This window comes from Oncorhynchus masou, chromosome 11 (genome assembly GCF_036934945.1).
Source record: "Oncorhynchus masou masou isolate Uvic2021 chromosome 11, UVic_Omas_1.1, whole genome shotgun sequence".
Lineage (NCBI taxonomy): Eukaryota > Metazoa > Chordata > Actinopteri > Salmoniformes > Salmonidae > Oncorhynchus > Oncorhynchus masou.
The window spans coordinates 47,831,561-47,903,497 of record NC_088222.1 but is presented as its reverse complement, the minus strand read 5'-3'; the positions used below and the strand labels follow the sequence as shown (position 1 = coordinate 47,903,497).

Here is a 71,937-nt window from a genome sequence, read left to right as displayed (position 1 = left end):
TTCCGACGCTCATCGGATGTGGCAGGGCTTGCAAACTATTACAGACTACAAAGGGAAGCACAGCTGAGAGCTGCCCAGTGACACAAGCCTACCAGATTAGCTAAATTACTTATGTGCTCGCTTCGAGGATAATAACACTGAAGCATGCATGAGAGCATCAGCTGTTCTGGACGACTGTGTGATCACGCTCTCCACAGCCGATGTGAGCAAGACCTGTTGTAACTACCCATCCCGTGTCCGGGATCGTTGTCATCATCTAACACTAATTAGCATAACGCAACGGACATAAATATTCCTAGAAAATATTCCTATTCATGAAATCACAAGTGAAATATATTGAAACACAGCTTAGCCTTTTGTTAATCACGCTGTCATCTCAGTTTTTGAAAATATGCTTTACAGCCAAAGCAAGACAAGCATTTGTGTAAGTTTAATGATAGCCTAGCATAGCATTATGTCCAGCTAGCAGTAGGCAACTTGGTCACGAAAATAAGAAAAGCAATCAAATTAAATTGTTTACCTTTGATGAGCTTCGGATGTTTTCACTCACAAGACTCCCAGTTAGATAGCAAATGTTCCTTTTTTCCAAAAATGTTATTTATGGAGGCGAAATAGCTCCGTTTGTTCTTCACATTTGGCTGAGAAATTGACGGAAAATTGTGGTCACGAAAATGCCAAAAAATATTCCAAATTACCTCCATAATATCGACAGAAACATGGCAAACGTTGTTTATAATCAATCCTCAAGGTGTTTTTCAAATATCTATTCGATAATATATCAACTGGGACAGTTGGCTTTTCAGTAGGACCGAGAGAAAAAATGGCTACCTCTGTATTTTACGCAAGAATCACTCTGAGTCCACTTATGCAATATAGTCACTTACGCTCATTAGTCAACATAAATGTGTGAAACTACTTCAAAATGCTGTAGACACCTTGGGGAATACGTAGAAAAAGGAATCTGGAACATGCATGAGAGCATCAGCTGTTCTGGACGACTGTGTGATCATGCTCTCCACAGCCGATGTGAGCAAGACCTGTTGTAACTACCCATCCCGTGTCCGGGATCGTTGTCATCATCTAACACTAATTAGCATAACGCAACGGACATAAATATTCCTAGAAAATATTCCTATTCATGAAATCACAAGTGAAATATATTGAAACACAGCTTAGCCTTTTGTTAATCACGCTGTCATCTCAGTTTTTGAAAATATGCTTTACAGCCAAAGCAAGACAAGCATTTGTGTAAGTTTAATGATAGCCTAGCATAGCATTATGCCCAGCAAGCAGTAGACAACTTGGTCACGAAATTCAGAAAAGCAATCAAATTAAATCGTTTACCTTTGATGAGCTTCGGATGTTTACACTCACAAGACTCCCAGTAAGATAGCAAATGTTCCTTTTTTCCAAAAAGATTATTTACGTACGTAGGTAGCCATACGTAGAAAATGGAATCTGGTTGATAGCCCATTCGCTGCTCATTAAAACGCATCGGAACGCAGAGCTTTCAAAACATGAGTAACTTCCGGATTGGATTTTTCTCAGGCTTTTGCCTGCAATATCAGTTCTGTTATACTTACAGACAATATTTTTACAGTTTTGGAAACTTTAGAGTGTTTTCTATCCTAAGCTGTCAATTATATGCATATTCTAGCATCTTGTCCTGACAAAATAGCCCGTTTACTCTGGGAACGTTATTTTTCCAAAAATGAAAATACTGCCCCCTAGTTACAAGATTACCAGGATGTGTACTCCGAGCATGTACTAACCACCTGGCAAGTGTCTTCTCTGACAATTTCAACCACTCCCAGTCTGAGTCTGTAATACCAACATGTTTCAAGCAGACCACCATAGTCCCTGTGGCCAAGAACACTAAGGCAAAATGTCTACCAACCCATAGCACTCACATCTGTAGCCATGAAGTGCTTTGAAAGGCTGGTCATCGCTCACATCAACACCATTATCCCAGAAAACCTAGACCCACTCCAATTTGCATACTGCCCCAACAGATCCACAGATGATGCAATATCTAGGTTGCAAGTTCAAATCCCCGAGTTGACAAGGTACACATCTGTCGTTCTGCCCCTGAACAGGCAGTTAACCCACTGTTCCTAGGCCGTCATTGAAAATAAGAATTTGTTCTTAACTGATTTGCCTAGTAAAATTAAGGTAAAATAAAATAAAATAAAATATTGCACTCCACCCTGCCCCTTCACACCTGGACAAAAGGAACACCTTTGTGAGAATGCTGTTCATTGAGTACAGCTCAGCGTTCAACACCATAGTTTCCTCAAAGCTCATCACTAAGCTAAGGACCCTGGGACTACACACCTCCCTCTGCAACTGGATCCTGGATGCAACTTGATCCTGGACTTCCTGACGGGCCGCCCCCAGGTGGTAAGTGTAGGTAACAACACATCCGCCAAGCTGATCCTCAACACTGGGGCCCCTCAGGGGTGCGTGCTCAGTCACCTCCTGTACTCCCTGTTCATTCATGACTGCACGGCAAGGCACGACTCCAAAACCATCATTAAGTTTGCCGATGACACAACAGTGGTAGGCCTGATTACCAACAGTGACGAGACAGCATATAGGGAGGAGATCAGAGACCTGGCCGTGTGGTGCCAGGACAACAACCTCTCCCTCAATGACATCAAGACTAAGGAGATGATTGTGGACTACAGGAAAATGAAGACCGAGCCCACCCCCATTCTCATCGACAGATCTATAGTGGAGCAGGCTGAGAGCTTCAAGTTTCTTGGTGTCCACATAACCAACAAACTAACATGGTCCAAGCACACCAAGACAGTTGATAAGAGGGCACGACAAATCCTATTCCCCTCAGGAAACAGAAAAGATTTGGCATGGGTCTTCAAATCCTCAAAAGGTTCTACAGCTGCACCATCGAGAGCATGGTTGCATCACTGCCTGGTATGGCAACTGCTTGGCCTCCGCCTGCAAGGCACCACAGAGGGTAGTGCGTATGGCCCAGTACATCACTGGGGCCAAGCTTTCTGCCATCCAGGACCTCTATACCAGGCAGTGTCAGAGGAAGGCCCTAAAAATTGTCAACGACTCCAGCCACCCTAGTCAAAGACTGTTCTCTCTGCTACCACACGTAAAGCGGTATCGGAGCACCAAGTCTAGGTCCAAGTGTCACGTTCTGACCTTAGTTCTTTTGTTATGTCTTTGTTTTAGGTTGGTCAGGGCGTGAGTTGGGTGGGCAGTCTATGTTCTTTTTTCTATGATTTGGTATTTCTGTGTTTGGCCTGGTATGGTTCTCAATCAGAGGCAGCTGTCAATCGTTGTCCCTGATTGAGAACCATACTTAGGCAGCCTGTTTTCACACTTGAGTTGTGGGTGATTATTTTCCGTGTTTGTGTTTGAGCCACATGGGACTGTTTTGTTTGTTTCACGTTGTTGTTTTGTATTTTGTCATGTTCAGTTTTTCTTATTAAATTATGGACACTTACCACGCTGCAAATTGGTCCGATCTATCTTACTCCTCATCAGAGGAAAATGACAAACATTACACCAAGAGGTTTCTAAACAGCTTTTACCCCCAAGCCATCAGACTACTGAACATCTAATCAAATGGCGACCTAGACTCCTTACATTGCCCCACTGCACCACCTATTCCCTCTTTTACGCCGCTCCTGCTCTCTCTAATTATCTATGTATAAGTCACTTATATACAGTGCCTTCCGAAAGTATTCGCCCCCCTTGAACTTTGCGACCTTTTGCCACATTTCAGGCTTCAAACATAAAGATATAAAACTGTATTTTTTTGTGAAGAATCAACAACAAGTGGGACACAATCATGAAGTGGAACGACATTTATTGGATATTTCAAACTTTTTTAACAAATCAAAAACTGAAAAATTGGGCGTGCAAAATTATTCAGCCCCTTTACTTTCAGTGCAGCAAACTCTCTCCAGAAGTTCAGTGAGGATCTCTGAATGATCCAATGTTGACCTAAATGACTAATGATGATAAATACAATCCACCTGTGTGTAATCAAGTCTCCATATAAATGCACCTGCACTGTGATAGTCTCAGAGGTCCGTTAAAAGCGCAGAGAGCATCATGAAGAACAAGGAACACACCAAGCAGGTCCGAGATACTGTTGTGAAGAAGTTTAAAGCCGGATTTGGATACAAAAAGATTTCCCAAGCTTTAAACATCCCAAGGAGCACTGTGCAAGCGATAATATTGAAATGGAAGGAGTATCAGACCACTGCAAATCTACCAAGACCTGGCCGTCCCTCTAAACTTTCAGCTCATACAAGGAGAAGACTGATCAGAGATGCAGCCAAGAGGCCCATGATCACTCTGGATGAACTGCAGAGATCTACAGCTGAGGTGGGAGACTGTCCATAGGACAACAATCAGTCGTATATTGCACAAATGTGGCCTTTATGGAAGAGTGGCAAGAAGAAAGCCATTTCTTAAAGATATCCATAAAAAGTGTTGTTTAAAGTTTGCCACAAGCCACCTGGGAGACACACCAAACATGTGGAAGAAGGTGCTCTAGTCAGATGAAACAAAAATTAAACTTTTTGGCAACAATGCAAAATGTTATGTTTGGCGTAAAAGCAGCTCATCACCCTGAACACACCATACCCACTGTCAAACATGGTGGTGGCAGCATCATGGTTTGGGCCTGCTTTTCTTTAGCAGGGACAGGGAAGATGGTTAAAATTGATGGGAAGATGGATGGAGCCAAATACAGGACCATTCTCGAAGAAAACCTGATGGAGTCTGCAAAAGACCTGAGACTGGGACGGAGATTTGTCTTCCAACAAGACAATGATCCAAAACATAAAGCAAAATCTACAATGGAATGGTTCAAAAATAAACATATCCAGGTGTTAGAATGGCCAAATCAAAGTCCAGACCTGAATCCAATCGAGAATCTGTGGAAAGAACTGAAAACTGCTGTTCACAAATGCTCTCCATCCAACCTCACTGAGCTCGAGCTGTTTTGCAAGGAGGAATGGGAAAAAATTTCAGTCTCTCGATGTGCAAAACTGATAGAGACATACCCCAAGCAACTTACAGCTGTAATCGCAGCAAAAGGTGGCGCTACAAAGTATTAACTTAAGGGGGCTGAATAATTTTGCACGCCCAATTTTTCAGTTTTTGATTTGTTAAAAAAGTTGGAAATATCCAATAAATGTCGTTCCACTTCATGATTGTGTCCCACTTGTTGTTGATTCTTCACAAAAAAATACAGTTTTATATATTTATGTTTGAAGCCTGAAATGTGGCAAAAGGTCGCAAAGTTCAAGGGGGCCGAATACTTTCACAAGGCACTGTATTTCTACCTACATATTACCTCAATTACCTTGAGTAACCAGTGACTCTGTACCGGTACCCCTGTACATTTTTTATTTAACCTTTACTTAACTAGGCAAGTCAGCTAAGAACAACTTCTTATTTACAATGACAACCTAGGAACAGTGGGTTAACTGCCTTGTTAATGGGCAGAACAACAAATGTTTACCTTGTCAGCTCTGGGATTCAATCTAGCAATATTTCGGTTACTGGCCCTAAGCTACCTGCCACTATGGCTGTTTATTGTTTATTGCTTCTCTAAATTATTGTTATTATTATTTATTATTATTTTTATTTATTTTTTCTTAAAACTGCATTGTTGGTTAAGGGCTTCTATGTAAGCATTTCACTGTAAGGTCTACACCTGTTGTATTCGGCGCATGTGACAAATACTATTTGATTGGATTTGATTTGATTCCTTGACCTCCTTCCTATCATAATCAGGTATGTGTTGGCAAACATGCCCAAACCAGAAAATGGATAAATCCTTCCTATAAAAATTAACTGCTCCTTTTGGCTGAATCTGTAGTCAAATGTCTATGTCCTAAAATGGAAATACCAGTTATGTAGCTAAAATGCGTAGTACAAATAGTAATTTGACAGCATCAGTGATAAAAGTAAAAATATTCCCAGTCTGTCTGGACCTCTGAGAAATTAATGTGCCGACATGACTGTTGTTTTCTCATTCCATGTTACTCAAATCAATGCCCGGGCATACAGTTCCTCTAAGGACCTCCACATTTGTAGAAGAGGGCATGGACTGAGAGATTCCATTTGAGATTATTTCTATGTATGGTGATTGATTGTGAAACCATGATAGATTGAAGAGTTTGCTGCATTATCCTGAGTTCTCCTCCCCCTCCCTCTAGCATGCTGTTTTTTAGCAGCACTCAGGACATAGCCAGGAGATGTATTGAAAGCCAGCAGCCTCACAGGGCTCTGCATACTGGAAGCCTACTGTACATTTGACTGTCCTCCCATTCATAGTCAAATGTATTGCATCAGTCTTTGCTTTGTTGTTTACTACCTCTTCTCTATAGAGCAACATTGACTACCTTTCTGTGTTTGGCTTATTAGTTTGTCAAAATTCAGCAGCCGTCAAGCCGGACACGGGAGTATCATACACTATTGTAGATAAGACGGGCAGTCAATGTTGTCCGGATGTGTGAAAGACTTGGCGAGTAGATGAAATGGTCAATTGGTATGTGTAAATAAAGCCCTAGGAGATGGACTGTGCAAGTGGAATTGAGAGAGAAGTTGGACAGAGTGCACTGTGATTTGTTAGCCTGGATTCCACAGTTGCACGGCGCGAAGAAGCATCCTAAATCTTTGCATGTAAGCACTATCAGAGTAAAGTGGGTTCCTGGCTTCTGGTGACTACGGAGGTTGGGGGATGAGGACGTTATAGTTAGTGGAATAGCGTTGTGGAAGCTCCAGCTATGAAGGCACTTTGCCCTGGACAATAAAGCCAGCCAGTAGCACATGATTAAAGTGTAAACACAGTCTCTCCTAGGGACAGGCTGGGAAATGACAAATGTGTCCTTGAATTAGATGGTTCTATGAGCCATGGCTCTATTCTGAGGAAACACTGTAATAACTCTGGTTAATCCTCTCTCCATCCCAAAGCCGAAAGAGAGAAATAGGATAGAATGCAACATCTTTCTCTTCAGGTTTTCATCCAATAACGTGACAGCCAAGGCTTCTGTGGCAGGACATACCAAAGTGGATGATTACACAATGCTGAGTCCAAAAGGGCCAAAAAAGGGGATGTGATGTGCATCGGGGGATGAGTGCGAGGGTTTGTATGCCTGTAAAATGGGGAAGAATTTGGAATGATGGCGGATGTCTGTGACCTTTGTTTATGAGCTGGAGACTGCAAAGATGAAACTTGAAAAAGTGCACAGTAGTGTCGGCACAGTATTGTTATAGCTTACTGTAATGAATTCTATACTTAATTAGGCTGCTTGTAAATCCTGCCTATAACTTTTTTTACTACTTTTCTTCAATAGTATTGGAAGCTTAGTAGCTTATTCAGAATCAGTGGAAGCACATGCAAGGTTGGTAGGGTTGACCTTAGTGATTAAAGGCCCAGTGCATTCAAAGTGCAGTTTTTCCTGTGTTTTGTATCATATTGTACAACAGCTGATGAAACTAACACTGAAAAAGTGTGAAAACAAATGATCAGTGTTATTTCCTGATAATTGCTGGTTGAAAACACAATCTACACAGGACCTTCTAATCAGCAGGTTTGCATGGGTGGGAATTTTTGTCTTTCATGCGGTAATTGGTTAATAGACCAATAACAAAGAGTTTTCAGTCCCCCCCCAGTTCAAGTCGGAATAGGGTACTTAATTGTGACCCATAAATGATTTTATATTGATATAAAACCAGCTGAATTGGGCCTTTAAGGAGAGTATAGTACTGTACACTAATGACGTGTGCTGTCAGTGAGTCATGCTATCTTTCTCTAAAAAATTCCAAAACAGGAAACAGTCAAGACAGTAGAATCAGCACCAAAATGGTAATACTTGGAATCACTGTGCAAACATTGTAATAATTGGAGAACCACCAATCTCTATATCTCTATAGTGTATGATACTCCCGTGTCACTATACACCTGAGGCATGGGAGTTCATACACTATAGATTATGCCCTCTATAGTTGAATGAATGTATGAATAAAAATAAATACTTTTGCCAGTTGTACAATTGATAATAGTGTTTGATGCTTCAACAAAACCAGTTGAGTGAAGCCCCGCTTGTACTCTTTAAAAGTTCTCATCGGTCACTGATCGTTGATCTGAAAAGTCTGGGAAGGGGAAAGTTGAGCGATTGAAACCCCACCAAGCCTATATTTCACCTTTCCCGTCTTTCCAGATCCTTGGTCTCGAGAGAGAGAGAGGAGGATGCCCGTGATAAAGTAGCTGCTGGTACATTGACTGTCTGTGAGGTTCTTTTGATGAATGCTGCCATCTATTGATAACCAAACATAATGCATTGAAGAGATGGTTCAGCGTTTACATAGTTTTCTCAGATACAGTATATCTACCACCACAGTGCATACCACATCTTATATTTGAAATGTCAAGTTAAGTTAAAATATATAACAGATATAAGATATAATATATAATGACATTGTTTTTGGACATCTCTGTCCATTTATGACACGTTTTCTCCATGTAATGTCCCAGGGTCATTCAACGCCAACCTGCGTCCCCCGGAGACGTTCTTTAAGGTGATCTTCTGGCTGGGCTACTTCAACAGCTGCCTGAATCCCATCATCTACCCCTGCTACAGCCGAGAGTTCAAACAGGCCTTCATCCGGATCCTCAAGTGCCGCTGCCATCAGAAGAAAAAGCAGAAGGGCTGGAGGGCCTACTACAACTACCGTTCCTCTCACCTGGGCTCCGCCAACAACTCCTACCTGAATGGGAGTCAGCAGACCCTGTCCTCTGTCAACCCCAGCCCTCGCTGTGTGAGCAAAGGATCCGGCTCTCGCCTGGAGTCTGGGTGGGGCCATGGCTCCCTGTCCCCCTGCCTGTCTCTGCCTGGGAGCCCCTTCACCAGCCAGATGAGGGCCCTTCCTGGGGCTGTCTGCCAGAGCACCAGCAGAACTATCAGAGTCAACCTGGCCTCCCCCCTGGCCAGGGGGCCAGTGCATGCCAATGGACAGAGTGGGAATGGAAAGGTGGAGCATGGGGCAGTCCGGGCAACACCTGAGACAATAATGTAATGGCGGGTTGGAGCATCAGTCATAAGCCTGGACAATGCCGTTTGATAGTCTGTACTTATGCAACGGTAGCCTTTACATCCAGGTGCATGTGGGTATGTTATACTGGCTGATGAAATATGGACAAAGGCCTAACTACTGTAGCAGTCTGGATTTAAGATTTACACATCACACCAGAGGGTCAATGGTCAATGTGTCCGTAAGTATTTATTACTAAAAGTCTGAGTGTTTGTAGTTCCATGTCCTCCAAATGTCCTTTTAAATAATCATTTGTATTATTAAATGATACTTTTAGACAGAACACTGAAGGCCTCTGCTACTGCACAAAACCTTTTCAGAATAACATGTGCAGCTCTGGCACATACAACTTTTTATTTTTATCATTTTGGTACTATTTTCACAATTATGGTGTGAATTTTCAAAACTCTTAGTACAAAACTGAAAATGGGTAGCACTTGTAATGCAGCCTGTCTTTCATTGTCCATTTATTTCATTTGTAGACATCTTTTACCACACAACCATTGATCCACAATATAGGTTAGCTCTGACATATAGTGAGTACATTGATTTTATCATCAAAACACAACATAATAATATCTTCTCAATTTAGTTATTTTAAATACCAGTTCATCCACTAGCAAAACATCTTAGACATGTGTTTCTATCATGTTTCAGGTAAGACCCAAATGCAGACTGTGTTGTTGTAACAATGTTTAGCACAGCAACAGGGGCAGGCAAACGACAGGTCAGGTCAGACAGGGGTCCATAATCCAGAGTAGTGGGACAACGGTACGGGATGGCAGGCAGGCTCAGGGTCAGGTCAGGCAGTAGGCAGGCGGGCTCAGAGTCAGTACAGGCAAGGGTCAAAACCAGGAGGGTGAGAAAAAGAGAGACTGGGAAAAAGCAGGAGCTGAGACAAAACGCTGGTTGACTTGACAAGCAAAACGAACTGGCACAGACAAACAGAGAACACAGGAATAAGTACCAGGGGGACAATGGGAAAGATGGGCAACGCCTGGAGGGGGGTGGAGACAAGCACAAGGACTGGTGAAACAGATCAGGGCGTGACAGTTTAAAATGGCATTTTTTATGTAATATGCTACAGTACTGTAAATTACAGTACATTACACCTTTTTCACATTAGGCAATACACCTACACTACCCATTAAAATTGACTGAACATTACATTTCCATAATGTCCATTATCCCATGTGTGATGAAAGGTGTGACCATTGAAGACATCTGTTTAACAGGCACTAGTTCGCAGTAAATATCTTCATTGTTCATGCACCTGGGGGAAAAGCTTTTGGCATGGCGAATCTAAGCCTGACATTGGTCTGAATTGATGTAATCATATGCCTCGTCCATGGCCTGAAGGAGGGTGTTACACTCATGGAGGTGACATTCATACATCTTCCAAATGTATTGTAATCGTGTATTGTATTGGTTCTGTACATGGCTCAGTGCATAAGAGCATGGCACTAGGAAAAGGGGATACCTAGTCAGTTGTTCAACTGAATGCATTCAACTGAAATATGTCTTACACATTTAATCCAACCCCTCTGAATTAGAGAGGTGTAGGGGGCTGCCTTAATCAACATAGGCAAGTAGTTGTTGTTTAACTGCCTAAAGAGTACTGTGGAGTAAAATCATGAACGTTCGAGAGTATATATATACAGTTCAAGTTGGAAGTTTACATACACCTTAGCCAAATAGATTTAAACTCAGTTTTTCTCAATTCCTGGCATGTAAATCCCAGTAAAAAATCCCTGTCTTAGGTCAGTTAGGATCACCACTTTATTTTAAGAATGTGAAATGTCAGAATAATAGTAGAGAGAATTATTTACTTGAGATTGTATTTCTTTCATCACATTCCCAGTGGGTCAGAAGTCTACATACGCTCAATTAGTATTAGGTAGCATTGCCTTTAAATTGTTGCACTTGGGTCAAATGTTTCGGTTAGCCTTCTACAAGCTTCCCCCAATAAGTTGGGTGAATTTTGGCCCATTCCTCCTGACACAGCTGGTGCAACTGAGTCAGGTTTGTAGGCCTCCTTGCTCACACAAGCTTTTTCAGTTCTAACCACAAATTTTGTATAGGATTGAGTGAGGTTAGGACTTTGTGATGGCCACTCCAATACCTTGACTTTGTTGTCCTTAAGCTATTTTGCCACAACTTTGCCAGTAGGCTTGGGGTCATTGCCCATTTGGATTCCCATTTGCAACCAAGCTTTAACTTCCTGACTGATGTCTTGAGATGTTGCTTCAATATATCCACATAACTTTCCTTCCTCACGATGCCATCTATTTTGTGAAGTGCACCAGTCCCTACTGCAGCAAAGCACCCCCACAACATGATGCTGCCACCCCCGTGCTTCACGGTTGGGATGGTGTTCGTTGGCTTGCAAGCCTCCCCCTTTTTCCTCCAAACATATCAATGGATAGTATGGCCAAACAGTTCTATTTTTGTTTCATCAGACCAGAGGACATTTCTCCAAAAAGTATGATCTTTGTCCCCATGGGCAAACCATAGTCTGGCTTTTTTAATGGCGGTTTAGGAGCAGTGGCTTCTTCATTGCTGAGCGGCCTTTCAGGTTATGTCGATACAGGACTCGTTTTACTGTGGATATAGATACTTTTGTACCTGTTTCCTCCAGCATCTTCACAAGGTCCTTTGCTGTTGTTCTGGGATTGATTTGCACTTTTCGCACCAAAGTACGTTCATCTCTAGGACACAGAACACGTCTCCTTCATGAGCGGTATGACAGCTGTGTGGTCCCATGGTGTTTATACTTGCGTACTATCGTTTGTACAGATGAACGTGGTACCTTCAGGCGTTTGGAAATTGCTCCCAAGGATGAACCAGACTTGTGGAGGTCTACAACTTTTTTTTCTTAGGTCTTGGCTGATTTATTTTGATTTTCTCATGATGTCAAGCCAAGAGGCACTGAGTTTGAAGGTAGGCCTTGAAAAACATCCACAGGTACACCTCCAATTTACTCAAATCATGTCAATTAGCCTATCAGAAGCTTCTAAATCCATGACATAATTTTCTGGAATTTTCCAAGCTGTTTAAAGGCACAGTCAACTTAGTGTATGTAAACTTATGACCCATTGGAATTGTGACACAGTGAATTATAAGTGAAATAATGTGTCTGTAAACAGTTGTTGGAAAAATTACTTGTGTCATGCACAAAGTAGATGTCCTAACCGACTTGCCAAGACTATAGTTTGTTAACAAGAAAATGACTCCAACCTAAGTGTATGAAAACTTCCGACTTCAATTGTATATATATCTATATATATATATATACAGTGGGGAGAACAAGTATTTGATACACTGCCGATTTTGCCGATTTTCCTACTTACAAAACATGTAGACGTCTGTAATTTTTATCATAGGTACACTTCAATTGTGAGAGACGGATTCTAAAACAAAATTCCAGAAAATCACATTGTATGATTTTTAAGTAATTAATTTGCATTTTATTGCATGACGTAAGTATTTGATACATCAGAAGAGCAGAACTTAATATTTGGTACAGAAACCTTTGTTTGCAATTACAGAGATCATATGTTTCCTGTAGTTCTTGACCAGGTTTGCACACACTGCAGCAGGGATTTTGGCCCACTCCTCCATACAGACCTTCTCCAGATCCTTCAGGTTTCGGGGCTCTCACTGGGCAATACGGACTTTCAGCTCCCTCCAAAAAAATTTCACTCCAAAGATTTTCTATTGGATTCAGGTCTGGAGACTGGCTAGGCCACTCCAGGACCTTGAGATGCTTCTTACGGAGCCACTCCTTAGTTGCCCTGGCTGTTGGAAGACCCAGCCACGACCCATCTTCAATGCTCTTACTGAGGGAAGGAGGTTGTTGGCCAAGATCTCATGATACATGGCCCCATCCATCCTCCCCTCAATACGGTGCAGTCGTCCTGTCCCCTTTGCAGAAATGCATCCCCAAAGAATGATATTTCCACCTCCATGCTTCACGGTTGGGATGGTGTTCTTGGGGTTTGTACTCATCCTTCTTCTTCCTCCAAACACGGCGAGTGGAGTTTAGACCAAAAAGCTATATTATTGTCTCATCAGACAACATGACCTTATCCCATTCCTCCTCTGGATCATCCAGATGGTCATTGGCAAATTTCAGACGGGCCTGGACATGCGTTGGCTTGAGCAGGGGGACCTTGCATGCGCTGCAGGATTTTAATCCATGATGGCGTAGTGTGTTACTAATGGTTTTCTTTGAGACTGTGGTCCCAGCTCTCTTCAGGTCAATGACCAGGTCCTGCCGTGTAGTTCTGGGCTGATCCCTCACCTTCCTCATGATCATTGATGCCCACGAGGAGAGATCTTGCATGGAGCCCCAGACCGAGGGTGATTGACTGTCATCTTGAACTTCTTCCATTTTCTAATATTTGGGCCAACAGTTGTTGCCTTCTCACCAAGCTGCTTGCCTATTATCCTGTAGCCCATCCCAGCCTTGAGCAGGTCTACAATTTTATCCCTGATGTCCTTACACCCTCTCTAGTCTTGGCCATTGTGGATAGGTTGGAGTCTGTTTGATTGAGTGTGTGGACAGGTGTCTTTTATACAGGTAATGAGTTCAAACAGGTGCAGTTAATACAGGTAATGAGTGGAGAACATAAGGGCTTCTTAAAGAAAAACTAACAGGTCTGTGAGAGCAGGTCTAACAGGTCTGTGAGAGAATTCTTACTGGTTGGTAGGTGATCAAATACTTATGTCATGCAATAAAATGCAAATTAATGACTTACAAATCAGACAATGTGATTTTCTGGATTTTTGTTTAAGATTCCGTCTCTAACAGTTGAAGTATACCTATGATAAAAAATTACAGACCTCTGCATGCTTTGTAAGTAGGAAAACCTGCAAAATCGGCAGTGTGTCAAATACTTGTTCTCCCCACTGTATATATACTGTATATATATAGAATATATATATATATATATATATCAGTCAAAAGTTTTAGAACACCTACTGATTCAAGGGTTTTTGTTTATTTTGACTATTTTGACTACAATAACATTGAATACATTAAAACTATGAAATAACACATATGGAATCACGTTGTAACCAAAAAAGTGTTTCTATTCTTTGGTCTGAGATTTTTGGTTCTTTGTGAAATGCGATGTGGGTGAGCAGATGATCTCCGCATGTGTATTTCCCACTGTAAAACATGGAGGATGAGGTGTTATAGTGTGGGGGTACTTTCCTGGTGACACTGTCTCTGATTTATTTCGAATTCAAGGCACACTTAACCTGCATGGCTACCACAGCATTCTGCCACGATATGCCATCCCATCTGGTTTGCGCTTAGTGGGACTATCATTTGTTTTTCAACAGGACAATGACCAAATGCACATCCATGCTGTGTAAGGGCTGTTTTCCCAATAAGGAGAGTGATGGAGTGCTGCATCAGATGACCTGGCATCCACAATCCCCCGACCTCAAACCAATTGATATGGTTTGGGATGTGTCGGACCGCAGTGTGAAGGAAAAGCAGCCAGAAAATGCTCAGCATATGTGGGAACTCTTTTAAGACTGTTGGAAAAGCATTCCAGGTGAAGCTGGTTGAGAGAATGTCAAGAGTGTTTAAAGCTGTCATGAAGACAAAACATGGCTATTTGAAGACTCAAATACAAAATATACTTTGATTTGTTTAATACTTTTTTGGTTTACTACATGATTTCATATGTGTTATTTCATCGTTTTGATGTCTTCACTTCTATTCTACAATGTAGAAAATAGTAAAAAAGAAAGAAAGAAAACCCCTTGAATGAGTAGGTGTTCTAAAACTTTAGACCGGTAGTGTGTGTATAGTGTATAGTGTATATATATAATATATATATATATATACATATATATCTTACATTTTATGTTTCTACTTTACAAACATACATTTTCATTATGTAGTTCTCAAAATCTGTAGTTAACAAACCAATTAACATGTTAAATCTATAGGTCTACCATACATTTAAGTGATTATCAATTAAAAGCAGTCGAATTAAGTAACAGTAAATGTCTCTTAAAGAAAGAGATGAGAATTATATCAAAATTATGAGAGCATTGCATTGTGAATAGCAATTACTTTATCTGAACATGTATAGCAATGTGAAAAATGTATTTCCAGATTAAACACAGTCAATTGAAAATTTGCTTAGACTTTTGAAATAACTGCCTTTTTTATTATCTGTTTTGAGTTTTGTACTAAGAGTTGTGAAAATGTACCACATACTTGTGAAAATTGCACCGAGGTGACAAAAAAAACTGTAACTAGGCCCTTGAAGGGGATCAACTTTGCCCAAGTCTTGACTTTGGTTGCACTGCTCTGCATTGTAACATACACTGAGTGTACAAAGAATTAGGACACCTTTCCATGACATAGACTGACCAGGTGAATCCAAGTGAAAGCTATGATCCCATATTGATGTCACTTGTTAAATCTACTTCAATTAGTGTAGATGAAGTGGAGGAGACAGGTTAAATAAGTATTTTTAAGCCTTGAAACAATTGAGACATGGATTGTGTGTCTGTCATTCAGAGGGTAAATGGGCAAGACAAAATATTTAAGTACCTTTGAACAGGGTATGGTAGTAGTTTCCAGGCGCACCATTTTTTGTCAAGAACTGCAACACTGCTGGGTTTTCACACTCAACAGTTTTCCATGTGTATCAAGAATGGTCCACCACCCCAAAGGGGGTGCAAATCGATAACAAACTCAGCAAAAAAAGAAATGTCCTCTCAATGTCAACTGTGTTTATTTTCAACAAACTTAGCATGTGTAAATATTTGTATGAACATAACAAGATTCAACAACTGAGACATAAACTGAACAAGTTCCACAGACATGTGACTAACAGAAATGGAATAATGTGTCCCTGAACATAGGGGGTGGGTCAAAATCAAAAGTAACAGTCCGTATCTGGTGTGGCCACCAGCTGCATTAAGTACTCCACCTCATGGACTGCACCAGTTTTGCCCGTTCTTACTGTCAGATGTTACCCCACTCTTCCACCAAGACACCTGCATGTTCCCAAACACTTCTGGGGGTATGGCCCAAGCCCTCACCCTCTGATCTAACAGGTCCCTGACGTGCTCAATGGGATTGAGATCCGGGCTCTTCGCTGGCCATGGCGAAACATTCCTGTCTTGCAGGAAATCACACACAGAACGAGCAGTACGGTTGCCTGCAATGACGACAAGCTCAGTCCGATAATGCTGTGACACACCACCCCAGACAATGACGGACCCTCCACCTCCAAATCGATCCCGCTACAGAGTACAGGCCTCGATGTAACACTAATTCCTTTGACAATAAACGCGAATCCGACCATCACCCCTGTGGAGACAAAACCGTGACTCGTCAGTGAAGAGCACTTTTGCCAGTCCTGTCTGGTCCAGTGACTATGGGTTTGTGCCGGTGATGTCTGTTGAGGACCTGCCTTTACAACAGGCCTACAAACCCTCAGTCCAGCCTCTCTCAACCTATTGCGGAGAGTCTGAGCACTGATGAAGGGATTGTGCATTCCTGGTGTAACTCGGGCAGTTGTTGTTGCCATCCTGTACCTGTGCCGCATGTGTGATGTTCGGATGTACCGATCCTGTGCAGGTGTTGTTTACACGTGGTCTGCCACTGAGAGGATGATCAGCTGTCCGTCCTGTCTCCCTGTAGCGCTGGCTTAGGGGTCTCACAGTACGTACATTGCAATTTATTACCCTGGCCAAATCTGCTGCCTCCTTGCAGCATGCATAAGGCACATTCACGCAGATGAGCAGGTACCCTGGGCATCTTTCTTTTGGTGTTTTTCAGAGTCAGTAGAAAAACCTATTCGGTGTCCTAAGTTTTCATTACTGTGACCTTAATTGCCTACGGTCTGTAAGCTGTTAGTGTCTTAACTGTTCCACAGGTGCACGTTCCTTAATTGTTTATGGTTCATTGAACAAGCATGGGGAACCATGTTTAAACCCTTTACAATGAAGATATGTGAAGTTATTTGGATTTTTACGAATTATCTTTGGGGTCAGGGTCCTGAAAAAGGGACATTTCTTTTTTTTTGCTGAGTTTAGGAAGGTGTTCTTAATCTTTCATACACTCAGTGTGTATAAAAAGATAATTGTCTCGACTATTTTGGAGGGTGAAACATATTCTTCTTGTCATATTGTATTTGTTCTATTTGTATGTTGAGTGAAACATTTATATTTGATAGCTAGCTGCCCAGTAAAGGCTATTGAAAGCATTGTGTTGAGATCATTTAGGTTCATGGTTGACATCAATCCCCATGTGTATTTGGGTTTGTTCTCTCAATTTAAGAATGTATATGTAGTGTTCCACAACAGCCACTGTGTAATGTAATATTGCATTTTTATTGTTTGAAGGCATGTATATATATATATGTGTGATGTATCTTGATTTACAGTATCGTATTGCAGCGTTTGTACACATCTGCAGCATTTGTAGTTCACATCTGCTAAATATTGTATTTATTTATTTAGATGGCAGGATATATGTGATAGAAAATGTTTTATTTAAAGGGGGAATGTGCTTTTTATCTCAAACAATTTAGAGGGACAGTGCAGTAACAATCTAACTATGCCGAATAAGATTTCAAAAATCAAGACCCTCTATGGCTGTTCAGATTTCATGTTTTAATGTCATGTGCACAAGTACAGTGAAATGCCTTTCTTGCAAGCTCTGAATTGAAAGATATTGTAAAATCAAATGCCTTAATTCAGAAATACTACTAATAACGATAATGGATGTTAGCCCTCTTGAAAATATGTAGTCATATTAAAATGTATCAATCTTAATTCAGACAAAAGTTATTACTTTACAGCTGGACTATGTGAGGGAGAACGGACTGTTGGAAACGTACAGTATACTACTCCATTTCTCCTACCAATCACTGTACATTCTGTTCAGCAGACACAGATAAGACAGCACAGAGGTGATTTCTGTGTAAATACATTGATTTGTAGTGCATTGTTATTTAGTTTTGATTGCAGAGGTTAAATAAACGTGATTTCTGAACGTTCCTGGCTGTTCCTCATCATTTCTCAGTTTCATCATTATAATGAAGGTTTTAACATACATATCACCCTCCTTTTAAGGGAATGGGACAAATATTTATGGATAACTTAATAGATCACACATTCCAGTATCAACAGTATTTATTGTGGGTGAACAACAGCATTCACCAGGTGATAAAGGACCAGAAAATAAGCTCCTTATTAAGTGTGGCATCACTTGTCTGGGTCTTGTGGAATTTGGTAGCCTGAAGTGTTTATAGAACGATGCAAGTAATGATCTTAAGCACTGTCTGTTTGATGGCAGCATGAAAGCATAGCAACAGAGGTCAAGGCATGATGTTTATCATCAGGTTCAAGAACACACTCCTTTGCAAATATGTCCCTAATCCATTCAGTGATACAGAATACGTCACGGTTCATGAATCCACTGCCTCCCTCTCTCTCTCTCTCTCTCTCTCTCTCTCTCTCTCTCTCTCTCTCTCTCTCTCCCCCGTGTTTGTGTGGGCGTGGTTCCCAATCTCGGCCTGATTGTCTGCGCCAGCTGGAACCACTTATCTTCCCTTTATATGTTCTGTAACCAGTGTTTCTTGTTGTCAGATCGTTGTTTCTTCCCTGAGGTTGTGTCGTGTGTCCGTGCTCTTCTCTTGTGTGGATTATCTGCTGTGCTCCTTCCTACTCATCCGGACACACTCCCCTGGTTTTCTCAGCACGCTATCATCGGAAGATGCGCCCGAGTCCCTGGGTCGGATTCCGTCTGAGTACAGTCTGTCTGTCCTGTTGCTGCTGTGAACTATATTCATTAAACCATCGTTGCTTGCATCTTGCATCCGCCTCTGTATTGTTACAGAACGATCTGACCAGACCATGGATGCAGCGAGTTCAACGAGTCTGACCGAATTCATTTCCCGCAGTATCACGAGAATGGATCAACAAGAGGAGAACATCTCCAGCACAGGTCGGGCAGTACAAGCCCTTGCAACGCAGGTATCCCAGCTGACCCATCAATTGCAACATCTGAGGGGTTCCGCTGCGCCACCTACACCGGCAGTTCAACCCGCCCCGCCAGAGCCGGATTCCCAGCTAGAGCCACGGCTACCGACACCAGAGGGTTATTCAGGTGATCCTGACTATTGCAGAGCTTTTCTTACGAGATGTTCCATGCATTTCTCGTTGCAGCCACGGACCTTCAACCGTGAACAGTCTAAGGTAGCATTCGTACTCACACTGCTATCAGGCAAAGCGGCTCTTTGGGGAACGGCGGTGTGGGCGAACCAGGACCCATGCTGCACCTCTTTCCAGACACTCTCCGAGGAGATGAGAAGGGTCTTCGATCGGGCCGTGGCGGGTAGGAGACGGCCAGACTACTCGCTGACCTTCGCCAAGGAGACCGTTCAGTATCGGAATACTCCATCCAATTCCGCACTCTGGCCGCAGAGTGTCAGTGGAACGAGGAGGCGCAGTGGGACATGTTCCTGCATGGGCTGGAGGACCGGATCCAGAAGGAGATTTATGTTCTGGACCTTCCCAGGAGTTTAAATGGACTAGTGGAACTAGCCTTGAGGGTCGACGCTCGTCTGAGTCGTATTGGCCGCCGAGCATGCCCTAACAGACCGCATAACGACACGGAGGGCTGGCATGCCAGCGGCGGGAACACGACCAGTTCAGCCTCCGCTCACGAACCCATGCAGCTGGGGAGAGCTCGCCTCTCCCGGGAAGAGAGGGAGAGGCGGAGATCCCAAGGACTCTGTCTCTACTGTGGTAGAGCGGGCCACTTTATCCACTCCTGCCCGGTAAAAGATCAGGCCCGGTAGTAAACATGAGGCTACTATCGGGTGGTGTCACCACAGAGAAGACCTCATCATCTACTCTCCTCCCGGTAAGACTAAGATGGGCCACCCACACGCACGACACCCAAGCCTTACTGGACTCAGGAGCAGAGGGTAATTTCATGGACTTCAAGCTCGCTCACAAACTCCAGATCCCTATCACCTCACTCACGCACAAGATATCCGTCAACGCTCTCAATGGTCAAGAACTCCCCAACATTTCTCACACCACTGAACCTATCACACTCATCACTTCTGGCAATCACACTGAGACACTATCATTCCTACTCATGGACTCACCCCTTGCACCATTAGTTCTCGGCCACCCTTGGCTCACCCAACACAACCCCAGAGTTGACTGGGGTCATAACTCTATATCCATGTGGAGTAACAAGTGTCTTGAGTCCTGTTTAGTGTCTGCTTGTTCGTCTGTGTCTGATTCTGTGTTTCTAGAGGAGGCAGTGGATTTGTCTAACGTGCCCGTTGAATACCTCGACCTGAAGGAGGTGTTCAGTAAGTCCCTTGCTGCTTCTCTTCCTCCGCATCGTCCCTATGACTGTGCAATAGAATTATTGCCAGGTGAGTCTCCGCCTAAAGGCAAGTTATATTCACTCTCCGTTCCTGAGAGGGAGGCTATGGAGAGATACATCTCTGGTTCTCTGGCATCTGGATTCATTCGTCCTTCCTTTTCTCCAGCGGGGGCGGGGTTCTTCTTTGTGGGGAAGAAGGACGGATCTCTGCGTCCTTGCATTGATTACCGTGGGTTGAATAACATCACAGTGAAGAATACCTATCCCTTACCGTTGATGTCCTCAGCCTTTGAAAGGTTACAGGGAGCATCCGTGTTCACTAAGTTGGATTTACGTAATGCATATCATTTGGTTCGCATAAGGGAGGGGGACGAATGGAAGACTGCGTTTAACACCCCCAGAGGGCACTTCGAATATTTGGTCATGCCTTTTGGGCTATCCAACTCCCCAGCGGTTTTCCAGGCACTCGTCAATGACGTGCTGAGAGATATGATTGATCAGTTCATATATGTTTACCTGGATGACATACTGATTTTTTCTTCTTCTCTCCAGGAACACGTTCAGCACGTCAGACGAGTGCTTCAGAGGTTGTTGGAGAATGGACTTTTTGTCAAGGCGGAGAAATGCATTTTTCATGCACAATCCGTTCCATTCCTAGGTTACATCGTCTCGACAGAAGGTATTCGCATGGATCCTGACAAGGTTAAGGCTGTGGTGGATTGGCCAAGCCCAGATTCCCGTAAGGCCCTACAGAGGTTTCTGGGATTCGCCAATTTCTACCGGCGTTTCGTTCGCAACTTTAGCCAGATAGTCGCTCCTCTTACCGCCTTAACATCCCCCAGAGTGACGTTCAGGTGGTCCGATACAGCCGAGGCTGCATTCGCCAAACTCAAGAGCCACTTTGTTTCGGCTCCCATCCTCATAGCTCCCGATCCCTCGCGTCAGTTCGTGGTGGAGGTGGACGCTTCAGAGGTGGGGGTAGGTGCGGTACTTTCCCAATGTTCCTCTTCTGACGACAAGATGCACCCTTGCGCGTTCCTTTCCCATCGGTTATCACCTGCAGAACGCAACTACGACATTGGCAACAGAGAGTTGTTGGCAGTGAAGTTAGCACTGGAGGAGTGGCGCCATTGGTTAGAGGGTTCGGGGGTACCTTTTATAGTTTGGACCGATCACAAGAATTTGGAATATATCAGAACCGCTAAGCGACTCAACTCCAGGCAGGCGCGGTGGGCACTCTTTTTCGGACGTTTTGACTTCTCTCTCTCGTATCGCCCGGGTTCCAAGAATGTCAAACCCGATTCCCTTTCTCGCATTTTTGACCATTTCGAACGCCCATCCACTCCCGAGTGCATCCTACCCGGGACCCTAGTGGTCTCCACACTCACATGGGAGGTTGAATCGAGGGTCAAAACGGCCTTAGAAGGGGTAACGCCTCCGCCCGGTTGCCCGCCTAATCGGTTGTTTGTGCCGGAGGGGTGTCGATCCGATGTTATTCGGTGGGGGCACTGCTCCAACGTAGCGTGTCATCCAGGAGTCAGCCGCACTAGCTTTTTGGTTAAGCAACGCTTTTGGTGGCCACTGATGGCTCGTGACATTCACAGTTTTGTCTTGGCTTGCTCGGTTTGTGCCACTGGGAAGACTTCTAATCGACCCCCAGATGGGTTACTCCAACCGCTGTCGGTCCCTTCGAGACCCTGGTCCCACATCGCGCTAGATTTTGTTACCGGCCTCCCGCCCTCCCAGGGCAAGACGGTTGTTTTGACCGTGGTGGACCGGTTCTCGAAGGCGGCTCATTTTATAACCTTGCCTAAATTACCATCTGCCAAGGAGACAGCGGTAACTGTCGTGGATCACGTCTTTCGCTTACATGGCCTGCCGATGGACGTAGTTTCTGACCGGGGGCCCCAATTTGTGTCCAAGTTTTGGCAAGAGTTTTGTAGGTTACTGGGAGCGAGTGTCAGCCTGTCTTCAGGGTTTCATCCCCAGAGCAACGGTCAAACGGAGAGGGCCAACCAAGATTTGGAGAGAGTGTTGCGATGTTTGGTTTCTAAGAATCCCTCTTCCTGGAGTCAACAACTCTCTATGGTTGAGTACGCTCACAATTCGTTGCCAGTGGCAGCCACGGGTCTCTCTCCGTTTGAGTGTAGTTTAGGTTACCAGCCACCTATCTTTCCCAGTACGGAGTCCGAGGTCACTGTTCCCTCCGCTCACGCTTTCATCCAGAGGTGCCGTCACGCATGGAGCAGAGCCCGTGAGACTCTTCTCCGGGTGGGGGCGCGCACCAAGGCTAAGGCTGATCGCCACCGGTCGAAGCCTCCGGTATACGTCATTGGCCAAAGAGTGTGGCTTTCTACTAAGAACATTCCACTCCGATCCGTTTCGAACAAGCTTGCCCCCAAATTTATCGGCCCGTTCAAAGTCACCAGGATCATTAGTCCGGTGGCGGATCGGCTCAAGCTTCCTCCGGCATATAGGAGAATTCATCCTACCTTTCATGTGTCTAAAATAAAACCTGTGTTTCAGGCACGCATTAACCCGCCGGTCCCGGTTCCCCCGCCGCCACGACTTGTTGATGGGGAAACCACCTTTTCTGTCAATCGTATTTTGGACTCTAGAAGGAGGGGACGTGGATTCCAGTACCTGGTGGACTGGGAGGGTTACGGCCCGGAGGAGAGAAGTTGGGTACCTGCTAGGGACATTCTGGATCACTCCCTTATCGATGATTTCAATCGACAGGTAAATTCGCCTGGGAACGCCAAGAGGCGTTCCTGGGGGGGGGGTATTGTCACGGTTCATGAATCCACTGCCTCTCTCTCTCTCTCTCTCCCGTGTTTGTGTGGGCGTGGTTCCCAATCTCGGCCTGATTGTCTGCGCCACCTGGAACCACTTATCTTCCCTTTATATGTTCTGTAACCAGTGTTTCTTGTTGTCAGATCGTTATTTCTTCCCTGAGGTTGTGTCGTGTGTCCGTGCTCTTCTCTTGTGTGGATTATCTGCTGTGCTCCTTCCTACTCATCCGGACACACTCCCCTGGTTTTCTCAGCACGCTATCATCGGAAGATGCGCCCGAGTCCCTGGGTCGGATTCCGTCTGAGTACAGTCTGTCTGTCCTGTTGCTGCTGTGAACTATATTCATTAAACCATCGTTGCTTGCATCTTGCATCCGCCTCTGTATTGTTACAGAATACTGTGTACATCATAAAAATAGATGTTCAGCAGAGAATGTGAGAGAGACATTTTCTATGTCAGCATTCAGCTATAAAGCACTTTTTGAGGATGTATCTGTCCATGTCATTTGATCTCAATAATACTCTTTTCTCCCTCCCAAAATGACCACAACTTGTATTTGTACCCAAGATAACAGCATTCGGATTTGTAGAGCAAGTACCATCTCTTATGCATATTTCAGGCTTTTTCTAGCAAATACTAAAAAGTGATCTCAAAGGGATGTTGATGATGAATGTTTTAGCGCTAACTGGGCTACACAAATGAGAAATTACTGAGACAGGGTTTTATCCAGTCAAATAACCTTCTATCCACTCCATCCAGTTCAAGCAAGCCCATTCATTGATTCCAGAGCCCTTAAATAAGAAGAATGAGGGCTAATCTTTACACAGATCGCAGCTAACAACAAACATTCCCACAGCTTTAGAGAATGTTCCCTTAGTCTCATTAACATTTAAGTCGTTTAGCAGAAACTCTTATCCAGAGCACACATTTCAATGCTGGTCCCCGTGGGAATCAAACCCACAACCCTGGTGTTGCAAGTGCCATGTTCTACCAACTGAGCAGCACGAGATACATCGAATGTTTTCATTGGAATGTTCCTGTGATGTGCAAGGAATGTTTCCAAGAGTCCATTCCCTTAATGTAAAATAGAACTTACCCAGAGCATGGTTACCATGTTCTCAGAACATAAAATAATGTTCTAGACATGTTTCATGGGAACGTTGCAAAAGCAATTATCGACTTTTCTGTGGGGTAGAAAACCTAACTCCTCTGAACAATGCACTTTTGTAGGTCTGAAACAACTTGATATGTCTAAGCAATAGGGTGAATGCACTTTGAAGTAAATCTGAGTTCTGTTCAAAGTACACTCAAGAAAAACTTGCATTGATCATAGTGGTTCAGGAGTATCATTATAACAGGTTATTATGTGTCAAAACCATTAAACAACTATACAGAAATCTCTTAAATGGTTGAAATAAGGAAATGAGAGAATGGCGAGAAAAAAGTCAAATTAACTGATAACTGACACATACATGGTGGCGTAGCAAGAAGATCAGAGTACTGTAAACCAATAGGTTTGTGAGTTCAAAGCCCAGGTGAGGACATGCTAAATAAGAATTACTGTATAAATTAACATGCAAAGTTTGTCAAACATGTAAGTTGAAAATACTGCGGTATGTGAAACACCACGGTGTGAGTATCCCTAAACTTGTCAACAGATAAAAAGACCTGGTAATGAATCAGCGGTTCACCAATCATGGCCTTGATGTGCTTGACAAAAGTAACAAGGTGTGAAGTTTAATGAAATATACCTTTTTTGGACAATGTTTCTTTGAGACCATCAGATTGACATCCTGACAACTGATACACAGAAATGTTCTTGCAACATTTCAATGAAACTTGTCTAGAACATTAATATATTGTATTGTGAGAACAATGGCATCCATGTCCTGTGTATGTTTGGTGGGACGTTGAGGGAATATTCTCCTAACTGGACACATGAATGTTCTTGCAATGTCCCATATAACACATCTAGAACATTGATGTAGTATATTCTGTGAACTTTGCAAACACGTTCTAAATCAGTTCTGCTTGACATTGAGGGAATGTTCACCTAACTTTAACACCAAAATATTATAATATTCTTGCTAACATAGAACACTCAAACATTAGAGTAACATTACAAAAACGCTTTCTCTCCCTAGAAGTGTTTCTGAAAGGCACGTTTGAGAGAGGTTCATTCATGAATTAGTCGGTTTTTAATGGTTTTCTTCAGGGTGAATCCAAAGAATAATTCTGTGACGAAACAGACAGCATTTATGTGAAACATTCATTAAGCCAAGTGTTTCCTTAATGACTACATGTCCCAGAGCTCCTCGGGGTCGTAACCCTTATGTGATTGGATAAGCAAGCGGAAGCATTGTTTACAGAGGAAACGTCATCGTGAGTAGAGGTAGGACTGTACTAAATCCTAAATATGCAATATTATACTCCTTAACGAACCTTTGTAAAATATATATATATGTTTATGATGGTGAATAAGTAATTTAGATTCAAGTATTGAAATGTATATAAAGAAAACATAATTCAAATGTCAAAATGTGTATAATTTGGGTCTGCAACTGTTAGGTAGCATTATGCTAGCTAGCGAACGCATGAATTTAGCTGACTAGCTGGCAAGCAAGCGTTAGCTTTATCGCTGAAGTAAAGAATATTTTTTGCTAATATTGCTAATATTAAGTAAACAGGTTTGTAGCGAACGTAGTAGCTAGAAGTAAAAAGAAAAAAAAGTGTCCATGCCTCTACATTCGTGTTAGAGAGGGAGCTGACATCGAGAGGCTTAAACGGCGGTGATACATTGCCTTCCGAGTATTCCCACCCCTTGATTTATTCCGCAATTGTTGATACAGCCTGGATTCAAATTGGTTTAAATACATTTCTCACCCATCTACACACAATACCCCATAATGACAAAGTGAATACATGTTTTTAGAAATGTTAGCAAATTTACTGAAAATGAAATACAGAAAGATTACATTAACATAAGTACTCGCACCCCTGAGTCAATACTTTGTAGAATCACCTTTGGCAGTGATTACAGCAGTTTGTCTTTCTGTGTAAGAGCTTTACACACCTGGATTGTGCAACATTTGCCCATTTATTCTTTTCAAAATTATTTAAGCTCTGTCAAATTGGTTGTTGACCATTGCTAGACAACCATCTTCAGGTCTTGCCATAGATTTTCAAGTAAATTTAAGTCAAAACTGTAACTCGGCCACTCAGGAACATTCACTGTCTTCTTGGTAGGCAACTCCAGTGTAGATTTGACCTTGTTTTTAGATTATTGTACAGCTGAAAGGGGAATTCATCTCCCAGTGTCTGGTGGAAAGCAGACTGAACCCGGTTTTCCTCTAGGATTTTGCCTGTGCTTAGCTCCATTGTTTTGTTTTTTTATCCTGAAAAACTCCTCAGTCCTTAATGATTACAAGCGTACCCGTTACATGATGCAGCCACCACTATGCTTGAAAATATGGAGTGGGATACTCAGTAATGTGTTATATTGGATTTAACCCAAACATAACACTTTGTATTTAGGACGAGATGTTAATTCAATCAATAAAGCCCTTTTTACATCAGCAGATGTCACAAAGTGCTATACAGAAACCCAGCAATGCAGATGTAGAAGCACGATTGCTAGAGAAAACTCCATAAAAAGGCAGGAACCTAGGAAGAAACCTAGGGAGGAACCAGGCTCAGAGGGGTGGCCAGTCCTCTTCGGGCTGTGCCGGGTGGAGATTATAAGAGTACATGGCCATTTAAGGACCGATTGTTCTTCAAGATTTTCAAACATTCATAGATGACCAGCAGTATCAAATAATCACAGCGGTTGTAGAGGGTTTGCACCCAGGTCTGTACCTCAGGAGTAAATGTCAGTTGGCTTTTCACAGCCGAGCATTCAGAGGTCGAGACAGCATGTGCGGTAGAGAGTCGAATACAGCCGGGAAAAGGTAGCACGTCCAGTGAACGGGTCAGGGTTTCCTAGCTGCAGGTAGAACAGTTGAAACTGTAGCAGTAGCATGACCAGGTGGACTGGGGACAGCCAGGAGTCATCAGGACAGGTAGTCCTGAGGCATGATCCGAGGGCTCAGGTCCTCCGGGAGTGGAGGGAGAGAGAGATAAATAGAGGGAGCATGCTTAAATTCACACAGGACACTTGATAAGACATGAGAATTACACCAGATATAACAGATTGACCTTAGCCCCCCGGCACATAGACTATTGCAGCAAAGACACTAGAGACTGAGAGAAGGGTATGTCGGGGGACACCGTGGCCTTGTCCGACAATACCCCCAGACAGGGCCAACCAGGCAGTATATAACCCCACTAGAGGGATATCGTCAGACCACCAATTTACTACCCTGAGACAAGGCTGAGTATAGCCCACGAAGTCAGGATTCTAGCAGCCGTGTTTAGCACTAACTGAAGTTTATAGTGCTTTAACCGGGTAGCTGGAGAGTAAAGCATTGCTATAGTAAAATTAACAAAAGCATGGATTAGCTTTTCTGCATAATCTTTGGCCAAAAAGTTTCAGATTTTTTGCAATGTTACGAAGGTGGAGAAAAGCTGTCCTTGAAATATTCTTGATATGTTTGTCAAAAGAGAGATCAGGGTCCAGAGTAACGCTGAGGTCTTTCACAAGTTTTATTTGAGACGACTGTACAACCATCAAGAATAATTGTCAGATCCATCAGCAGATCTCTTTGTTTCTTGGGACCTAGAACTAGCATCTCTCTTTTGTCCAAGTTTAAAAGTAAACCATTTGATGCCATCCACTTCCTTATGTCTGAAACAGAGGCTTCCAGGGTAGGCAACCTTGAGGAACGCCTATTACAATTGATTTGTCAGAGGCCAAATCATCCACAGAGACAAATGGATATCTTTACGACATATAAGATCTAAACCAGGCAAGAACTTGTCTGTGTAGACCATTTAGGGCTTCTAATCTCTCCCAAAGAATGTGGTGATCGATGGTGCCAAAAGCAGTACCAATGTCTAGGACCACGAAGACCGATGCAGAGCCTTGGTCTGATGGCATTAAAAGGTCATTTCACACCTTCACGAGTGTAGTCTCAGTGCTATGATGGGATCTAAAACCAGACTGAAGCATTTGGTATACATTATTTGTCTTCGGGAAGGCAGTGAGTTGCTGCGCAACAGCTTTTTCAAAAATGTTTGAAAGGAATGGGAGAGTTTATATAAGCCGATTGGATAGGGAGTCATTTATTATGTTCAACATTGGGGGGCCAAGCACAGGAAGTAGCACTTTCAGATGTTTAGTTGGAATACGGTCCAGTATGCAGTTTGACGGTTTAGAGGCCATTACTATTTTCATAAATGTGTCAAGAGATACAGAATTAAAAAACTTGAGTGTTTCTGTTGATCCTAGGTCCTGTCTGTTCTGTGCAGACTCCGGGACAACTAAGTTTTGGAGACATACGCCGATTCAAAGTGGAGTCTGTAATTTGCTTTCTAATGATAATAATCTTTTCATCAAAGCTGTTCATGAATTTATCACTGCTGAAGTGAAAGCTATCCTCTAATGTTGACTGCTGCTTTTTAGTTATCTTTGCCACAGTATCAAAAATAAATGTTGGATTGTTCTTATTCTCCTCAATTAGGTTGGGAAAATAGGACGCTCGAGCAACAGTGAGGGCTCTTTGATATTTCACGGTACTGTCGGAAGACTTACAGTTTAGTGGAGCGCCATTTCCGTTCCAATTTTCTGGAGGCTTGCTTCAGGGCTCGAGTATTTTCTGTATAACAGGGTGCAAATTTCTCATGACAAATGTGTTTTTTTTAGGGGTGCAACTGCGTCAAGGGTATGATGCAAGGTTAAGTTAAGATCCTCAGTTAGGTGCTTAACTGATTTCTGTTCTCCATCATCCTTAGGTAGGTGGAGGGTGTCTGGAAGTGCATCTAGAAATCTTTGGGTTGTCCGAGAATTTATAGCACTGTTTTGTTGATTTTGGTTGGGGTTTGAGCAGATTATTTGTTGCGATTGCAAACTTAATAAAATGGTGGTCCGATTGTCCAGGGTTATGAGGAAAAACATTTAGATATTCAATATTTATTCCACGGGACAAACTAGATCCGGGTATGACTGTGGCAATGAGTACAGTAGGTCTGGATGACATGTTGGACAAAACCCACTGAGTCGATAATGACTCTGAAAGCCTTTTTGAGTGGGTCTGTGGACATTTCCATGTGAATATTAAAGTCCAAATGTTTTTATGTTACCTGCCGATAGGTCTGATAGGAATTCAGGGAACTCGGTGAGGAACGTTGTATACGGCCCAGGAGTCCTGTAAACAGTAACTATAAGTAGGCTGCATAGATTCCATGACTAGATGCTCAAAAAATGAAAACGCAGTCATTTTCTTTTTTGTAAATTGAAATTTGCTGCTGTCCATAAATGTTAGCAACACCTCCACCTTTGCAGAATGCACAGTGGATATGGTCACTAGTGTAACCAGGAGGAGAGGCCTCAATTAACACAGTACATTCATTTGGCCTGAGCCATATTTCAGTCAGGCCAATCACATCAAGATTATGATCGGTGATTAGTGAATTGACTGACTTCCTTGGAAGTGAGGGATCTAACATTAAGTAACACTATTTTGAGATGTCAATCTCAATAATGACAATAATGGAAGAAGTCTTTATTCCAGTGAGATTTTGAGGGTGAACACAGCCATGTTTGTTTTGCTTAGCCTAGATCGAGGCACAGACACAGTCTCAATGGGGATAGTTTAGCTGACTACACTGACTGTGCTAGTGGCAGACTCTAAGCTGGCAGGCTGGCTATCTCATTGTGGCGCTAGAGGAGTTAGAGACAGTTCATAGACAGGGCTCTAACTCCTCTAGCGCCACAATGAGATAGCCAGCCTGCCAGCTAGGATGGAGTCTGTCACTCCTCAGCAGGCCATGGTCCTGTTTGTGGGTGAGTCCCAGAAAGAGGGCCTTTCTTTTGGGAGGGGCAGAAAACAGTTTTCAACCAGTGATAAAGTTGTGAGACTATAGATCTCATCAGTCCCCTAACTGGGAGGGGGCCAGAGATAATTACTCGATGCCGACACATCTTTCTAGCTGATTTACACGCTGAAGATGTGTTGCACTTGGTGACCTTTAACTGTTTCATCCTAACATCGTTGGTTCAGACGTGAATAACAATAACCCTATACTTTCTACACTCGCCAGTTTTAGTCTTAGCCAGCACCATCTTCAGATTAGCCTTTACGCTGGTAGGTCTGTCCCCTGGTAAACAGTGAATGATTGCTGGATGATTTTTTTTTAACCCCATTTTTCTCCCCAATTTCGTGGTATCCAATTGTTTAGTCTTGTCTCATCACTATCTTGTCTCATCACTACAACTCCCGTACGGGCTCGGGAGAGACAAAGGTTGAAAGTCCTGCGTCCTCCGATACACAACCCAACCAAGCCGCACTGCTTCTTAACACAGCGCGCATCCAACCTGGAAGCCAGCCGCACCAATGTGTCGGAGGAAACATTGTGCACCTGGCAACCTTGGTTAGCGCGCACTGCGCCCGGCCCGCCACGGGAATCACTGGTGCGCGATGAGACAAGGATTTCCCTACCGGCCAACCCCTCTAACCCAGACGATGCTAGGCCAATTGTGAGTCGCCCCACGGACCTCCCGGTCGCGGCCGGTTACGACAGAGCCTGGGTGCAAACCCAGAGTTTCTGATGGCACAGCTGGCGCTGCAGTACAGCGCTCTTAACCACTGCACCACCCGGGAGGCCCCTGGATGATTATTTTTAAGCCAAATATCACGGGTAATGAAGTTGTCAATGACTAGGGTTTTCAGTTTGTTAGAGCAAATGGTGGGAGGCTTCGGCGGCCCAGACCCATAGCGGGTGGAGGAGAAACCTGAGAGGGCTCGCCCTCTGACTCCATCTCATTGCTTAATGGGGAGAACCGGTTGAAAGTTTCTGTCGGCTGAATGAGCAACACCGGGTTGAGCAGGGCGGAACACTCGAGGCTGTAATCCGAGCGTTCTTTGCCACATTTTTTGACAGTATTACATTAGCGCCTTGTTGCAAACAGGATGCGTGTTTTGGAATATTTTGATTCTGTACAATATTCTATCTTTTCACTGTGTAAATCAGGTTAGTATTGTGGAGTAACTACAGTGTTGTTGATCCATCCTCAGTTATCTCCTATCACAGCCATTAAACTCTGTTTTAAAGTCACCGTGGGCCTCATGGTGAAATCCCTGAGCGGTTTCCTTCCTCTCCGGCAACTGAGTTAGGAAGGAAGCCTTTATCTTTGTAGTGACTGGGTGTATTGATACAACATCCAAAGTGTAGTTAATAACTTCACCATGCTCAAAGAGATTTTCAATGTCTACTTTTTATTCGTTTTACTAATAGGTGCCTTGTGGTTGAATCTGTGTTTGAAATTCACTGCTCAACTGAGGGACCGTACAATTATTTGTATGTGTGTGGTACATAGATGAGGTAGTCATTCAACACTCATGTTAAACACTATTATTGTACACAGAGTCCATGCAACATATTATGTGACTTGTTAAGCACATTTCTACTCCTGAACTTATTTAGGCTTGAATACTTATTGACTCAATATATTTCAGCTTTTCATTTTTAAATCATTTGTAAAACTTTTTTTTTTTAAATCCACTTTGACATTATGGGGTATTGTGTGTCGTAGACCAGTGACAAAATCTACATTTTAATCCATTTTAAATTCAGGCTTTAGCACAACAAAATGTGGAAAATGTAAAGGGGACGTGAATACTTCCTGAAGTCACTGTATATGAATGCTTCCATACAGCTGTTACACAGTAGGTAGTGTAAAGCATAGCACAGAGAATGTTTGACCAACCTTTACTTGGCGATACTTCTTCAATTGCTGACTTGGAAGACAAACACGTATTCTAAACTTCCATGTGTAGTTGCAGGGGTTTGTTTGAATTTAGAAAATGTTCTGTTATTCAGTTAATTAAAAATATTTATCCATTAAGTAATCCAACAATATGTACGCTGCCATCTCATCTATTTCAAATCTTCTGTTATTGTTTGAGACGGGTGTCCTACCCAAAGTGCAGCATGTCATGATGACACTCGCCTCTCGATCAATGGGAAGATTTTAAAAATACAAGATGGCAGAGTACACGTTGTTGGGTTACTTACTGGATTGCTTATTTTATTTTATTGAATAACAGATCATTTTCTGAATTGACAAACCCCTGCAACTACACATGGAAGTTTAGAAGACGTGTTTGTCTCCAAGTTAAGGTTGTTCAAACATTCTCTGTGCCTTGCCTTACACTACCTACTCTTTAATGTCTGTATGGATGCATTCACATTTCACTGCCATTTCAAAGTGTAGCTGGGTCATTTTCACGAAACTGTCAAAATATAATAATAATCCTTGTGATTTCTCCACTCAATTTTCTCTTGATTCACTGCGATTAGTCTGTACTTATCTATATCTTAATTATCTATATTTTTAAATCAGATGTTATGCATTTAACCAACATTTTCACAAAATTCTCATTACCTCAACAGTTCAAAAAAATTAATATACAAATCAATATTTCAAATATTTTTTGCCATTGCTTACCTAATGAAACGGTCTGACTTTTGTTTCGCACAAGGTGCTTAAAGTACTTTAATTTGGCATTCTGTATTTCAAGTCCTAGAATTCCTTGAAAATCAGACACTTTCTCAACTTGGTACTTGAATTAAAATGAGTGGAACAGAAAAGGATCAAATATGTTTTAAAAAATATTAGAAAAATATGTTGGTCTTGCAAATTAATTTCCAGGCAGACTATTGAGTTTTATTTCCTCACGTGTTTTGCGCTCTGGTTGCCAGGCGAGCTCGCTCATTCTACCCACACACCTCCACTCAGCCAGGCAGTTACAGAACTGATTGATTAGGTGCTGCCGAACATCACATTGATAGCTAAAATGATGGGCAAATGTAGATTCAATCTTGCTTTTTTTTTGCGTATGAAACATTTCTGGGATCTTTTAGTTCAGTTCATGAAACATGTGACCAACGTATTACTTGTTGTTTTATATTTTTGTTCATTATAGTTTACCTACCTTTTTTTACCACTACATCACTGAACTTAACCAACCCACATCGTGTAAAGTGCAAAGAAAAAGACTTCGACATTGCCAGCATGGGTGAATCGGCCCTGAATAGCCACATGAAGGGGGAGAGACACAACGCTGCATCCTGCTCTGGCGCCAGTTCTACATTGACTTTTTCTCTTCAACAAACTCAAGTGCTTTTTTTTGCCAATCTCCTCATTCAGGGGCGCCCGCGATATTCCTCTTTATCAAGCGGCAGCACAGATCCTGCCGTTCGCGTGGTGTTTTCCTCACACAGTCCACCTGCCCTTCTCATGACCGGTGACACTATAAAGCTGCCAGTTGGAAGCAAGATGCTTTTTCGTAGCTGTTAAGTAGTAGATTCTCAAATATATACATGTTGCGTTTATATATATATATATAAATGAGTGGATTTGGCTATTTCAGCCACACCGATGTTTAAAATTGAGCACACCGCCATGCAATCTCCATAGCCTAACATTGGCAGTAGAATGGCCTTACTGAAAAGGTCAGTTACTTTCAACGTGGCACATCTGGCAGTCCGACGGTCAACTCTTGGTTTGGCGGATGCCTGGAGAACATACCTGCCCCAATGCATAGTGTCAACTGTAATGTTTGGTGGAGGAGGACTTATGTTCTGGGGCTGTTGTTCATGGTTTGCGCTAGGCCCCTTAGTTTCAGTGAAGGGAAATCTTAACGCTACTGCATACAATGACATTCTAGATGATTCTGTGCTTCCAACTTTGTAGCAACAGTTTATAGAAGGACCTTTCCTATTTCAGCATGACAATGCCCCCGTGAACAAAGCGAGGTCCATACAGATATGATTTGTTGATCGGTGTGGAAGAACTTGACTGGCCTGCACAGAGCCCTGACCTCACCCCCATCAAACACCTTTGGGATGAATTGGAACGCCGACTGCGAGCAAGCAAGTCCCCACAGTAATGTTCAAACATCTAGTGGAAAGCCTTCCCAGAAGAGTTAAAGCTGTTATAGCAGCAAAGGGGGGGACCAACTTCACATTAATACCCATGATTTTGGAATGAGATGTTCCATGAGCAAGTATCCACATATCAGGTTGTCCTGATATATATCCTGCCATCTGGTGGCGACTAGAAACAATTGCAAAATAAGAACTAATGACAAATTGATGGTCCTTGAAAAGAAATACTTTTGGTCATGTAGTGTATGTGGACACCTGCTTGTCGAACATCTCATTCCAAAATCATGGGCATTAATATGGAGTTGGTCCCCCCCTTTGCTGCTATAATAGCCTCCACGCCTGTTTTTGAGTTGCACCCCCTTTTCCCTTAGAACAACCTCAATTTGTCAGTTTATGGACTCTAGAGGGTGTTCCACACTGATGCTGGCCCATGTTGAGCGTGAAAAACCCACCAGCATTGCAGTTCTTGACTCAAACCGATGCACCTACTACCCTGTTCAAATGCACTTAAATATTTTCTTGCCCATTCAGCCTCTGAATGTCACACATACACAATCCGTGTCTCAGTTGTCTCCAGGCTTAAAAGTCTTAACCTGTCTCCTCCCCCTTGTTAGGTTCTGAACATATTTCAAGCTAGAATACAGGTGTACATAATGCTTTGTACACTCAGTATTTTGTTTTATTCAAATAAAACATTTCATAAAATGACTCGAGAAATTAATCTGGACTCATTTCGGTAATAAGATTTTGAGGTGAACATTTTTTAAATGTGTTAAATGTTAATGTATTTAAAATAAGACACTTTCCCAAAAACTACACATCTTATTCCTCAGAATGATGAATTGATTTTTTTAGGATGCATCATAGTTTTGTAACTCAATTTGCTACAGACATTTTAAAACTGTTTTAATGAGAATCACCCTGCGAGCTGAGATTTGAGAGCTCGAGGCCACTTGCTCTGGCTAGCTATGTGAATTATATTATCTCCGGTCACTGGTATCTCAGTGCACTGTGACATAGTCTGTCCTTAGATTAAACTGATATGCAGGTTAAATTGACAGAATGTAGAACTGACTACAACGCCTTCTTCTTATGTGAAGTTTTGTACAGGGAGAGAATTGTATGGATTCCACAGCAGAAAAGGAGTCCGAGGTGCTCCTTGACAAGATGACCAACTCTCTGACCAATGCTATGAGAGTATCCAAACAACATGAATGTCCAGACAGCCAAAGCACAGCAGCCCACAGGGGTACTGAGCAGGAGGACGATGCCTTCTTTGACTGTGAGGAGTCTCTGGATGGAGCAGACGGCTCCATGGGTGACAAGGAAAGGAAGACTGACTGTTCAGAAGCCCCACCGTTATGCCAGGGAGCAGAGGGAGACAGTAAAGAGACAGTCCTATTGACCAACTCACAAAACACAGAGGAAGAACACATCAATGCAGAGTTAGGAGAAGCTGAGATGTCAGGGGTGAGAATGACAATATTGGAAGATAAAGAGGGTGAGAGAGGTGAAGGAATGGAGGAGGAGAAAGAGAGTTGGGATGAGTGCACTGAAGAAGACATGAGTTTGGCAGTTGAAGGGGGAGATTCTGATACTGAACTAAAAGGAGAAGAGAACCCAGCTCCTGAGTTTGACGAGGAGTATCTGAGAGAAGTGGAGAAAGTCCTGACAGAGGAAGAAAAGGAGGTGAATTTTTATCCTAGTCTAAACATTAGTTTCCTACGACGTTTCTGTTATAATAATAACTCACCAAAATGCAAGATGCTTTTTTTCCAACTTGAAACTCTACAACCATCATTTGGTGCTTAGTAAGTTGACATTGCAAAAGCTCCCCATCTTTTGTGTTTAATGTTTGTTTCCTTTGTGCCATAGAGCCGCAGAGAGGAGAGCATGACACTAAAGGACAAGGGGAACAGTCAGTTCAAGAGTGGAGGTAAGCTGCTGCAGGCTAAACTGCTGTAGGACTGCTGTTAGTGGAAACGTGTCCAATAGGAATTGACTGACCCTCTATCTTCCTAGAGCACACTGAGGCAGAGGAGTCTTACACGGCAGCTTTGGGAGTGTGCCCTGTGTGTTACAGCAAGGAGAGGGCTATTCTCTTCTCTAACCGTGCTGCTGCCCGCCTGCACCTGGTAAGACTGATATCAACAATAAACTTAACCAAGTTGGGAATTCTGAGGACCTATCTGAGTTTACCTAGTTGATTGTTATTACCCTCCTGAGGTTTCCTACATTTCTGTTTGTTTTGTCAAAATACCCTCTCAGACGGCTACCTATATAAATTATAACATATGGCTAAAGTGTACTTTTATGGCACAATTGTCTCGAGGTAAACTATCTTCTACTATTGCGAAGTCATGTGCGCAGTTTGGCGGGGCAAAAAGACGCAGAGCTCTTGTGACACCTAGTGGTACTCCACTGTAACTATAGGTTTGAATGGGAGCTATGCTCTTGCCTGATTCATTCGAGTCCTATGTGTCAAGACATCAACGGGCCATTTGGAGTTGATGATGTCATCTCATAACTTATCTACCCAAAAAGATGTACAACACCTAGACAAATACACAACAAAATGCAGACTGAGTTTCAATCAAACCTTTTCCCCGCCAACAGGATAAGAATGAGAAAGCCATTGCTGACTGCACAAAAGGTGAGACTGTTAAATCTGTATGTATTGTAATTCAACCATGTCAGATGATTGAACTGTCTGGGACCTGGTGTCCTACTTTACCAGTGTATGGTGTGTGTAGAAAACACACTTCCCACTCCAGAACCCCCCCCATGTTTCTACATATTTTCTGTTCACCCAAACCAGGTGTATCCGGTAAATTGCAGTTGCTATTATCAAAATCGCCAACACCAGGTGCAGATTTGGGTGAATTACATTTATTCATACCCATTGCTACGTAACTAGCACTCTGAACATTTGTTTCCTTGTTTTTTTTTCACCTCCAGCTATAGAGTTGAACCCAAACTACATGCGGGCGATCCTGCGGAGGGCAGAGCTCTATGAGAAAACAGACAAGCTGGATGAGGCTTTGGAAGACTACAAGGCTGCTCTGGAGAAAGACCCAAACCTGCCTGCAGCCAGAGAGGCCTGCATGGTTAGTGGCAAAAACTGGCATTTAACTCAAAGTAACAATTTAGCACTTAAAGGTCACTATTCAGTACATGCACATAGTTCATTTTTAACACTTGGAGAGAACTGTATAAGGATTGGGTTTTACATGTTGTTAGAGTTGCCTTGGGTGAAAAAACAAGATTTTGATATGAGGCCCACTTATTTGACAATTTCATTGATCTTGCTCGTTCAATAGCTAGGGTTTGAATTAATCATCACTGTTTAACTTGCAATATTGGCAAACTGAAATGGCTTGGACAAAGGGTTTTTTCATCTTTCCATTCTATGAGGCTGTCTGTGCTGGAGTTGGCTGTATCTGTGTCAAGGGTAGATAAGTTTTTTTTGTTCTGAATGAGGCCATGCATAGCAACAAGAGCCAAGCAGCAGCTCTTACTAATGTAGCCATGAGGAGGCGGCTTACACAACACAAGCTCACAGCCTTTGCATCTCAAATGCCACCCTATTACATATATAGTGCACTAAGTAGTAGAGCAGGGACGATAAACCCAAAATTATCCACACCGACCGCTTATCGCAGGCATTTTGTGGCCAATACTAGAGAAATGTGAAGTTTGAAATTAAAAAAGTTTGCTAATATAGGTTATTGTTAATGGGACAATTGTTGGCTACAACCATCAAACCAGTAGTAGTTTAAAATATAATAATAATAACTGGTGCTCGACACTAATGTTATAAATGTATCATTCTATTTATCATTATCGCATCAATTCAGGCAATTTATCACAATATGGATTTTTGTCCATATTGCCCAGTCCTTTAAAAAAAACATGAACCTTTATTTAACTAGGCAAATCAGTTAAGAACAAAATCTTATCATACAATGACGGGCTACCCTGGCCTAACCCGGAAGATGCTGGGCCAATTGTGTGCCGCCCTACGGGTGCGCACAACTGGCCTAGCCTAGTGCACTTTATATGGGATTAGGACCCATTTGGAACGTGGTCGGCACATCTTGGCCTGGCCTGAAACAGAAGAGTAGACCAAGGCAAGGAGAAGACAGATCAAATACGGAGAGGAAGGAGTATAGTGCAATTATTTTCATATGAAACTACACCGGCAGACACTAAATGGTCTCGAAATACTCTGTCTAATGTATCTCCTCCGGCCCTAACTCTCACACACACACACACACACACACACACACACACACACACACACACACGTACCCAAGAATCAACTCCACTCCTCCCAACAGCTCCACATTTCCTTTGTTTGGTCTAGAATGGATAATGTGAGATGAGAGCAGTTACAGAGCCTTCAGAAAGTATTCATACCGTTTGACTTATTCCACATTTTGTTGTTACTGCATTAATTAAATATATATTTATCTGCCAATCTACACACAATACCCCATAAAGACAGTGAATTGTTTTTTTAGACATTTTCAAATGGATTGATTAAATGAAATACAGAAATATCTCATTTACACAAGTATTCACAACCCTGAGTCAATACTTTGTAGAAGCACCTTTAGCAGTGATTACAGCTGTGAGTGTCTAAGAGTTTTACACACAAGTTGTCAAGTTGGTTGCTGTTATTAGACAACCATTTTCAGGTCTTGCCATAGATTTTCCAGTAGATTTAAGCCAAAACTCTAACTCGGCCACTCAGGAACATTCACTGTATTTCTGGTAAGTGTAGATTTGGCCAAGTGTTTTAGGTTATTGTCCTGCTGAAAGGTGAATGCATCTTCCTGTGTCTGGTGGAATGCAGACTGAACTGGGTTTTCCTCTAGGATTTTGCCTGTGCTTAGCTCCATTCCGTTTATTTTTTATCTTCAACTCCCCAGTCCTTAACAATTACAAGCATACCAATAACAAGATGCTGCCACCACTATACTTGAAATATGGAGAGTGGTACTCAGTAATGTGCTATGTTTGGGGAAAATCCAATAACACTTTGTATTCAGGAAGAAGGTGAATTGCTTTGCCAATTTTTTTGCAGTATTACTTTAGTGCCTTGTCACTCTGTCAATTAGGTTAGTATTGTGGAGTAACTACAGTGTTGTTGATCCATCCTCAGTTTTCTCCTTGCCCAGCACAGCCTTTAAACTCTAACTGTTTTAAAGCCACCATGGTGAAACCCCTGAGTGGTTTCCTTCTTCTCCGGCAACTGAGTTAGGAAGGACGCCTGTATCTTTGTAGTGACTGGGTGTATTGATACAACATCCAAAGTGTAAATAATAACTTCACCATGCTCAATTAGATATTCAATGTCTGCTTTTTTTCTTCTTTTTTTGCGATCTACCATTAGGTGCCCTTCTTTGTAAGCCATTGAAAAACCTCCCTGGTATTTGTGGTTGAATCTGTTTGAAATGTACTGCTCAACTGAGGAACCTTACAGATAACTGTATTGGTGGGGTACAGAGATGAGGTAGTCGTTTAAAAATCATAAACACTTGTTGCGCACTGAGAGAGTCCATGCAATTTATTATGTGACCTTGTGAAGCACATGTTTACTCCTGAACTTATTTAGGCTTGACATAACAAATGGGTTGAATACTTATTGACTCTAAACATTTTATCATATATTTATTTATTTATTAAAAAATTGGAACATAATTCCACTATGGGGTATTGTGTGTGTATAGTGAATTCGGAAATTATTCAGACCCCTTGACTTTTTCCACATTTTATTACATTACAGCCTTATTCTAAAATGGATTACATTTCCTCATCAATCTACACACAATACCCCATAATGACAAAGTGAACGCATATTTTAGAAATGTTTCCAAATTCATAAATTAACAGAGATACCTTATTTAAGGAAGTATTCAGACCCTTTGCTATGAGACTTGAAATTGAGCTCAGGTGCATCCATCAATCATCCTTGAGATGTTTCTACAACTTGGAGTCCCATCTGTGGTATATTCAATTGGACATGATAAGGTCTCCAAGAACACAGTGGCCTCCATCATTTTTAATTTAAGGTTGGAACCACCAAGTCTTTTCCTAGAGCCTGCCGCCCGGCCAAAATGAGCAATCGGGGAGAAGGGCCTTGGTCAGGGAGGTGACCAAGAACTCTGACAGAGCGCCGGAGTTCTTCTGTGGAAATGGGAGAATCTTTCAGAAGGACAACCATCTCTGCAGCACTCCACCAATCAGGAATTTATGGTAGATTGACCAGACGGAAGCCACTCCTCAGTAAAAGGCACATGACAGCCCACTTGGAGTTTTCCAAAAGGCACCTGAACAACTCTCAGACCATGATGAAACAAAGATCTAACTCTTTGGCCTGAATGCCAAAGTGTCTCGTCTGGAGGAAACCTGGCACCATCCCTACGGTGAGGCATGGTGGTGGCAGCATCATGCTTTGGGGATGTTTTTCAGAGGCAGGGATTGGGAGACTAATCAGGGTCGAGGGAAAGATGAACGGAACAAAGTACAGAGAGATTCTTGATTAAAAACCTGCTCCAGAGCTCTCAGGACCTCAGACTGGGGCGAAGATTCTCCTTCCAACAGGATAACGATCCTAAGCACACAGCCATGACAATGCAGGAGTGGCTTAGGGACAAGTCTCTGAATGTCCTTGAGTGCCAGAGCCCGGAGAGACCTGAAAATAGCTGTGCAGCGACGATCCCCATTCAAGCTGACAGAGCTTGAGAAGATCTGCAGAGAAGAATGGGAGAAACTCCCCAAATACAGGTGTGCCAAGCTTATAGCGTCATACCCAAGAAGACTCAAGGCTGTGATCGCTGCCAAAGGTGCTTCAACAAAGTACTCAGTAAAAGGTCTGAATACTTATGAAAATGTGATATTTCAGTTTTGTAATACATTTGCAAAAATATCTTAACCTGTTATTGGTTTGTCGTTAGGGGATATTGTGTGTAGATTGAGGGGGGGAAGCAATTTAATCCATTTTAGAATAAGGCTGTAATGTAAAAAAATGTAGAAATAGTCCAGGGGTATGAATACTTTCCGAATGCACTGTAGGCCAGTGAGGAGAAATCTCAATTGAATCCATTTTAAATTCCGATTCAAACACAACAAAATGTGGAAAAGTTAAGGGGTGTGAATACTTTCTGAAGGCACTGTATGTCATTGGAAGCATGCTGTATAGACCAGCACCCTAGACATAATATGCCAATAATTACAAAGCAAAGAAAAGGGGTCCTTCTGAGGTGGATAATGAGATATTACTGTGATGGATTGAGGGGAAAAACCTGTGGGGCGGCCTAGTGGTTAGAGCATTGGGCCAGTAACCGAAAGGTTGCTGGATCAAATCCCCGAGCTGACAAGGTAAAATCTGTCGTTCTGCCCCTGAGCAAGGCAGGTTCCCCGGGTGCCGAAGATGTGGATGTTGATTAAGGCAGCCCCCCGCACCTCTGGTTAAATGCGGAAGACACATTTCAGTTGGTGTTCAGTTGTACAACTGACTAGGTATCCCCCTTTCCCACTACATCTGAGGTTACTAGCTCTAGTCCAGGGGTTAATGCAATAGTCCCACCACAGTGATGTTGTCAAGACAACCAGGGGGTAAAGTAGTAACACCATGTCCTTGACGTTCTAATCCAAACAGGTCAAGGTAGTGAGATCAGAGGGAGCTAAATCATATCTGATGTGCACTGTTGTGTGTGTGAAATGTTGGGGCCACAGAATAGTAACCAGCCACCTTGACTGACTGACTCTCTTTCTCTCTCCTCCATACAGCGGCTTCCACAACAGATCCACGAGCGAAATGAGAAGCTGAAGGAAGAGATGATGGGTATGAGACCTTTTTGTATTTTTCATCTACTGCTTTTCTAGATTAGATTGCACCCCCAGGGGAACGTTTCAAAAGGCTAGAGACTAAAGTACATTCACTGACCAGCAAGAAACAATGAACGGTGCACTGTGATATGTTAAATCAGATTGTTCGCAAGTGAGGGTGGCCGCAACATGCCGTGGCAGTTTTAGGGTGGTTCTGTTCCATCATGGTCACCTATAATGTTGTATGGATCCAGCTGTTTACTCACTAGGCTGGGAGTGGTAAACCAAAAAGCAGTGTGTTGGGAGGAAGGAGAACGGTTGTTTAATAATACGGACCTAAATGGAAATGTTTTCATATGTTATTGGTCATTTTATTGTTTTCATCACAATTTTTGTCATAATTTAGCCTTCATGTATTTTGCCTTACCCTACCTGTTTGTTTGACCATAGGCAAGCTGAAGGACTTGGGCAATATGTTCCTACGGCCTTTTGGCCTGTCCACTTCAAACTTCCAAGTGAACCAGGATACAGGCACTGGATCCTACTCCGTCAACTTTGTTCAGAGTCCAAATAACAACAACAGATAACAGCATGACAAGCCAGTCTGAGAGCTGTCACACCTGGCTGGCCTTCCATCCCCAGAGCTAAGACACTGACACTCAGGACCCTCCACTGGTGTGTCAGAAGTCTGAGTGGGATCCGTTTGAAATCCACACGACAAATTAGTATTTCGTGGTTAAATAAGATGTTATTGTGTGTGCATTTGTGTGTGTGTGTGAGAGTGTACTGTCTTAACAGTCAACTGTGTTTCCTAAGGGTATAGCCATTAAATGATCAATGACTGTTACTTTGCTGCGTTGTCCTTGTTTTTATATGGCGCTATTTCCTTTGCCACTTCTTTGATGTCGGAATGTGAGGATTGAAAGTGTCATTGACCCCATAAACGTTATACTGATGTACAACACATTTGACAACTTCTGGAGAATATCTGTGGTATCACACCTTTTTGTCAAATGGGTTGTACATCAGTTGTACAACCTCAGTGTGTACAGGGCCAGAGTGTAGTTGTTAAATTGTGTTGAAAAGATGAACTACTCTGTGTATGCCTTTTCCATTGGCTTATATATTCAGAGGATATGCATATTGGTGTCATGGTGAATTACAGTACAATATTGAAAAACACCAAGTACAAAGGCAAAAAGCAGATTTACTGATTTTAGGAGATATACAGTAATTACAAAACAGGATTTCCCACATCCACCAGTCTGTTAAGTCAAGACATTAATAGATTGTATCAAAACGCATACATGTACACGAGATGGCGAGAGATGAGTCACAGCTGATTCAGTCACTGTGGCTCTCTTCAGCTGCTCCTGACTGACTTGACCATGTGTTTGTTTCCCTTTGGGAATCCCCAATCCAGCCTGTGACCTCACAATCGGTCCAGTCAACTGGCTCTGCTTGTCTTGAAGTGAGGAGGAAAGTCAGGGAGGAATATTGTGGTTTTAACCCTAGAGAGTGACTGAATAGGGACATCTGGCAAGGAAAATGACATGTACGCTTAAATTTGCACATAAATGTCATCAAAATAATCTGCTGGATGAGGGGGGCTTCAGCGTTAGCGTGATTGAAATATAAAGGCAATGTTCCCGCGTTAGTGGAGACTGCATTCGCGTTAAACGCTGCATAATGTCGGCTCATAAGGATATTACCTTTACATTTCTTACGCTTCAGTGAAGCCGATTGAATAGAGCCCTACAGGACCCTGACTGAGGGAGCGTGATATCTTTGATTTTCTGTTTCTGCCAGTCAATTGTAGATTACACACTAAGTACTGCATCTCCCCAGGAACAGTCTAGACATTTGGAGTTGTTCAGCTAACTCCTGTTCTTTAAGGCTGCTTGTAGCTCAGCGGGTAGCTTACTGTGAAACAACAGGAGCTGGTATAAGGTTGGGGAAGACTGAAGCCCCGTTTATACCTGGTGCTGATATCGTCCACATTCTGATTGGGCCCACATTTTTAGACCGGTGTAGACGATCAAAATAACTTATGGTGATCCTCCTACATCCACATAGCTGATCTTTTGACGGTGTCAAGAGGTGGAACTGCGTTACATCCACAAGCAGTTCCCAGCATTATACTTAAAGTGGACATTGGCAATGGAGTCACATTAAGAGAAATCCCATGCAGCCTTGTTTACCATTTCTAACACTGAACTGTGAGATGTAAATCTACACCTTGATAAGGCTGATCCTCATTATTTTGTTTAATGATTTTCAATTTGAGTGTCATTTCTACAGTGCGATTGGAAAGTATTCAGACCCCTTGACCTTTTCCACATTTTGTTACGTTCATCAATCTTCACAATACACCATAATGACAAAGTAAAAACAGGTTTTTCGAAATGTTTGCCATCATATTTACTTAAGTATTCAGACCCTTTACTCAGTACTTTGTTGAAGCACCTTTATCAGCAATTACAGCCTCGTCTTCTTGGCTATGACGCTACAAGCTTGGCACACCTGTATTTGGGGAGTTTCCCATTCTTCTCTACAGATCCTCTCAAGCTCTGCACTTCTCATTTCCCATGCTGTCCGTATTTGCGCTTTTGGTTCCATTGCTGAGAGAACATATCTATTCGTATTGATTTGTCCGTGCCATTTGACTTTGCACACAAGGTCAGAACAAGGTCAGAACAGCATATTGACTGCATGTTTGAAGAACTTTATGTAGATTCAACTTAAACTAGAATTAAACTCAGGATGGATGGGGAGTGTCGCTGCACAGCTGTTTTCAGGTCTCTCCAGAGATGTTCGATCGGGAGTTTCATCAGACCAGAGAATCTTGTTTCTCATTGGTCTGAGTCCTTTAGGTGCCTTTTGGCAAACTTCAAACGGGCTGTCATGTGCCTTTTACTGAGGAGTGGCTTCCGTCTGGCCACTCTACCATAAAGGCCTGATTGGTGGAGGGCTGGAGACATAGTTGTCCTGGAAGGTTCTCCTATCTCCACAGAGGAACTCTGGAGCTCTTTCAGAGTGGCCATCGGGTTCTTGGTCAGCTCCTGACCAAGGCCCTTCAAACCCAATTGCTCAGTGTGGAATGGGCGGACAGCTCTAGGAAGAGTCTCGGTGTCAGCTATTGCTTGATCTGTTTTAATCTAGGCCTAATGCTCAGTGGGCAAAGCTTAGAATATCAGTGGTTGGAGTTACAGGTGAGAGCAACAGAAAAAAAAGGCCCTTAGGGAGGTAGGATGGAGGGCGTTAAATGCGGGTTGCAACAAATGATGTATATGAACGTTAGATTGCTGATGCTATGTATTGGTCGATGAGAGGCTTAGAACCCATTGGTCGGCCATATTGGAACTCAGAAGAAGCAATCCTCAATAGGAATTAATGTAATTCTACAGTATTTCAATTACTTATTATTGTTTTCAAGGACAAAATTACATTGATTTAAGTATTTTGTTGTTGTAGTGGGGACATAAGTACTTTAAATATAAAAAATTTAAAACGTATGTTCAGCTCACATATAATTTGAAAGTATGCATTAAGGTGTCTGTAATAGAATTAAACAAATGTAGACATTAAGAAAAAATACACGTACGTGTGTGTGTATATAGATATATATATCATTGGTTGCGACCCGCAAGGTTGCCAGTTCGAATCCCAGTTGCGACTTCTTTTTTTTAAATTTAACCAACATTTTCAATTTATCACATTTCTAATCTACTAACTTTCTGGCTGAACAGCTTTAAATATGTGACAAGACTGGGCTAGTACCATCCCCCTGCTGGTACAATGGATATGGCAAGGGACCAGAAGGTCACGGGTTCTATAATCCTCCCAATCACCTTTCTCAAAAAAGGTATAATTCAGCATATTAATGCTAATTCTTATTTTATGTTAACACAAATATTGCTGGGTGGCGCTGTGGACTAAAGCACTGCGCCGCAGTGCTCGCTGTGCCATTAGAGATCCTGGTTTGCCTCTTCCAAATCCGTACGGGAGTTGCGACAATGGGACAAGACTGTAACTACCAATTGGATATTGGATACCAATTTGGGGAGAAAAAGGGATAAATAAAACAAATATTGCCTCGAGTCAAGAGGGACGATTTAAAATGTTTGATAATCCAGATACGTGTCCCTGACTACCTCCTGAGGTGGTCAGGAAGATCTGATCACAATCACTTCACTTCAAATGTGGGCACAATCAGACTGTGGACAGGATCGGGACACACGTTAGGCATGTTAGCACCAGGTATAAACAGGGCTTGAGACACCAGTATTCTTTTTCAAGACTGCTTCAACACAACAAAGCACAGCCTTCTGCAAATGCACTGTAATAGCATAGCACATGCAATCTTTATTGCATTAATATAAATGTTTTACATAGTATTGTTTTTATTCATTTTTTTGTCTTTGCATTTCAAGATCACTGAACATACTAAAAACCCTGCAAAATCCTGTGTCCTGTCAACATGTATGTAATACAAATGTACTAGATATCTATAATGGTCAGAGTGCTCGTCGACTCTGCAGATGTCCTCACTCAAACTAAGGTCACATGCTTGTGGACATGGACGCCTGCTCAAAGAAATCAAATGGTATTCAGCATGATGGACAGGCCCAGAGGTGGAGTAGGTCTGCAATTCATTATAAATATATAAATGTTCCTTCTTCCGATACTTAAATAAAAATAATTATATCGATGACGTCTCCAATTCTGGACATATCCTTCCGTCTGGCAGTGTAAAGGACCCATCAGCAGCCCTTCAGCGTTGTAGCACTGGAAGAGAAGACAGAGAGAGACATGAACACATCAGGGATCTTTTCATCCAAATCAGAGGGCATGCTCTTTCTGTATTTGGCTTCAACAAAGCAGATTCAATAGGTTTTAGTGCATGCCATTAAAAAAGCTTTTTCATCAAAGCACTGAGACATTGGAAACGTCAGCGTACATGACAGGAAGGGCACTCCTACGAATACTAAAATGTTCATTGAATAAAAGGCTGTAGGTCAGTGCACATTAGTTAGCCAACAACACAACATTTTTCGAGGGGCCTCCAGTGATCTTGAGTGAAATCAGGAATAAACCTTAACGGTGCATTGTTCATGTTGCAACAGCACCATTTTTGGGCTCAATGGCACCTCTAATGCATTTTGGGAGGGGTCCTGTATGTCTCTCAATGAGAGATCTATACCTGAGTTCTGCTGCACGGATGCCTCAGCCTAGCAAGTGTCTGATTGACAGTGGTACAACCGAGATAGACATCACAAACGAGTCATCGTGATCTGTGATAACTTTTTCAGCAGTTTGCTGGTCTGGCGTGCACTGATCCACTGATCATTCAAATGTTTTGAGATTTAACCTAGTTTACCTTGAAATGCTGCTGCTCTGTGGATCAGCTCCTTGATTTACGTAATGTTATGTGTATGCTGCTCCCGGACATGGATATATATACACTGAATGTACAAAACATTAGGAACACCTGCCCTTTCCATGCCAGACTGACCAAGTGAACGCAATTATCTCTTATTGATGTTACCGGTTTAATCCACTTCAATTACTGTAGATAAAGGAGAGGAGACAGGTGGACAGATGGATTTGTGCCATTCAGAGGGTGAATCTGAAAGACAAAATATTTAAGTGCCTTCGAATGGGGTACGATAGTAGATGCCGGGCGCACCGGTTTGCATGTATCAAGAACTGCAACAGTGCTGAGTTTTTCACGCTCAACAGTTTCCTGTGTGCATCAAGAACTGTCTTACCACCCAAAGGATATCCAGCCAACTTGACAACTGTGGGAATTATTGGCATCAACATGGGCCAGCATCCCTATAGAATGCTTTCAACACCTTGTAGTCCATTCCATGACATATTCAGGCTGATCTTAGGGCAAACGGGGGTGCAACTCAATATTCGGAAGGTAAGTAGCCTTTTCATTTGTATTTCAAACCAAAACATTACTTCTCAGTACTATTTCATTTACAAACAATTAGAGGACGGAACCATCAAACTCCTCCGAAATGTTAAATTCTACAATGCCATTCAAAGATGCATTGCTTCAGATACACTGACTGACAGCCATTGAACAATGGCTTCTATTAGCATATGATGTCAATGTCCTAGATCTGTTTGCAGGTAAGAAAATCTGTTCAATAAAAGGAATGATTTTACTCCCCCCCAAAATCTCAACATTCAGGCATTTCCTCTCATTATTGTTAATGTACCAATAGCCTCAAGTGGTAAACAGGGGCTTGACTGGCAAGTAGTTTTCTACAGGTCTGCTATTTCATAAAAGCCCCACAAACATTTGCAGTTAATGGCAGCTATTATAAGACCACAAGCCACAATTTAAAAGGCATGGTCATTGTCAACTTAAAAAGCCCCCATTTTAGTACGAGGGGGACAATAGAAATATCTCAAATTCCAAATGACCAATGTTTTTATTCCAGCTTGTTTCAAGGTGAAACTGAAGCCTTATAAATGGCATTGGATTTGTAGGTGTTAATGGAAGTAGGAGCACTAAAATGAAGACAACTAGGTGTAAGATTCTTGAAGTTGACATTTTATTTATAATACCTTTTAAAAACATCAGAAAAACATTTACACAAGTGTTCTTCAACTGTTACTTTTTCCAACAGCATTCTCTGATCTGCAAACAGATGATGTCCGAAATAGAAGAAACAGAGCCAACCCGTCATTATACACTTCGTCTCTGCTTGTAACAACGGTCAGGTCAGTGTACTCTACCGAGCAATAAGCCTCTGATCTCTACCTGTTCGGGGCCAAAAGGGCAAAGGTGAGGCGATGTATGTCCCTGGTGGATAGGTATGTAGGCAGGTAAATGAAGAAACATCTTTAGGAAATGTAATTTGTCATTGGTAATGAAATTGTCAAATCTGAAGTGAACAGAACTGGTAGAGATCAGAACTGGTGAGGTAACCCTTCCTCACAACCCTCCCCCAACTTCAGCCAAACAAAAAAAAGCCTTTTTTCCATTATTCATCATAAAAATCCACTAAAAATAATTTGATACAGATTGTACTGTACATAATACATAAAATTAGGATTTGCAGTCGTATCAGATTAGCCAAGCAGTGAAGTGATAGAAGGTTGAGTTCAGGAGCACCAAATAAAGTCAAACACATTCCAACTCAAACAGGGTTGAGTAACAGCTGAACACTGAGAACTCTGAGAAATCACTGAACTACTTGTACAAGTCAACAAGACATGGCAAACCCATAGTAAAAGTTGTAGAAAATAACAGCAAAAATAGTTCATCCCTGTAACGTGCCATACCACACGTATATGAGAGGAGTAACTAAAATGGCTTCCCTCTGTCAATGCTAGTTGGTTTTATCATTTTCATAGTACGCCGTCGCTCCATCAACAAACATCTTTGTTTAAAATGTCCCGATGTGCAGACAATTCAAATCAGTGATTTTAAAACAAATTGGGTATCATTCTATGTATAACAGCATGCAAAATCACGGAGCTAGATAGGAAGACCAGAGAGTAATAAAACAGTCTTGGTTAACTGAGGAGCACAAGGTATAGAGACTACACAGGACAGAGTCAGATGAGAGAGAACGGGGGAGAAGTGAGGTGGCCCAAAGGGACTGGACAGGTATGAGGGGGGTGGATGTGCCCACTGCCCGGTTGAGCGGGCACGCTCTCAGTACAGTATCTACTGCCCTGTAACCATCTCTGTTTTCAGAGAGGATTAGAAACAGGGCACCATCCTCCTCTCACCGGCACTTGAGGTGACTTTGGCTTACAGGCACATCCTCACAAGCCCAGCTCAACTGTCTGGAAAGCCCTGGCTGGCAGTGTGCCACACGGTGATCAAGAGCTTACCGGCCCGGCAGCCAGTTCCCACAGCCAGTCAGCTCTGACTGTGTCTGAGATACAGCAGGTACCTAAGCCCCTATAACTGCTCGCTCTTCAAATCCACAAGGGTCCACTTCCTCGTCAAATCACAGCTACAGTACATGTCTTCAACCAGCACAGATACATCATATTTACTGCTGCTCAGATCCTGTAACTTTCCGTTCACAGTACCTGAAACTGAACCGCTTGTTGCATAGACTGAAAGAACTACTCTTTTTGTCTCTTAAGATTTTGACAATTGGCAGCCAATTAAGAAAACCTATGAACCATGGTGTTAGAACATGACATGAGTTTCTTTGAACAGTGAGTGAAACTTAAAGGCCTCAAGATAAGGTGAATATTTCCATCACCAACCATTCTGTAAAAAAAAAAAAAAGTTAAATGAAATTACCAGATTTCCACCAGTTTGGATAAATAAGTGAAATTTGAGAAGGATGATAAAATAAAATAAACGCTGCCATTTTTATATATGCAGTAGTGTGTATAACCCCAACCCATTCAGTCCCTTTTTGATTATAGAAAAAAAAGAGGAGTCCTGGTTGTCTGGCCTGAAATATTTAGTTTCTTTCTCTCAGGAAGGTGAAGGGACATGGTAGGTGACTAGGAGGGGAAGGGGACCATGTTTGCCTACCTTTCCTTTTCCCCAAAGCACACCACCTCACGTCTCGAATTGCGTAAGCAATGCGCGAACCTCAGGAGTGAGCTGCTTGGCAGCCTTGGCTGCCTCTGTGATGGCTTTACGGTACAAGCCCTTTCTCTTCTTGTCGAAGCGTGACTGGAAGCTTTCTAGAAAGGGGGCGACCTGTGCAAGTGCCAGGAAGGAGGTGGTGGGTGAACCGAACCAGGCGACACGGGCCTCCTGCCTGACTAAGAGCCCATTATCTTTGCGGCTGATCTGGATGCCTAAGACGCGGGCTGGCCACCAAGGAAAACCATATATTTTGGCCCAAACAATGTCCCCTACGCAAATGCTCCTGCCGTCCAGAGAGACACACTTAGACACATTTTTGGAAAACACTTTCTGAGATTTACGAGGGGTTTTCTCTTCCGTAGGTGCTGGCGAGGGGTCAGTGACTGCGGAGGATGTGCCGGGGGCGGGGGGCGAGTGCAAATCACCGGGAGGGGGAAAGTCAAAGGTCTCGGTGGAGCTACACTCTGAGTTTGAAGATTTTAAGTCATCTGCACTATCAACGCTGCACATGGAGGTATTAGAGGAGTCAGGCTGGCTGGGGTTAAGGGTCATGTACACCACAAGGTTGCCAGCCTTGCTGCCGCGCGTCTCCCGCCTCTCCTCCCGCCCCCCCTGCTCCTCTGGCTCCACCTTGGGGTCGCTGTGCTCCGTGGCTGTGAGGGGTTCCACTTGGGTCTGGGATTGGGTCTGAGGACTGAGCTCAGGTTCTGGCCCTTTATCTAGACCCTGGTCTAGAGTGGCCTCGCCTGTGGAGCAGGAGGAGGAGGAGGAGCGCGTGGAGGTGCAGCGGGGCGCGCCTGGCTTTGGAGGGGACAAACGGCCACTTCCCGGCACTTTCTCGAGGCAAGGCGGCTTACATGTAGAAGAGTCATTCTCTTCATTACGGTACCTTTGGGGCTTGATGCGCATCCTGGGTGGCAGAGGGGTGGCGTTGCTTGGTCCCACCCCGCTGATCTGCTGCAGCCGCCGGGTGAAGTGGACCTTCTGGTGGGCGTGGGCCTCCTGCAGGGCAGCGGCCCTCGTCATCGTCTTGGCGTTGCCACTGCTGCCAGTGACCACTGTAGTCTCTCTCTGCCTCTTCTGCGCCTTGGCCAGTTTCAGCACCTCCCTTGCCTTGGAGTGATCAACATTTTTGCTCTGAAGCACTTTCTTGGCATTGAGTTGGACTCTGGAGCTGCTGTTGACCGGTGATGTTGTTGTGGTGGTTGTTGTCCTCAGAACCCTGTTGCCTCCAGCTCCGGCCTTCACCTGGCCCAGAGAAGAGGAAGAGGAGACTCGAATCCCTGAGGCCTGCCGTTTAGACGCCTCAGCAGCATGGCGCTTCTCCTCAGAGCGAGAGTCATTACGTGGCCGCTTGCTGACAGTAGCTGCACTGTCGTTGCGTCTCCGCTTGGCGTCCTCGCCCCTAGAGTCCGACACAGGGCCTCTACGTGGCTCCCTCTTGTCCACGGTCATGACAGTCCCCTTGCACTTGTCACAGAGCACCTGGCGGGGCCGCAACTTGATGGCGTTCATGATAGAGGTGGGCTCCTCGCGATACAGCCTGCGCTTGGGCCGCTTGATCTTGCGGGGGGGCGGCTGAGGTAACGACTGGTTGTAGGTGTCCCTGATGAACAATGGCGGAGGGTAAGGGGCTCCCTCCTGAAACAGTGGTGGAGGTTTTGAAGTCCATGGGTTAGGCTTAGGCTGGGGGTCAGGGTTTGGTTCGGGGATTGCGACAACTTGGCTGTCAGGATCTTCCTGAACTGGCATTTCCACCTTCTCTGGCTGGAATGGTTCTGTCTTTAGCTGCATAGATTCAGGTTTATCCTTGTATTCTCTCTTTGGGAACACAGTGATTGGAATTCCATAGGGTCCAAACCTGAGAAGAGAGAATGAGGATTTAGAAACTGTGGATAACTATAAAAACTCAACTCTAAACTTGTTTTTTGTCTTGTATTCGTCAAAGATTTCATGCTAATTCAAGATGTTTCTCATTTAGGCCTACATTGTACATTTAGGAAATCAATCTAAATCAATTAAAACCTGAACATTCAAAGAGGAAATATTAAATTAGTGTTGCAAAAGATCAAAGAAGCTCCCACGGCCTAAAACACAACATCACCATAGCTAACTAGAGTGCACAAGGCCCTACAAACAAAGGGAAAAAACTATCCTTGTTTACAATATTAATGCTCACCCTCCAGCTTAATTCACTAATGTTTTAATACGGCAGATACAAGTGAAGTTTACACTAATTGGTCTTTTGACCAATCACAGATCTTTTCACATCAGATATTTTTCAGACCTGATCTGATCGGTCAACAGACCAAGTAGTGAAGAAAAATCTGAATTGCGCTGCCTGTCTTGTTTTCTCTATTTGACTGTGTTTTCCTCAAAATTAAATTCCAGGAGGTGTGGAGATGTGAATAATTTTGCACGCCCAATTTTTCAGTTTTTGATTTGTTAAAAAAGTTTGAAATATCCAATAAATGTCGTTCCACTTCATGATTGTGTCCCACTTGTTGTTGATTCTTCACAAAAAAAATACAGTTTTATATCTTTATGTTTGAAGCCTGAAATGTGGCAAAAGTTCGCAAAGTTCAAGGGGGCCGAATACTTTCGCAAGGCACTGTATATATATTTATTTTTACCTCAGAAGAACCCCTATACACCTTGACAACTTCAGCTCAACCAAAATCTTTAAAACTGCCGACCCTACTGAACATTATCCAGATACTATATGTCAAGTGGTTCAACTACCACTACATAGACCTAGTTGAGTTAGTGTACTGCATATGATATCTCAGCCTAGAAACTGTTTCCTACCAGAACACCTCTTAAAATAATCCCCATGTTACATGGGAGATGACAGAGCTATACAGAGATAGATGGCCTTGGGTAAATGTGTGCCTATGCTGCATCAAGCGCAAATACAGGACAAGATTTATCATGCTAATGCTACTGGACCAAATGCTAACTCTACTGGACCAAATGCTAACTCTACTGGACCACCCTTCCTCCCCTTTGGAGAACAAAACAATGGATCAATAGCTAGGTTTCCATCCAACTGGCGACATTAGAAAATATTGCACATTTACCCATCCAAAAATCAGTGCGTGATGACGTAGAGCACACAAAATGTTTGTTTTTTTTGCTTAAGTTTTCATGTACCGAATACAAATCTAAAGTTCAGTGTGTTTACATCGCATTTTCAAATCTACCAATAGTTTTGTAACAAACTGTTGCGTTAAATAGCAAATGTGCCTACTCTGGTCTTCGCATGTGCGCTCTATCAAACAGCTAGCATACACAGTGCGGATTCTTATGGATAAGAGCAAGAATATTTTGTATTTGTCAAGCAAGTGCAACGTCAATAAAGATGTTTTGGGAAACAGCTCTGAAATGTAAAGATGCTCTTATGAAGGTTATAACGATGAACTTTGCCTTAAGATGCTTTTGGGGTATGGGCCCTATACTGAACTCTACTGTGACGTCCAAACTTGTGAAACTAAGACATCTATGATTGTTTCAGATTTGGTCTGGTCCGGACCAACTAAATGAGGTCTTGTTTGGGGGCGGAGCTTATTACAAAAAATTACCAATGTGTAGAAAAATACCCAAATATGCAAAAGTAGGATCTTTCACATTTCTGTACCTTGGGGCTGTCCCCAATTGTACCTTAGGGCTGTCCCCAACAATAGCAAAAATGTTGGTCGACAGACTGTTCTTTCGACCAATTGGTCGAAATGTTTAAACATGTATTTTTGCACATGTAGACACATCCTATGTGTGTTAATCAAATCAAATATATGCACTGAGCTTGTCTGATGCTTTAAGCACACTGTTTGATTAAATAATGAAGACAGAAATTACTAGAGGGAGTCCAACCTCAATTGATTTGATTGTACTCGGGCTTGCAGCGTTGTAAAAAAAAAAAAAAAAAAAAAGAAGACAGTGAGCGACCGTGACTAGCACCCGGTGTCTCTCTCGCTCTACCCTGATGCAGTAAACCACTACAAACACGTGCTGTCCGTGTTGCTGAAGCTGCAACATAATTTGCCATTTCTTACTTAAAAGTTCTGTTACCAAAATACCTCATTTGTTTAGGAAAAACATTCCCGCAACCCTTGCGTTTTTTGTGACACATGTATGCATCGCATGCACATGACCAATGGGGCCTGACCTATAGCAAATCATAATCGCATCAATAAATTGGTTATAATAAACTCCGAACACGTGAGAGCAAAATGGATGCAGAGGACGTGACATACAGTGCATTTGGGAACTATTCAGACCCTTTCACTTTTTCCACATTTTATGTTATGTTACAGCCTTGCTCTAAAATTGATTTAATACCCCCCCCCCCCTCAATCTACACACAATACCCTATAATGGCAAAGAAAAAAATGTTTTTCATAAATGTTTACACATTTATTTTAGAAAATTACAGTCTCGAGTGTTCTTGGGTATGACGCTACAAGTTTGGCACACATGCACTTGGGAAGTTTCTCCCATTCTTCTCTGCAGATCCTCTCAAACGCTGTCAGGTTGAATGAGGAGAGTCGCTGCACAGCTATTTTCAGGAATCTCGGCGTCAAGTCAGGGCTCTGGCAGGGCCACTCAAGGACATTCCGAAACATGCCCCTGAAGACACTCCTGCATTGTCTTGGCTGTGTGCTTAGGGTCGTTGTCTCGTTGGAAGGTGAATCTTCTCCCCAGTGTGAGGTTCTGAGCAGGTTATCAAGAATCTCTCTGTACTTTGCTCCGTTCATCTTTCCCTTGATCCTGACTAGTCTCGTAGTCGCTGCCGCTGAAAAACATCCCCACTCCCACAGGCTGGTGCCAGGTTTCCACCAGACGAGACGCTTGGCATTCAGGCCAAAGAACTCAAACTTGATTTCATCAGACCAGAGAATCTTGTTTCTCATGGTCAGAGTACCTTAGGTGCGTTTTGGCAAACTCCAAGCGGGCTGTCATGTGCCTTTTACTGAGGAGTGGTTTCTGTCCTGCCACTCTACCATAAAGGCCTGATTTGCTGGTCACCTCCCTGACCAAGGCCCTTCTCCCCCAATTGCTCAGTTTGGCTGGGTGGCCAGCTCTAGGAAGAGTCTTGGTGGTTCCAAACTTCTTCCATTTAATAATGATAGAGACCACTGTGTTCTTGGGGACCTTCAATGCTGCAGAATTTCTTTTGTACCCTTCCCCAGATCTGTGCCTCGACACATTCCTGTCTCGGAGCTCTACGGACAATTCCTTCGACCTCATGGCTTGGTTTTTGCTCTGACATACACTGTCAACTGTGGGACCTTATATAGACAGGTGTGTGCCTTTCCAAATCATGTCCAATCAATTGAATTTACCACAGGTGGACCAATCAAGTTGTAGAAACATCAAGGATGATCAATGGAAACAGGATGCACCTGAGCTCAACTGAGTCTCATAGCAAACGGTCCGAATTCTTATGTAAATAAGGTATGTATTTTTTTTTAAATAATTTTGCACATTTCTAAACCTGTTTTTGCTTTGTCATTATGGGGTATTGTGTGTAGATTTGAGTGCTTTTATTTCATCCAATTTAGAATAAGGCTACAATGTAATAAAATGTGGAAAAGGTGAAGGGGTCTGAATACTTTCCAGAATGCACTGTAATCAATAGCCTAACTGTTAAATGTGTCTGGTTTTATAAAGTTATGGAAACTGAAAACGCAGGCCACGTAGTATTTGTACTGTCCAGAGCTAAAAGTAAAACTGGACAATGCTACGGCAAGCTACGGCCTTTGGGGGGCATAATATTAAAAGTGGAGGTTTGGGATTCTTGTACTCAATTACTGCCTACATTCAAACTTTCAATCTCTTTAAATGGGAGGGGATGTGTGCGATTCAAAATGTATTGTTTCTCTGGCAGTTACATTAGGGCAATTCCATGTTAACGGAATGATGCTTTGATTCCATTTTTTCCACTTTAAAATGTATGCCAAACAAAAACCATTGATTTCAAAGTTTAATGAACCATAAGTCTATGCAGAAGGACAACTTAACAATTTCCACTGACAATATTACAAAAACAAATTTAGTGGATAGATGCAGATGCAAACTTCGGTAATGGAATTTAGGTAAAATCTCCATCAGAATTTTATGCAAACCCGTTTCAAAGATGTCTATAAGTGAAGTGGATTTACGCCCGGTAAATTAATTACATCATGGGTCCCTGATCTGTAATACCCAGAAATGCATAATTATGGATATGAATGTTATTCTCAGGGGTCGCACTAAAAAAGATAGGCCTATTTCTTACGTTATTTTGCTGTGTTTTGTAAATGCTGATCTAAAATGCTTCATATTGTAATTTCTCCTTGGCATCAGACTCATTTTGAGCTTCAGTTGCACTTCTCCACCTCTGATTCAGTTGCACTTCTCCACTTGGAAGAGAATTCACAAATGGGCATTCTATCAGCAGACAGCGCTGACCGATGTGTAGCTACTTTTCTCTGGTACTTTTCTCAGTGTAGCCTCTGGTAAAATGCAAGATTAACATCAAGCAAAACATTAGGAACTGTAGCTGGCTAAATTCTTTCTATAGAAATGGCCATGCATCATTTTTGAAAAAAAAATAATTTTTCGTTGTACACTCATTTTACTTATGACTGCTAGCCAAATAGCTTTGCACTTCTTTTGTCACCTGATGAAAATGAAGCCATTTTCTGCACGAATGTATTTTCTGTGAACGAAAACTATAGTTGCACATCCCCGATTACTCTATTGAAGCAAAACACTTGACTGCCAATATAAAACACAGGTGATATGGTTTTAAAAGCAGATTATTTTTGATGGGCTGCATTTTGAAAATGCAGATTTCTGAACTATTAACGTGACCCCTGATTCTCGTGTTTAACAAGTTTGGACATCACAGCACAGCAGAGCACAGTAGAGTACATTGCAGTACAAAACAGCAGAGTAGGCTTCAGTAGAGTGCAATAAAGTTCAGTAGAGTACAATACTATACTTTACTGTATTGGACTGTATTCTACTGTGCTGTATTGTGATCTCTAATCACTGTACTATCCAAACTTGTGAAACATATGTCTACGATTGGTCCAGTCAGTCTGTGGACATTACCATCAAGGTCAGGGTGGACTGACCAAATTTTAACTACTTTTCAACATCCGGTGTTGATCGGTGCTTAATGGGTTAGGAAGCTGGTTACAAGGGGCTCATGGGTAGGTGTCAGTAAGAGCTGGGAGAGGTAACATTAACTGGAGAGTAAGAGAGAAGGGCAGAGAGCGAGGAAAAAGGGAGAGGCACGGGCTGTCCAGACTCACTGTTATAACACTCTTGGTTTGACCACCAGACGACAGAAGGAGAAAGAAAACTGTTATAATGCCAGTGGAAGAGAGGACAGTAGCAGGTGACCCAACTGTGATTTGTGACTATTATGATTTCCTATCGTAGCCAATTAATTTGCCATTAATTACGTTACATATATTTTTGTAAATACGTTACCAATTTGAATGACTTAATTCATAAACAAAATCGATATCAGTAAAATACTAATTGGTAGGTTTACCATTACTTGTTACTTCTGTGAACTTTCATTATCCAAAATTACAAAATATCTTAAATGTGCATTTTTTGTAATGGAATTACAAGGCAACATTTCTTAAACTTGCCAAAGGTAAACCATTTCTCCAAAACTAAATATAAGCGTTGATATTAGTTGGCAGGGTTTTTACATCAACATTTTGTTTTGATGTATTTTTGATAGCTTAAGACTTTATCGGGTAGATGTTTTCTAAGACCCCTTTTTCCATATGCCTTTATGATTTAAACATTTTTGAAAATGTAACCATGCCTTAATTTCCCAAAATATAGACTTAACTTTCATTTGACATGCTCCTGTGAATTTCACATGATGGTGCTCATGGGTTCTTTCCAATGGAAATTGCGCATAAGCAAGTAGTCTACATCTATACCTGCATTAATATGGCCATGAGCCCCTCCATTGCTACTTATAAACATCCTTGAAATTGTAGAAAGATGCAGATTCCTCTGACAGCCAAAACCAACTGTAAAATTGCACTGGAGAGTTAAGGATTAGTGAGTGCCTCACTCTAATCACAATGAATGAAACAGCCAAGAGAAAGAGGGGAACATGCCTTTCCTCACCACTGTCTTTCCTTTGCGTCACAGCTTCTCACAGCAGCCTCCTTATCAACCAACACCTTTCATTAACACACAACCACCATCTTTTCCTTCCTAATCAACACCAGGTGACTGTCAGCTAGGTAAAAGGTTGGCCTGGTCCAGAAACATCAGCAAGCCCTTTCTCCTTGGCACTTCATTGAATTGAAATAATTTAATAAGTATACAATATGGTAGCAGCTCCAACTTTTCCTCTGATAGCAACAATAGGGTGGAAATTCCACCCACCTGTCCTAACTTCCATCTTTCCAGATGCATACACCTGTCACACAAGTCGGGGATGGGTAGAGTAGACATTTTAGGACCAGGTCGATGTCTAGAGGCGAGTTAGTCTGAATCGAAGACAGCGACTAATCTCTCATCTTGAGCACATATCCAATAGGAAAAACAATGATTCCATATGACCTATGCTATGGAACACACTCTGGCAAATCACAGCCACAAGGCCTGCACTCAGGGGACTGTTGGAAAACAAAAGCCATAAACAAATCCCTTAGACTCAACAATGAGGATCTAAAAATTCAGTCTTGTTTGTAGAGCGGGGATGGTGTTGATTATCTACAGTACTGTAGAAAATGAAGGAGTAAGGTTTGAGTGGCCTCCATCTTGTCATTGTAATAAACCGGCCATTGTCCTTGGGATCACTGCTGCTCAGGCTCTTATCAAAGCAACTTACACTAAAGTGGCTTCCAAGTTATAGCATATTCTACCATGTATTGATAAGCTAATAGCGCATATGGTATAGCGCATATGGTATAACACCAGAAGAATACCTTGAAATTATATGAAGTCCTGAAGAGCAACTACACAATGAGCTGTAAGCAGCTTGTGAGGGGAAACTAAACACAACAAGGTGTTGATTGTGTGTGCAGATGTCATATTTGCTAAACATAATGAAGATGTTCAACATAGTCCCCAGGCATGTCAGCAAGTTTAATTATGACCCAAAATCTACACCTGCAGATGATAAAGGGAGGGTTGGAGGAAAGGTGTTGATGAGACAGGTGGCAAATTGCAAGAAGGACATTATTAGATAGAATCCAAAGAGGGGTTGTTGATGGTGGCATAGTGCTACATGACTACTCTACCAACTGCAGCATTCTTCTTAGTATGACCTTACACTACAGACTGAGCATGTGATCATCCTCTCCAGCTGACCTGTGATATACCTGGACTTTGTAAATAGAAACATCAAGTTTAGTTTTGTAAACTGAAATGACAAACCGAAAGCACTGCCCACATAACTGGGGATAAGAGCAGTTCCTCTGTATTTTTGTGATACGCTGTCAAACTAGAGATCACCATGTTAGCTTGACCCCTCGACCCCTGGCAAATGTAGAAAACTATCAGTTTAGTTCAGGAGGCAGGGGTTTGCAAAGAACAAGGTCCTTTACTGACAGCTGACAAGTCGGAATGAGGACACGCCACATCTTTCAGGTGTGAATTGTTGAGTAATTTTGTATGTGCATAATGTGCAGTGGATGTCAGTAGTAAACAAAAAATATGTGGTGTGTTTCCAGAAGTTAACTAATGGACAGAAAAGTCTTAGGAAGTTACATAGAAAAACAAATGTGGTGTAAAACTAAAATACAAGAGACATTTCCGAGAAGGATTATACTATACCTTTTAGAGAGGTCCATCAGAACCCCAGAGAAGATCTTCTCGCCTAACCGAAAGGACACCACCAGTGCGTCGTCGATGATGTGATCCAGAGATACTCGAACTTCAGAACCAGGTATCAGATTGTCCACTGAATCGGACTGTACCTCCTCAGTATCAGCAACGGGCATGGAGTGAGGGGGATTCAATACCGTCTCGCTCTCGTGGAAGTTCGTTTCCAAACTCCGCTGTCGTGAGCACGAGTCCCCAGGCTCTGCCGAGGAGTCAACCTGACCCACTGCCATTACAGGAAGCTCGGGACTCGGAGAGTTCTGGTTTGTGATGCTCGAAAAGTCATAAATGTATCCAGTCTCCATGGGTGTTCCAATGAGTGTCTCCGTCTCTAGAACTGACAGAGAGTCGACGTGTTCTATGGACTGGGGATGTTCAAGAGAGGCATCTCCCAAAGACTCGGCCTTGTACTCGGTACCAGAAAGAGCATTATCTGCTGATTCGGGCTCCAGTTCAGCCTCGTGGGACGGTTTAATTAAAGCTCTATAGTCACACTCGATAATAGTAGGTTGGGTTGATTCTGTGTTTTGATAGTAATTGATCATGGGCTCTGCTGGCTCTGCCAACGACAGCCCAGCCTCCGTAGTCACAGGATGCGCAGGGAACGAATGCAAAAAGACCACCGATGGCTGTGAATCGGAGATGGAGCTATTCTGATGGCAGGCGTAGGGCTCGTGCTTACTGAGCTCGTTTGCAGGATCAACATTAGGCGAAAAAAATTGTTTCAAACGTTCTGCCCTCGACATTGTGTATTTCGAACCATAGTCCCCGCGAGAATGGTTATCGGTATTTTCTAAGCCGACCATGAGACATCCTGTATCGATGTGTTCATCCAATGCACAAGCAGCGAGGACTTTTCCCGCGGCTTCTTGGTCTGGCCTGCTCAATAGCTCCATTTGGACCTGGCTGCATTCCTGAACTGCATCCCCATCCTTGAGTTGGTGAACAAGGTCTATTACTGGCGCGTACTGCTGCGTTGCATCGGAGTCGAGTTTGCCCCCCGGCACAGCTGGCACCGGTTCGAGCTCACCACAGTCCCCCGCTGTTGTTGTTGATACCGCAACAGCTCCTGGCTCCGCAGCCACGGCCGCCATTTTCTTTCCGCTTTGCTTCTACGGCCAGGTCCCGTCCTCTCCCTGTGATAGCACTAGAGCCCGCCCACTTGAAAGTCAGGAACACTTGATAGGCCAGCGAACTATAAAGTTGTAGTTGAGTTGTCAATATCCACGTCATTCAAAGGAAACCCTGGAAACAATTTTGTAATTGGCTCCCTTTGTCTAACCTTAACCTAACGTAACAGGCAAAAAAATAAACCTTTTGTGAACCTTTTCCACAAGGGGCGATATTGTATTGTATTTCAAGCATCAGCGAGATTCAAGCAGAGATGTTAAAAAATGTACAGTAGGCCTATATTGATTTTGGACCTTTTGTCTTTGGTTCTAGTTCTATCCCTATCCTTCAAACATATTGTCTGGGCAACACTGAATGCATTGCATTTAACACTTATCAGTCACTTCAAATTCGTCAGGTGGGGACTCACAAGTATAAACTATGTATAACTGTGTCATTATGTCTCATATGGGGTGGCAGAGTAGCCTAGTGGTTAGAGCTTTGGACTAGTAACTGAAAGGTTGCAAGTTTGAATCCCTGAGCTGACAAGGTACAAATCTGTCTTTCTGACCATGAACAGGCAGTTAAACCCACTGTTCCTAGGCTGTCATTGAAAATAAAAATTTGTTCTTAACTGACTTGCCTAGTAAAATAAAGGTTAAAAAAATGAGGCAAGATTATAGAGTAAATGCATATAAAGTTAATTATCTTAACCTGCTGCTTAAATTCTCCTAATCTGCTACGAAAAAGTAACGTCCGGTTGTAGCTCTATCTAAGTAGCAGTCCAAATGACGAAAACAACAAGCACAATTAATGTCTTTGGTGCTTGCCATAGCCTTCAGCTTCACGATTGCTGACTGGTCTGGTGCAAGGCTTTATACGGCTTTAAGTCTTAGGCCACAATTGCACATTGCTATTTCATTCTCACACTATAGTTGTTTCCTTTAGAAACCAAGCTTACCAGTAGGTCTATGTATACCACAGTTTCTAAAAATAGGATCCAAAAAACGAGGATCCTGTTTACATCTGCATAAAAGTTGTATCTGAATGGATAAATTCTATAAATATAATGCATTGCTATATATCTCTTATCCATATTATTCAATGGATACTTTACAGTATTTTTACAGCAGTACCAGCAGTGTCTGAAATACACCCCTCATATAGATCTTGGCCTGTAGCATACACTCCTAGGCCTAATGTGTTCATAGCGAACTTTTGACCTGAGCTTAAGGTGGTTACTCTGAAAAGAACTGTCAAAGCATCTCAGCAGGAAATACCATTGGATATTATATGGGGGTGGATGGAAGATAATAGTATTTACTTGACAAGGCAGCTGAAACACATTTTCAGTTGAGGAAGAGCATTTGTGTTACGTGTGTCCTTTGTGTGAATTAGAGATTATCCATAAGAGAGACCCCTTTTGCGAGTATCACCTTACAAAAATGACTTCTGACAGAGAAAGATTGTATGACATTTGTCATTGGTAAGGGGTACTTAAGTAGTATGGTGCACTATAAAAGTTGATGTTTCAGTGTGTTATACACTCTTCAAACTGATTCAACCCTCGGGGGAGAATAAAATGATTTAGCTCTGTGCTGAAGGACACTGTTGAGCAAATAATCATGAAAAAGTTTTATGTGTTATCTTGGCATAGTACAACAACGACTCAAGTGTTGAAATCAAAGGTAATACAGTATGAGTCAATGAGTAACCAATACCCGAATAAACTTATTCATTTACATTTTTTAAGAATTTCACATGAGCATTTTCTTACATTTAGATGAGCATTACGTAATTCAATGAACTATCAAAAATAGTAGCCAACAGTAGGGTAGATATAAAAATGTGGATCTTATTACATACAGTTGAAGTCGAAAGTTTACATACACTTAGGTTGGAGTCATTAAAACTCGTTTTTCAACCATTCCACAAATTTCTTCCAAACTATAGTTTGGGCAAGTCGGTTAAGGACATCTACTTTGTGCATGACACAAGTCATTTTTCCAACAAATGTTTACAGACAGATTATTTCACTAAATTCACTGTATCACAATTCCAGTGGGTCAAAAGTTTACATTCACTAAGTTGACTGTGCCTTAAAACAGCTTGTGCCTTTAAAATTCCAGAAAATGATGATATCTCTTTAGAAGCTTCTGATAGGCTAATTGACATCATTTGAGTCAATTGGAGGTGTACCTGTGGATGTATTTCAAGGCCTACCTTCAAACTCAGTGCCTCTTTGCTTGACATCATGGGAAAATCAAAAGAAATCAGCCAAGACCTAAGAAAAAAGACCTCCACAAGTCTGGTTCATCCTTGGGAGCAATTTCCAAATGCCTGAAGGTACCATGTTAATCTGTACAAACAATAGTACGCAAGTATAAACACCATGGGACGACGCAGCCATCATACCGCTCAAGAAGAAGACGCGTTCTGTTTTCTAGAGATGAATGTACTTTGGTGCAAAAAGTGCAAATCAATCCCAGAACAACAGCAAAGGACCTTGTGATAACCTGAACGGCTGCTCAGCAAGGAAGAAGCCACTGCTCCAAAACCGCCGTACAAAGCCAGACTACGGTTTGCAACTGCACACGGGGACAAATATCATACTTTTTGGAGAAATGTCCTCTGGTCTGATGAAACAAAAATAGAACTGTTTGGCCATAATGACCATCGTTATGTTTGGAGGAAAAAGGGTGAAGCTTGCAAGCCGAAGAACACCATCCCAACCGTGAAGCGCGATAGTGGCAGCATCATGTTGTGGGGGTGCTTTGCTGCAGGAGGGACTGGTGCACTTCACAAAATAGATGAGATCATCAGGGAGGAAAATTTAAGTGGATATATTGAAGCAACATCTCAAGACATCAGTCAGGAAGTTAAAGCTTAGTCGTAAAATGGGTCTTCCAAATGGACAATAAACATCGACTCTTCCTCTTCTGAGAACGTTCCTCCACCCAGTCACCAGTTCATATATGTTGACCTCAAGGGTTAAAGTTCATATACACGTTGACCTCAGGGGTTAAAGTTCATATATACATTTGCAGACTTCCAAAGTTGTGGCAAAATGGCTTAAGGACAACAAAGTCAAGGTATTGGAGTGGCCCTCACAAAGCCCTGACCTCAATCCTATAGAACACTTAAACAAATGTTTACTATGATTAATTATCAGTAATTGTGAAAAACTGAGTTTAAATGTATTTGGCTAAGATGTATGTAAACTTCCAACTTCAACTGTAAGTTATTCAAGTATGTCAACACGTATGGCACCATCTCATCAAGCATGTCTACAATATTTACTGTGACTTTCTGCCCATGCCATAAGCACTACATAGCTCATCCACTGGATTGTATAATTTAGTTGAAAATACACTGAGTGTACAAAACATTAAGAACACCTTCCTAATATTGAGTTGGACCAGATTGAGTTGCACCCAGGTTGACTCCAATGCTTCACAGATTTGTGTCAAGTTGGCTGGATGTCCTTTGGGTGGTGGACCATTCTTGATACCCAGTGAAAAACCCAGCAGCGTTGCAGTTCTTGAGACAAACCAATGTGCCTGGTACCTACTACCATACCATGTTCAAAGGCACTTCAATATTTTGTCTTTCCCATTCAACCTCTGAATGGCACACATACACAACCCATATCTCAATTGTCTCAATCCTTATTTAACCTGTATCCTTCCCTTCTTCTTCTTCTACTGACGTGGATTTAACAAGTGACACCAATAAGGGATCATAGCATTCACCTGGTCAGTCTGTCATGGAAAGAGCAGGTGTTCATAATGTTTTGTACACTCAGTGTAATTTCATAGTTAAATCACATCAAGATTTGGAGCTACAAGAAATGCAAAAGTGTGAGATGTATTCAGTCTTGTGGCTTGCATTTTGAAAAGGCATACTCTTTAGTAGAGGTTCTTGGATGAGCAGTGGGGTTTAACCCTTATGACTTTAAGGGTATTGACCTGCATGTGTCGCTTCCTCACCAACGCCTTTTGAATTTAAAAACGCGCTGATATGAAAATGTGTTGTGTGTATTTCTGCATAGTTTTTTGCAAGTGCTGTGACTTGCACTGAGTAGCATCTAAAAATAGGAGCCGTAGGAAGTTTGATGTACAAGTGGAATACTGAATTTGTGGGCGTGCATTTTTTGGAAAGGTCTCAGAGGCTAGGTGTGTGTATGTGTGTTTCCAATGTGCTCGAACAGACTGTCCACCCCTGACGATTATCCCTGGTGTTTTGGCGGTGGTGTAACGAGCTTACTGTCCTCCATGAGCTGATATTGTTTGCTGCCAAGTTCTATGTCTGGTCTCATCATAGGATCTTTGGTTAAGGGTGGAAAATGCAGAGTAACGCTCTGTAGCTGTCATAGAGATCATGGCAACACTCCTAATGGATAACTAAACAGACAAGGAGAAGCTGTTGTTGATTCAGAACCTGTGTCATGTATGGCAGCCTTAGGTCCCAGACTGAGGCAGACTGTAAACTCACCATGTAATTCACTGTTGACTAACAATCATGTCCTCTGTTCTGAGGGCATTTTGGTCCTCTGTTGCCATTGATGTAGTATTGAAATACTGTTAATAATCAGGTGTTTTTTCCCCCACATACAGTAGTAGATTATGTGCCAAAGGTGAGTGACCCCATGGTCACCAACTCTCTGATGGCAACATAAAAGTTTATGGTGTAGTGATGTACCCATTGTAATGAAAGAAGGGCGGAGATGGTTGCCATGTCTATTTAAAGAGGGACAGGTTGTCACTCAGTACCTGACTCTTCCCTGCTGGTCTTGGAACTGCTTCTCCCTCTCCTTTACCTCTCCTTTGCTTTCTGTACACCATGGCCTTCGCTGGAAAATGGGAAACTGAGTCCCAGGAAGGATACGATGAATTCTGCAAGCTCCTTGGTAAGACATTTATTCAAGTTCAATAACCACCTTTATAAAGTAATAGTAAGCCTATGAAAGCCTTAGTCTTTGTCTTGAATTCAATTGGTTTATGCAATATATTGAAATGGATGTATTCACATCACTGCACATTCAATGGTGATTAGCAGTAGTAGTATAGACAAACTATGGTGCTCAGACATGAGAATATGATTCACAATTGCCTCATTTACACCTAGTCTAACTACATATTTTCTTGTAATCCAAGGCATCCCTGATGACATCGTTGAGAAGGGTCGTGACTACAAACTCATTACTGAGGTGGTGCAGAAAGGCAATGTGTTCTCATGGTCCCAGCTCTATCCCACAAACAAGACCATCAGCAACAAGTTTGTCATTGACCAGGAATGTGACATGGAGACTATTGGAGGGAAAAAGTTCAAGGTAAAAATCTCTATGATGTGTCATACAACTTTCAGTCAGTTCAGATCAGGAATTCATTTCAAAAGAAATCCTATCCTGGTGTCTGTTGTGTAAGCTTCTGTAATATAGTACTTCAGACAAAAGTCTCATATAGTCACTGTAGTAAAAAATTGTCTAGGGGGCTCCCGAGTGGCGCAGCGGTCTAAGTGCTCGAGGCATCACTACAGACACCCTGGTTCAAATCCAGGCTGTATCCCAACCAGCCGTGATTGGGAGTCCCGTAGGGCGCCGCGTCATTGAAAATAAGAGTTTGTTTTTAACTGACTTGCCTAGTTAAATATAGGTTCAATTAATATTTATAATAGGGGAACTCAGATGCATGTATTGTAATCTAGAATCTAGATGAAACAAACAGATTGTTGGTTTAACAAATTATAGTATGAATAAATAGCATTTGTGTCCATCCATTTCAGGCCACAGTTACAATGGAGGGGGGCAAGCTGAGCACGAAATTCCCTAACTACCACCACACATCTGAAATCAGCGGAGGAAAGCTGATTGAGGTAAGTAAAAGTGGCACTTTGCAGAAAACGGTGTATATTAGAGGGGAGAAGGAAAAATACATTTTGGCAGTTCAAGTAATGTTTTGTGTATTTTCCCCCTGCTTAGACCTCAATTGCGGGCTCAGTCGTGCTGAAAAGAACCAGCAAGAAGATCTAAACACATTGTGACCGTGCCATTAGCACACAAAAAAACACGGAATAATGAGTAAATAAAGTAAGACTGCTTAGCCAACCTGCTGCCTTGGTCTTTGTGTCTCTCCTATGCTTGATGACGTTTGCCACATAATGGTAAAGGAAAACCTCTTGACAAATGTCACTACATTTGTTATGGGACAACCATTGGGTGGTGGGGGGGCAGGCAATCTATCTTTAAACACTATACAATTCAGTAGCAACTTTAATAAAAGGTTGAAATAATAGTTTTCAAGAGTTTGCTAGAAAGATTCATACCCTATAACATCAAGATTAAGCAGTGTGTAGAATAGAATCTGGAAACCAGTTGGTTTTTCCATTTCCACCATGATAGATGTACATTGTTAGGTTTTAGGATTAAACATTAACAAGCAAACAACAGGTTTGTGTGCCACACTCTCTTAGGATGTGCATGCATACTGAGTTTAGAGCAATTAAGCTCTCTGGGATAGTTACAAAACAATAGACAGATGAGGGGATGTCTGGGGTGAATGAGTGTTCCCCTCTCTTTGTAACCAGCCAGCCCCTCCCCTCTCTGCTTTGTAAACAAAGCTAGCGAGAATGATCCATTACCCAACCCCCCTTGCCTACTCCAGAGTCCCCACTTCCCACCTCCTGGGACTGCCTTTTCAATACCCCCTACCGATCCGTCCAAAGAAGGAGGGGCTACTATAACCTCCCTTTCCTATCATTGGATTATAAATATATTTCCCCCTCCCACAGTTTTCCACTAATGAAAAATGTTGTACAACTTTATGATCTGTGAAGTGAATGAACACAGGACACAGGACACAAGGGATGTTACAAAACATCTCAGAAATCCTCTGAAAATTAAGATGTCCATTTCTGAAAAAGAAAATAGTTATGTTATTATATTTTTGACTATGCATGGCTTGTACTTCCTTATTTTGTCTTTCAGCTGTGGTTTGTATTTTGAGAGACTAACATGTTTTACATTTTTAATTTGCAATGATTACTTACAGTTTCTTTACACTTTGCAAGGCCTACAGTATCAAGTCTCCAGTTTCTTAACTATTTGTTTAGTGGCAAAGGGAGGGTAGAAATTAGGGATAGGGTTCTCCTCCATTGTCTTGAGGTCTGTAGAGGAAGGGAGCATCAGGGGAGGCTGGGGAGGGGGTTAGTGGTAGAGGGTGGAGCTCCTCTTCCCCCGTTGAATAGCTTTTCATGTGCAATGAATTGAGACATTCATATTAAACTATTCCCCCTGGGGGTATGCTAATCGACTTCAAAGGCTTGCTATACACATCTACAGGATATTCTCTACAAACACGAAAAACAAAGGGTGAAGAAACGATCATGTCAGTCTGGCTTTTGTAAACTGTTTTATTTGCAACTCATTTAACAGAGTAAACACCGATTCCCCTTCCCCAATATGTGCTTCTCCTGCACAAATGCACATAGCTGTTCCATCAGGGTAGATGCAGTTAGTCCATTTGGATTTCAAGAGTTGATGCTTCTAGGTGGTTGCAATGTGAAACATTTTCATTCAGGTAAAGAAATCCACTGCCTTTCCAAGCAGTTAACACAAGTACTACAAAGCATTTGCAAAAAAAAGAAAGTGTGCTTTAAAACAACACAAGATGGCGGTGTGATTGAAAGTAGTCTTAACTAAAATGACCAATCAGTAGCCTACATATCACACAAGATAGATTGGTCTTTGATGGTGCATTGAGCTCTTCATATATTCCAACATAAAACAACAACAAAAAAGTTACAGATACAGTCAGTGATATGACGTAAACAGCATAGTGGATACATTTCCGCAACTACTAAGAGCGTTGAAGAGCAAGGCTCAACTTCTCTGCTGTTTTGGTCCCGTAGCTACCACGCTGTAACAGTGTGAAGCAAACCCGTGCACATGTGCAGATACTGTGAGGGGGGAAAAAACGTTTCAGAGAAAAAAAAGAACTGGACAAAAAATTATTAAATGTGTACATCAAATATTAAAGTCAGCTAAATGTACATACATTTGATCTAATGAAAAAAGTAGCAAATAATAAACATAGGTATCACTACATATTGAGGTAGGTAAAAGTTAAGGTATGCAAGAGGATGGTTTTGTTATCGGAGACCCAGTAGACTACAGGGCCATGGCCTCTTCATGCCCTCTGTAAGCAGTAGGGGAAGCAGATAGGCATCGTGGTTAGGATGTGATCAGTGGAAAATATTTAATTACTCCATCAAACCTGAGCTATTCCGGGTACTGGACCCACATGTACTTGGCCATCGGTAACAGCATGTCTGGCCAGCCTGGATCATGACTCATGACACAGACATCAAGCTCATATTCCATATAAGCCCGAGTCATACAGTCGTGGCCAAAAGTTTTGAGAATGACACAAATATTAATATTCACAAAGTTTGCTGCTTCAGTGTCTTTAGATATTTTTGTCAGACAGTTACTATGGAATACTGAAGTATAATTACAAGCATTTCATTAGTGCCAAAGGCTTTTATTGACAATTACATGAAGTTGATGCAAAGAGTCAATATTTGCAGTGTTGACCCTTCTTTTTCAAGACCTCTACAATCCACCCTGGCATGCTGTCAATTAACTTCTGGGCTACATCCTGACTGATGGCAGCCCATTCTTGCATAATCAATGCTTGGAGTTTGTCAGAATTTGTGGGGTTTTGTTTGTCCACCCTGCTCTTGAGAATTGACCACAAGTTCTCAATGGGATTAAAATCTGTGGAGTTTCCTGGCCATGGACCCAAAATATCGATGTTTTGTTCCCCGAGCCACTTAGTTATCACTTTTGCCTTGTGGCAAGGTGCTCCATCATGCTGGAAAAGGCATTGTTCGTCACCAAACTGTTCCTGGATGGTTGGGAGAAGTTGCTCTCGGAGGATGTGTTGGTACCATTCTTTATTCATGGCTGTGTTCTTCAGCAAAATTGTGAGTGAGCCCACTCTCTTGGCTGAGAAGCGATCCCACACATGAATGGTCTCAGGATGCTTTACTGTTGGCATGACACAGGACTGATGGTAGCGCTCACCTTGTCTTCTCCGGACAAGCTTTTATCCTGATGCCCCAAACAATCGGAAAGGGGATTCATCAGAGAAAATGACTTTACCCCAGTCCTCAGCAGTCCAATCCCTGTACCTTTTGCAGAATATCAGTCTGTCCCTGATGTTTTTCCTGGAGAGAAGTGGCTTCTTTGCTGCCCTGCTTGACACCAGGCCATCCTCCAAACATCTTCACCTCACTGTGCGTGCAGATGCACTCACACCTGCCTGCTGCCATTCCTGAGCAAGCTCTGTACTGGTGGTGCCCTGATCCCGCAGCTGAATCAACTTTATGAGACAGTCCTGGCGCTTGTAAGTCTTCTTCACAACAATTGAACCGCTCTCCTTGAAGTTCTTGATGATCCAATAAATGGTTGATTTAGGTGCAATCTTTGCCTGTGAAGCCCTTTTTTGTGCAAAGCAATGATGATGGCACGTGTTTCCATGGAGGTAACCATGATTGACAGAGGAAGAACAATGATCCCAAGCACCACCCTACTTTTGAAGCTTCCAGTCTGTTATCTGAACTTAATCAGCATATGACAGAGTGATCTCCAGCCTTGTCCTCATCAACACTCACACCTGTGTAGACGAGAGAATCACTGAAATTATGTCAGCTGCTCATTTTGTGGCAGAGGAAATGTTTTTGGGGGATTCAGTTCATTTGCATGGCAAAGAGGGACTTTGCAATTAATTGCAATTCATCTGATCACTCTTCATAACATTCTGGAGTACATGCAAATTGCCATCCCAATTAGAATATTTTTTTAAATTGACAAAAAATAAACTGAAATATCACAGTTACATAAGTATTCAGACCCTTTACTCAGTACTTTGTTGAAGCACCTTTGGCAGCGATTGCAGCCTTGAGTCTTGGGTATGACGCTACAAGCTTGGTACACCTGCATTTGTGGAGTTCCTCCGATTATTCTCTGCATATCCTCTCAAGGTCTGTCAAGTTGGATTGAGAGCATCGCCGCACAGCTATTTTCAGGTCTCTCCAGACACAATCGATCGGGTTCAAATCCAGGCTCTGGCTGGGCCACAAGGACATTCAGAGACTTGTCCCGAAGCCACTCCTGCATTGTCTTGGCTGTGTGCTTAGGGTCATTGTCCTGTTGGAAGGTGAACCTTGGCCCCAG

At 42.5% G+C, this 71,937-nt stretch overlaps 4 protein-coding genes across 5 annotated transcripts in view; 3 read left to right on the top strand and 1 right to left on the bottom strand.

The window, feature by feature from the left end:
• Positions 1 to 9,072, top strand: part of LOC135547993 (alpha-1A adrenergic receptor-like) — a 22,223-nt gene extending 13,151 nt beyond the window's left edge. Inside the window, exon 2 of the mRNA XM_064977191.1 lies at positions 8,531 to 9,072. Coding sequence (XP_064833263.1) covers positions 8,531 to 9,072 — 542 coding nt within the window. The remainder of the gene's footprint in view (positions 1 to 8,530) is intronic.
• A 16,549-nt stretch (positions 9,073 to 25,621) lies between these two features.
• LOC135548766 (tetratricopeptide repeat protein 1-like) lies at positions 25,622 to 42,998 on the top strand. The gene is made up of 8 exons (XM_064978670.1): positions 25,622 to 25,661; positions 35,416 to 36,004; positions 36,191 to 36,251; positions 36,338 to 36,450; positions 36,932 to 36,968; positions 37,274 to 37,422; positions 42,113 to 42,167; positions 42,602 to 42,998. Exons 2-8 carry the CDS (start codon positions 35,438 to 35,440, stop codon positions 42,736 to 42,738), a joined length of 1,119 nt encoding a protein of 372 aa, XP_064834742.1. The 5' UTR covers positions 25,622 to 25,661; positions 35,416 to 35,437; the 3' UTR covers positions 42,739 to 42,998.
• Positions 42,999 to 43,338: 340 nt separating this feature from the next.
• pwwp2a (PWWP domain containing 2A) lies at positions 43,339 to 61,710 on the bottom strand. Of its 2 annotated transcripts, XM_064978669.1 has the most exons (3): positions 60,543 to 61,710; positions 50,679 to 52,599; positions 43,339 to 46,939 (listed from the first exon to the last, which is right to left on the bottom strand). In XM_064978669.1, exons 1-2 carry the CDS (start codon positions 61,682 to 61,684, stop codon positions 50,706 to 50,708), a joined length of 3,036 nt encoding a protein of 1,011 aa, XP_064834741.1. In that variant the 5' UTR covers positions 61,685 to 61,710; the 3' UTR covers positions 43,339 to 46,939; positions 50,679 to 50,705. The 2 variants fall into 2 exon arrangements, with proteins under 2 accessions (XP_064834741.1, XP_064834740.1); XM_064978668.1 differs by lacking the exon at positions 43,339 to 46,939 and having other exon boundaries at positions 48,702 to 52,599.
• A 4,750-nt stretch (positions 61,711 to 66,460) lies between these two features.
• LOC135547991 (gastrotropin-like) lies at positions 66,461 to 67,806 on the top strand. Its single transcript, XM_064977190.1, has 4 exons — positions 66,461 to 66,609; positions 66,857 to 67,032; positions 67,485 to 67,574; positions 67,681 to 67,806. The coding sequence occupies exons 1-4, from the start codon at positions 66,543 to 66,545 to the stop codon at positions 67,729 to 67,731; spliced, it is 384 nt and encodes a 127-aa protein (XP_064833262.1). The 5' UTR covers positions 66,461 to 66,542; the 3' UTR covers positions 67,732 to 67,806.
• The last annotated feature ends 4,131 nt before the right edge of the window (positions 67,807 to 71,937 follow it).

What these genes read in the sequence shown, in the direction of transcription:
- LOC135548766 (XM_064978670.1), top strand. Translation starts at nt 35,438, where the DNA reads ATGGATTCCACAGCAGAAAAGGAGTCCGAGGTGCTCCTTGACAAGATG. An exon ending in CAGTCAGTTCAAGAGTGGAG is followed by an intron (nt 36,252 to 36,337) that starts GTAAGCTGCTGC and finishes CTATCTTCCTAG; the next exon opens with AGCACACTGAGGCAGAGGAG. An exon ending in GCTGAAGGAAGAGATGATGG is followed by an intron (nt 42,168 to 42,601) that starts GTATGAGACCTT and finishes GTTTGACCATAG; the next exon opens with GCAAGCTGAAGGACTTGGGC.
- pwwp2a (XM_064978669.1), bottom strand. Translation starts at nt 61,684, where the DNA reads ATGGCGGCCGTGGCTGCGGAGCCAGGAGCTGTTGCGGTATCAACAACA. An exon ending in CTGATGGACCTCTCTAAAAG is followed by an intron (nt 52,600 to 60,542) that starts GTATAGTATAAT and finishes CTCTCTTCTCAG; the next exon opens with GTTTGGACCCTATGGAATTC.
- LOC135547991 (XM_064977190.1), top strand. Translation starts at nt 66,543, where the DNA reads ATGGCCTTCGCTGGAAAATGGGAAACTGAGTCCCAGGAAGGATACGAT. An exon ending in TGAATTCTGCAAGCTCCTTG is followed by an intron (nt 66,610 to 66,856) that starts GTAAGACATTTA and finishes TTGTAATCCAAG; the next exon opens with GCATCCCTGATGACATCGTT. An exon ending in TTGGAGGGAAAAAGTTCAAG is followed by an intron (nt 67,033 to 67,484) that starts GTAAAAATCTCT and finishes CATCCATTTCAG; the next exon opens with GCCACAGTTACAATGGAGGG.